The sequence below is a fragment of the Gopherus flavomarginatus genome, chromosome 4 (genome assembly GCF_025201925.1).
Source record: "Gopherus flavomarginatus isolate rGopFla2 chromosome 4, rGopFla2.mat.asm, whole genome shotgun sequence".
Lineage (NCBI taxonomy): Eukaryota > Metazoa > Chordata > Testudines > Testudinidae > Gopherus > Gopherus flavomarginatus.
In genome coordinates this window covers 1,133,601-1,194,872 of record NC_066620.1, presented here as the reverse complement: position 1 = coordinate 1,194,872, position 61,272 = coordinate 1,133,601, and the positions used below count along the sequence as shown (strand labels likewise).

The window sequence follows — 61,272 nt, the reverse complement described above, 5'->3', positions numbered from 1 at the left end:
ACACACATGTACTTTAGAAATGATTTTTAAGCTTGTTTCAGAGCCTGAGGTCACAGGTCCAAGCTTTACTTTACAGCCAGGAGGGTTACAAGATTTAAACAGCTGAGATTTTGGTGTAAGTCACTGAAGCTTTTAAAAAAGAAGTCTCAAATTGGTAGTGCTGAGGAGGCTACTTCAAGCACCTGCTGGATCCTTGGCACCAGGATGTGGGTTGAGAGATGGACATGGGTTTGGAATTTGAGTTAGAATATCACACAAGGTTTTTCTTGAGTGTTGGCGCAAACTTGTGTTATAGATCAGCCAAACTGGCTTAGCAGTAGCTTTCTCCTCTTGTTGCCACAAAAAGGAGAACAGAAGTTGAAGGCCCGTACGTACAGCTGCCACCATGCTCCACTTTACCCCTGCACAACAGTCTTTGATACAAGCAGCCACCTACACAAGGGCCTCCAGTTGAAGCTTCAGTGTTAAAACACTTTCTGGTGGAATGCTTATGGTAGCTTAAAACAACAAGCCAGTTGACATGCAGAATTCCTCTTGAAAAACCAGATGAAAGACAGGTATTGTTACAGAGATGGAAAGCAGTTCAGAAATGCTGAAATAAACTGAAGTTTAACTTACTCAGGGGGTTTAAGACAAAAGTTTTCTGAAACAAAGTAGATCATGCAAAAGTCAAACTATACTGGAGAAGGCATATCAAACCATTTGCTTTAGACCCAGAACTGGGAATGTAAGAAGTGTTGCCTGCAATCATTCAACTATTTTAGGATCTCATTAGGCTAACATTTGTGTATAGGTTTTTTGCAAGACATCCAAGGAGCAGTTTTGCTGTAAGTGACATACATCCTTCCACTGCAACCTGATGGCCAGCAGTGTTATAAAGGCTGCACCTTCAGGGGCTGTGAAGTGAGCTCAACAATCCTTCAGAAAGAAGGGAGTGCTATGGTGGAGTAAGTAAGTTGGCACTATTGTGAAGGCAATGTAGAATTCTAATTTATCTTTGTTGTAATTTACTGGATTGTCAAACACCAACCAAAAATCCCCTTCAGATGTTCCATTTGCTGTACTTTAAACTACATCCAATCTTGTTAAATTTTAAAGAAACCACATAACCCAATATACATGCCTGTTTTAGTTAGAGTTCCTTGTAGCTCGAAGGCTCATCTATTTCACCAACAAAAGTTGGTCCAATAAAAGATATTACCTCACACACCTTGCCTCTCAGTTAAAGACTTTCTCCAGACTCAAAACACCTGTTACTCCAGGAAAAAAAAATATAGACAAGCTACATCGATGTTCCAGTTGTTTCCCAGCTGAATTTGCCTATTGCACTGAACAATCATGGCAGAATTCCCTTATGCCAAGTGCATCATATTTTTAGACTTAACTCGATTCCTTGATTTGTCTGAAAAAGGAAGTTTAGGAGCTTTAACCAATCAGTTTCACACTTTTGCATTCATCATTACTTACCTAGTAGCAAAACGATCCATTGCACAACTGATCATTTTCAGATGAAACTGAAATAGTTAAGATGTTAATTTAGTTTACCCTTTAGGCTTATTGTATATATTTTAGAACATTTTAGTTCATATCAGTTTAATACATATGGAATTGAAGGTCACAATCCATAACAAAACAAAGTTTCTGAAAAATACAATCAATGAAGTTTGGAAACTGACATGCAACTCAACAAGTGAAGTAGCATGCTTTATGAGGTATTAATTAGGATGAGATCTTACACCACCACCACAAAAAATATATATTTTTTTTTATAAGATTTGCTAGACAAAGTGTTCTCTTTCAAAGAGATACATGCTAGCATGAAAGGGGAGCAATATACTTTCAAGTTCATCTTCATTAAAAGCTGGAGCATATTGCATGCTGTACTTAGCACAAATTCTTGTTTGATCTTTTAAATAGCTAACATGATTTATGTAGTGGAATACATACACACCACCATTTCTTGAAGAAAGATGAGTTTCATTTCATATATACACAACTTATTTTAATCATGTACTGAAAATAAATTACAGGAAATAACTTTAAAATGCAACAGAGGACAAGAAGTTTCACAACCAACATTCCCATTGATTTCCCAGGGGATGAGAGATCGCAGTGCTCAAGGCAGGTAAATATCACAAATATATCAAAAACGTCAAACTGTTTATGCATTCACACGTTTACATGAGCCACAAGCATTCCGTCACGGGGACTGTACTTAGCCTACCACAGAACCAGGTTTTGCCATAAACTACAAAACTTTGATACAAAATGGTATTTATATATTTATATTTCATATACACGCCCTATCTGACTTCTTAAAAATAAAAACTAAACACGCTGTACAGACAGTCCTAACTCATTGCTTCATAGCTGTAGGCAACTTTTTTTGGATGGAACTTCCCCCCAGTAAAATTAATGGCGTATTATAACATGAAGGCTAAACTGCAGAAAAAGACAGCTCAGTTTCCTGATATGCATCTCCTGTAGGACAAAGTTTGTGAATCAAAAAAGGCAAGACAAATGTACACTTTGAATCACTTCCTTGGTTACAATAGTTAGTTCTAATGTCATTTTTTGTGAGGAACCAACATGCATTGGGATAACAGCAATGTAAAAAGCAGTAAAGCAAGATCTTTATACAGTGGCTCAATATTGGCTTCACTGATGCCAGCTAGCACTGACATTTCAATCTGACTCTTGATACAGTGATTTTATAAATACTCCAGAACTTAAAAGTTCCAATGGGATATTGGGTGGCTAAATGGTTACAAGATTTCCTTGTACACATTTGACAATTACTTCCCTGAAATACCCTTGTACAGAGGATACATTTCCATTGCACGCCAGACACTGCACCATCTCAGGAAAGGAGGAAAGTCACTCACCCTGGGACACGTGCACAACACACAACAACTACATTTAGAGTCCCCGCATTTCCCAGTCTCCATGGCACTGGTCTGTCTTAGAAGCAGATTAAAGAGAATGCTTAACGTTGACAAACTCATTTTTCACACTTGATGGCACCAATCAGTGAAGCCGGTCAGACTAAACTACATCTATAGTTGATTGTAAACTTTGGTTTATTTTCATTGAGTTCTCATTGTACAGCATGTCTAGGATGAGGGCAGAGTTGAAGAGGAGATGAACTGTCAGTCTGTCTTTAACCTGGCATGATGAGACACCTGTTCAGTGAGGCCCGCTTTGATAGAGTTTGTTACAGACTGCCTCATGTTATCCTCCATCAAATTATCACTCAGGGGCTTCAATACCTGTGGCATGAGAAATGTGCAAAATAAAGATGAGGTAAATCAAATAACTCTTTAAAGTATATAAAATACAAGAATTCAAGTAATGAAAAAAATTAAGATCTTGGAATCTGAAAAACAAACAAAAATGTGATGCACTAAAAAGCTGTCATGCTACAGTAACGAGGTGAATCATGAACAAAACCGATTTCCTCCTACACAGCATCATTTCACGGAATTCAAACCACTTTACAGGTCCTAGAAGATGGATGTGCAGTTCCATACCCTATAAGCAGCATCAATCTGGTATGTTTACAGCATTTATGCAGACCGGCCCAGACGGTCCTGCTTATTGTCCTATGTGTGTAAGTGTGAACACTTCAGATACAGAAAGAAATGTAAAATACTGTCTAATTTTTCTTCTTGTTATTGTTGGACGAGAGTCGCTGTCGCTGCGCTGATGTAAGAACACGGCGAATCATTCGACGTCTAACAACTTCAAAGAGTTTGGAACACACCTAAAATATGAATTTAGCTGTTAGGAAAAGGACTTGCAGCAAGCAGTAGGAAAATAAAGACAACTAATTAAGACTAATTGCTGCTAATTTCTCACCTTCCTGGGATTCCTCTGAAGCAAAGAGAAAAGAGAAAAGCAGAGAGATTTAGAAGTCAGTAGCAAGAACATGCATGAGACACTGGACAAAGAAGAAATCCACCTTCAGTTTCAGAATGATTAAGGGCACATCTACACTACTGCTGCTGCAGCAACACAACTCCAGTTGAGTCCCAAGAGAGCCATAGTGTAGATGTTTCCTACGCTGGGAAGAACCCATCCATCACCGACGTAGCTAACCCATCTCTGAGAGGCGGTAGCTAGGTCAACAGAAGAATTCTTCCAGAGTAGCCATGGCGACACTGAGGGCTAGGTTGAACTAACTACAGCCCTGAGCAACACAAATAGGTCAATCTCATTTGTAAGTGTAAGCCAGGCCTTAGGCTAGCAATCAGAGAGGAACTGGTTCTTCACTCACAGGATAACGCACAGTCCAATGACAGTGACAGGTGTCTGTGAGGTTGCACTCCATATCTTTTATGGAAATACGCTGAGTGTGAATATGTAACTGGAATATGCTTTATGCAAAAGGTCTCTTGTAAGGTAGCATAACAAAGCTTATGATCTGCTGAGTGTGTCCATCCAATTTGTATGTATGAATCATTCTTGTATCTGAAGCTAGAAATATAAAGTATAACTGAGATCCTATTGTAATTATGCAAAGTGTGGGCCATTGATGATAGTTTACATTAATCTTGATGGCTCCAATTGACTAGAACAATTGGTTGTAAATGGCTCTGTTTACTTGCAAGCCTTCCTGTGTTCACGTGCCCAGAAAGAATGGCGGAATCCATGTTAAACCTGGTGCTTTTCCATTTTAGAAGGAGGGGTGGGGATCCAGAGAGACAAAAGATTCCCACCTTGTGCCAAAGCTATAAGAGGGGATGGGAGAGAAAGATGGGCCCCAATCATGAGAAAGCCCCTGTTTTTCACCTAAGATGCCTGCCGGAGCTAACAAGGACAGTACCTGGGGAAAGGACTGGGCCCAGACTAGTAGGGCGCTTACTGGGACATCTGAGGGTGAGATTTACCTGTAAACAGTTCCTTAATGTATTAGGCTTAGAGTTGCGTGTTGTGTTTTGTTTTGCTTGGTGACTTATTTTGTTCTGTCTGTTATTACTTGAAACCACTTAAATCCTACTTTTTATACTTAAAAATCACTTTTGTTTATTAATGAACCCAGAGTAAGTGATTAATACCTAGAGAGAGATGCACAGCTGTTTGCTCCCCTATCAGTGTTACAGAGGGTAGACAATTTATGAGTTTTACTCTGTATAAAGCATACACAGGGTAAACAGATTTATTTAGGGTTTGGATCCCATTGGGATCTGGGTGCTGGAGACAGGTGACCTGCTGAGCTGTTTTCAGTTAAGTCTGCAGCTTTGGGGGTGTGGACCAGACCCTGGCTCTGCGTTGCAGCAGGCTAGCATATCTGGCTCAACAAGGCAGGGTTCTGGAGTCCCAAGCTGGCAGAAAAAATTGGCTCAGAGGTTATTTCAGCACATCAGACGATAATCCCAAGGGGGTGTCTGACTGAACCAGTTGCATTATCTACACTAGAAAGGGTTAGTCGGTACAACTGTACTGGCAAAACCTCTTAGTTGGAATGGAGCTTTCACCAGCAAGAGTCCCCAAGCAAAGTAAGGGTACGTCTACACTACGAGATAATTCTGATTTTACATAAACCGGTTTTATAAAACAGATTGTATAAAGTCGAGTGCACGCGGCCACACTAAGCACATTAATTCGGCGGTGTGCGTCCATGGTCCGAGGCTAGCGTCGATTTCCGGAGCGTTGCACTGTGGGTAGCTATTCCATAGCTATCCCATAGTTCCTGCAGTCTCCCCTCCCCCTTATAATTCTGGGTTGAGAGCCCAGTGGCTGATGGGGCAAAAATCATCGTTGCGGGTAGTTCTGGGTAAATGTCAGTCATTCCTTCCTTCGGGAATGCAATGGCAGACAATCATTTCGCACCCTTTTTCCCTGGATTGCCCTGGCAGACGCCATAGCACGGCAACCATGGAGCCCGTTCAGCCTTTTTTTTTTTTTTTTTTTACAGTCAGCGTATGTGTACTGGATGCCGCGGACAGAGGCGATACTCCAGCGCTACACAGCAGCGTTCATTTGCTTTTGCATGATAGCAGAGATGGTTACCAGTCGTTCTGTACCATCTGCTGCCAGTGTAATTTGGCAATGAGATGACTGTTATCTGTCCTTCTGTGCTGTCTGCTGCTGTCATGGGTGCCCCTAGCTGAGATCAGCCGGGGGCGCAAAAGCAAAACTGGGAATGACTCCCTGAGTCACTCTCTCCTTTATGGTTTCTAAAAATAGAGTCAGTCCTGCCTAGAATATGGGGCAAATGTACTAAAGAACCAGTGTATCAGAGAGCATAGCTGCTCCATGTCAGACCCCGCAGAAATGATGAGCTACATGCCATTCACGGGGGGTGCCCCTGCAACAACCCCACCCGTTGCTTCCCTGCTCCCCCAACCTTCCTGGGCTACCGTGGCAGTGTCCCCCCCATTTGTGTCATGAAATTATAAAGAAAGCAGGAATAAGAAACAGTGACTTGTTAGTGAGATAAAATGAGGGGGAGGCAGCCTCCCGGTGCTATGACAGTCCAGGCAGGACATTAAGCAGCGCGGAGGAGAGGAGCCCAGCATCCCACTGCTATGATAGTCCAGGCAGTACAGAATCTTTTCTTTACACAGGAAAGGGAGGGGGTTGATGGAGCTCAGCCCCCAGTTGCTATGAGGAGGACGGTTACCAGCCATTCTGTCCCATCTACTGGGAACGACCAGGAATCCTTCCTATTTTTACCCAGGTGCCCCTGAGGCCAGCCAGGGGTATTCAGCAGTTATCAAGCACGGGCTGATGGTGACAACGGATAGCAGTCGTATTGTACCGTCTGCCACCGGGGAGGGGCGAGGATACTGCTCTTCACTGCTGCAGCATCGCGTCTACTACCAGCATTCAGTAGACATAGGGTGACATTGAAAGAAGTCAAGAAACTATTTCTTTCCCTTTTCTTTCATGTGGTGGGGGGGGAGTAAGTTGACGAGCTATTCCCTGAACCACACTGGACAATGTGTTTGACCCTACAGGCATTGGGAGCTCAGCCAAGAATGCAAATACTTTTTGGAGACTGCTGGGGACTGTGGGATAGCTGGAGTCCTCAGTACCCCCTCCCTCCCTCCATGAGCGTCCACTTGAGTCTCTGGCTTCCCGTTACGCTTGTCACGCAGCACTGTGTAGCCTGGAGATTTTTTTCCCAAACGCTTTGGCATTTCGTCTTCTGTAACGGAGCTCTGATAGAACAGATTTGTCTCCCCATACAGCGATCAGATCCAGTATCGCCTGTACGGTCCATGCTGGAGCTCTTTTTGGATTTGGGACTGCATTGCCACCCGTGCTGATCAGAGCTCCACGCTGGACAAACAGGAAATGAAAATCAAAATTTCGCAGGGCTTTTCCTGTTTACCTGGCCACTGCATCCGAGTTGAAATTGCTGTCCAGAGCGGTCACAGTGGTGCACTGTGGGATACCGCCCGGAGGCCAATACTGTCGATTTGCGGCCACACTAACCCTAGTCCAATATGGTAATACCAATTTTAGCGCTACTCCTCTCGTTGGGGAGTACAGAAACTGATTTAAAGAGCCCTTTATATCGATATAAAGGGCCTCGTAGTGTGGGCGGGTACAGCATTAAATCGGTTTAACGCTGCTAAAATCAGTTTAAACACGTAGTGTAGACCTGGCCTAAGTGAAACCAGCAAAAGGCTTTTATGCCAGTATAACTGCACCTATCCCAGAATCTTGGTCAGCATAGCTAGGTCAGTAAGGGGTGTGATTTTCCTCCCCACACCCCGAACCAACATAGCTCCCTCTGCTGGCAAAACTTAAGTGTTGATTTACTATGACCTGGTCTCTTCCTTGAGAGAGAACCCAACCGCATGCTTAGAAACCCCAGTTTTACATATGATGCTGAAGAAGTCTACACTCGAGGAAGCCACTTCAAGCTAGGACAAAACAATTACGAAGTCAGAATTTACATCGCACTGCAGGAGGGTATGGATTTTTTTCAAAGCTTCAGGAATTAGGACATAGAAAGTAAATTACGAGAATTTATCAGATTTCCTCAAGTTACAACCCTATCCTCTAGTTTTGCTTCCTGCAACTTAAGAGAAAATCTGTCAAAGGTAATTTACACAGCTGAGGACAAAGATTTATCACCATATTAGTCCTATCCTGCACATTGCCCCGTACCATTTTACATACAGTGATCCTGAACTGAGAGTCAGTATTTAAACCAGTTTCCATTGTGAGGCCTTAAGTATTGATTTTCTACCTCATACAAGTATTTGCTTGTCACTTTTTAGCATCACATCTCTTATCTGAGAGCTCAACACAAGTCATTACTTATTTTTACTCAGAGCATCACATCCAAAAAAGTTTCAATTCCACTGTACTATAGGTATTAGAGCTACAGAATCTCTAGTAACCTTTCCGAAACGCATTACCTATTCAATCTCTGAAAAGCCGTCACAAATCCTATATGCTAGCCGCAAAGTTACCCCTACAGTTGGCCAATCAGATAAAGTAGCAACAAAATTGGCCTGAGGCTATAAAGGCAAAATTACATGTTCCCAAATTAAGAGTTGAATGAAAATTCATTTACCATATTTGCTACCTTAATGTAAGGTCATATCCTATGTTGGCTTTTAAGAGGCCAATTGTTCCAGCCAGTGGTTCTCAACCTATTTACTATTGTGGGCCACATATGCAGCTTTCTATGTGTTATATGGACCACATCCACACAAAATCTTGTATAGCCGTGAGGATGTCACATGGGCCACAGCTGTGCGCTGACTGGGCCACAGGTTGAGAACCACTGGTTCCAACAAACATTTTTATATTGGCAACTATACCAGCCACTATGCTACTCAAATGTTATCAGTAATATTTAAACCAGTCTGTTTTCCCAATATGAGAGCGCACAGCCATTTCTCCTATGGAAGTGACTGCAAGCTGGATTCCTTGCAGGTATTCATTAGTTCTAATTTTCTTCCCTGCAGTCTTTAATTAGCCTTCTCTTCAGTGCCATGCATGCTATCCAACAGCAAGTGGATGAGAGATACAGAGATGATTCTAGGCAATGTTGTGGTGTCACACCACTTGCACCAATAAATCGATGGAGTCTCACATGCACCATATCAGAAATGAACAGGTACAACAACCTCAACTTACCTCCAAGAATCCTTCACCAGCTTTTTAAATTTACCTTTCAGAGAAAAGTAATCAACAAGGATTTTTTAAAAATCCTTCCACCTGTGTGCTACTCTCAAAACTTAGTGTCAGCAAGGACCTCAGATAATTAGACAGTGGTTGATATCCTGGGCTGGCTTTATAGTCTACTCTAATTTCTCCAAGGTATCCTCCTTGAAAGTTACACGTCTATATTTCTGAGTTATTTTACCTTCCAGAAGAACAAGGATTCTTTGCTCTAGAACCCTTTTTGATTAACAGCATTAAACAGGAATTGTAACTGGCACACTCATCCAAGAAAGGACACTTTCATAGTGAAATAGATACCAACCTGTTCCCATAGTGCTTCAGCGATTTGATCAATGGCTGTTCCAACTTCTCTGAATTCCCCAGAGTACTTAACATATGCCCAAGTACAAAGGGATATTAGCGCTAGCCCCATGATGAGATTGCACAGGCTAGCGATGGAGTTCATACCAAGGAAGCCAGTCAGTCCTGAGATGATATACATGGCAAACATAACAGCAAATAGAGTGGCAGGGGTACGAGCAGCATAAAAGATGTTTTTGCCATCATTGTGCTTCACAAAGTTTGCATAGATTTCATCGAGCTCCGCTTCAAGCTGCTCCTGGTAGCGCAGACAGAACTCCTCTCCTCCCATTTTTTTCACAGAACAGAACTGTTTGACAGCTGACTCTTTAAAATCCTGGTGCTGTCTCTCTAGGTCTGATGGAGCAATGTAAGGCTTATCTCCACCACAAACCTGTGAGAACAATAACCAGAGGTGAGGGGTCAAGGTACAACAGGAAGAGCTTGTGTTGTTCAACAAACCATTAGTTGCTTGATGTTTGATTCTTAGAGGGCAGTAGTTTAAGCACCACACGCACCTTGCAGCTGACCAAGGTCAGAACACGTCAAAGCTCCAGGTAAGCGGTTAAGACCCTCCTACTTCAGACTGAAGCCTAAGAATCAGAAATGGCCTCAACCATCCGGTAATGTTCAGTCTAACATGACTTTATATTCTCCAGCTTTTTGTTTGTTTGTTTTTTGGTGGCAGGGGGCTCAGTGGCAGTGAGGAAACTGTGGACCTGCTGTAACGTTCATCTTTACAGAATAAGTACACAGGAGCAATTCTCTCCTTTTAGATGAAGTAGAATCTCAGAACCTCGTGGCACTTGTTAAAACAGGCGGGAAAGGGGTAGAGAACTCTAGCCCTCGCCTCAGTCTCTGCTTTGGACCTAGCAGGGTGAAACAACCCACTGATGCCAGCTAGGCCTTATCGATCCCCAGTTTTCACTGTGCTGCAGCTGGACAAAGCTATCAATAGTGTCACATGCTGTAGCTGTGCCCGCAGACTTGGGAAGACAGCGCTGCATCAAGTGACACTGTTCATTTACGGGTGCAAAGCTAATGGCCCAGGAGAGTAAGAAACATTCCCTCCCCCAGTAAAACCAGAGATTCTTCAAAACATGATGGCCCCAGCCTGGGAAAGCTTCCCTTTCTCCCTATGGAAGAATGGATTTTTTTAAAACCCTGCTGGCAGCTGTGACTGCATCTTGTAGATTTAAATATTCCATATCAGAAACTTGATTTCACAGGACTCTAATGGCTCACAGAGTCTGAATATCAATCAGATGTCTGAAGGTGCCATCTCTTCAGTTCTGGACTACAGAATGCAATCAAGTTGTTTGGGGGAGCAATTTAAAGTGATTCACCAAGTTGTGAGATTTTCTGGTCAGTTAGAAGGACACATAAGACACCGCTTGCAAGACTTCAAACTACTCAATTTCCACCCTCAGCGACCCGGCTAACAAGAACAAACCCTAAGATAGAACCAGAGCACCTCTTTGCATCTTAAGTGATCATATGTGGAAAGGTAGCTAGCTTGATGGATCAGCCACTGTGCCATCTCCAGCCAGACTAGGAACCTACTGGGTTTAGCTAGTATAAGCCACTAGGACTGTGCACCCAGTGTCTCATGAGCTTGGTCAAAGCCCCAGCTGTGTCTATCTCTCTGCTTGTGTTGCAGCCCCTCTTGAAGGGGGCAAATGTCCATTGCTGCCATGGTTTCTTTCCAAGAGAGCTTTTAAAGGTACAGAGGAAATGCTATAAAATCACTGAAGTGAAATCAGAGAACGGGACCCACAGCATAGAGAACCTCTCACCAGTCAGTTGAGCAAAAGGAGTTGACTGAGCTAGTTATGATGCAACAAACAAGAACCACAGGTTGGGGAAGCATTTTTAGTCTGCTCAGAACTTCAGCTTTGGAGTATTCTGAACAGCGTCCAGCCCAGGAACACACACCCATAAGCGTGGCTCTCTCAAAGTTGGGATGATTTCAAACACAGCAGATTTAACAGCTCTACACAGAATCAAACACACTGGGCCATATTCTGAGTTCACAAAAACAAATGTCATCATAATTCCTTAGCTCTTGGTAAGTTCAGCAGAGTGTGAAGACAGACCCCCAGGAATACTCCACCTGCCCATCGCATAACATTACCTTTTCATCTGTGCAGACTCCCTGAGGACAAGTAGGTGATTTGAATGATAAAGGCCTCCCTCTACCTGTCTCAGTCTCCTATTCAGTGGGTTTGCTATGAGCAGCTTCACTGAACATCTGGGTGGCGAATCACAGCACTCTGCCTTTACGATTCTGAATTTGAAGGCTCAGTCTTCAGCAAAGCAATGTCTGGTGCCATATTGTGAAGGGCCATGCAGGAAAGATGGGTTTCACTCCTGCTCTCTTGCACCTGGTTAGTGCGAACCAGGCAGACAGGAGAGAGGACAAGTACCTTGTGCCTCAGGGACCTTTTTTGGCAGATGGAGCTAGTCAACGCTGCTCTAAGCTGTCCCATCCAGTCCTCTTGAGGTAAAAAGGTGATCTGGGAGAGACACTTAATGCTCTCAAGGGGAGATTAAGGACAAGAGTTTATACCAGCAACATGTACCTGCCCGTCCATCCTGCCCCCTTCAAGGGAGGCATAAGCCAAACGATCATTCTGAATTGTTTATCCTAGTCCTCTGTCTTTACATGGCTCCTGCTAAAGATCTGTCTGTAGACCACCACCTCTAATCTCATCCCCGACCCTCTCCAACTGGCATCTGCCCCTTACACGCCACTGAACCTGCTCTTGCTGAAGAGCAAGATGACCTTTTCCATGCCAAAGCTCAGAACCAGTACTCTATCCTCATTCCCTTGACCCATCAGCTGCCTTCAGCACCACCAACCACTCTCCTCTTCTTGAAGTCTTGTCCTCCTTTGGCTTCTGTAACTATCCTCCCCTGGTTCTTCTCCTACCTCTCTAATCGTTCCTTCAGTGTGACCTTTTGAGGATCCTCCTCATCCCCCCATCCAGCTGTCTGGGGAGATTCCAGAGGGCTCCAGCCGTCGTCCCCTTCTCTTCTCCCTCTGGCACCTTCTCTCTGGGTGACTCATCCATAAATACAAATTCAACTCTGCTGTTGACTCTCAGATCTCTCTCTCTACTCCAGACCAGTCTTCTGTCCATATTAAAATCTTGGTCTGTTTCTAATATCTCACGGTTGTCTAGCTGTCAGCACAAGCTAGTCACAGCTAAAACAGAACTCCTCGTCTCCTTCCTCACCTTCTCAAACACCATGACCGCCACCATCATCCTTTCGGTCATTCAGGCCCATAATCTGGGCATCACCAGACCACTCTAGGTCCTCACATCCAGGCTGTGTCTAAGTCATGAAGATTCTTTCTGCATAACATCCCTAAGCCAGGGCCTCTCTTATCCATCCACATAGCTAGGACTCTTGTCCAGTCTCAAATCATCTCAATTACTACAACATCCTTCTTTCTGTCTTGACAAATGTAATCTAGCTCCATTTACATCCAGTCAAAATGCTGCTGCAAAGATCATTTTCTAGCCCATTGTTCTGACCATCTCTCCCCTTTTTGCATCCTTCACTGACTCACCCTTCTCTGTCACCTCAAACATAAGCTGCTTGTCTTCACTGTCAAGGCCGTTCATGACCTCTCTCATTCACTATCAACATACTGACTCCCCTTCCATTGGCCCATGATGTCTGCATCCATCAACCACTATTAAATTCTCAAACAAGTCCCTTCATGCTTCCTCACATACACACCAGCAGCTTAACTGCAGTGAGACCACTGCTCATCAAGGTGACCCCTGTGGCCTCATTGTTTTCCTGTCTGTATCCACCTGTTCTTCCTCATCATACTTAGACTGTAAACGCCTTGGACACGGTCTTTCTTCATTACTTACACAGTGCCCGGCGTAATGGGGTTCTGGCCCATGACTTGGGCTCCTAGGAGCTATGGTAATACTGACAATAAAGACTTGATTAAAACTAGTGTTAATCAAGATAAAGACCAAAACAATTATTTCTACTCTGTTCTTAGCGTCAAAAATTTCAGACCCATCTGTCACATCAAGACTTGGTACAGAAAATGTTCAAAGTTATCCAGAAGATGTTTTATAAGGACTTGTTTTGTTTAGCCACACTTATTACATAAGATATATCACTTGGGAAGTTCCTATGAAAATAGGATCTGTAAGAAAACATCTGTTCCTGTTTATTCCTTACCTGAAGTCTAAATCCTCCAATACTGCAATCATTTCCCTGGCCAGTCATGACTTCAGGTGGGAAATAATTCAGCACTTTTATAACAATTCATCTGAAAACCTCAAAGGTCTTCACAAAGTGGGAATACTCCTACTCCGTTTTATTACATAGGGATTACCAGGCTGGATCAGACCCGAGGTCTACCTGGTCCAGAATCCTGTCTCTGACAGAGTCCAGCACGAGACACTTCAGAGGAAGGTGTAAGAACCCTGCAGTGGGTAGATGTGGGGTAATCTGCCCACATTAGGCATCATCCTGATCTCTAATAGAGAAAAGACAGGCTTAAATCCTGAAGCATGAGGTTTAGTATCCCTTCCAAAGGTTATCGTCTAGAATTGTTATAGTTAATGATTGATAATCACACGTACCCAATCTTTTTGGATCACGTTAAGTTCTTAGCCTTGATGACTCTCTCTGGCTGTGAGCTCTACAGTCCAATTACAAATTGTGTGAAAAAGGATTTCTGTTTTGAATTTGCCACCTTTTAGTTTGATTGGATGGCATCCCCTTGGTTCTGGGGTCATGAGACAAAGAACTAAAATTCCTGATCTCCTTCTGGGTACCATTTATTATTTTATAGACTCATTCCCCTCTAGTCTCCTTTCTAAGGCAAACAATCCCAATCTCTTCTCTCCTCATATGACAGTTTTTCCAGGCCCTTGATCACTCCTGTCACCCATCTCCAAGCTCTCCTGATCTGCAATGTTGGAACTCATTAAGAAAGGGATAGAGAATAAGACAGAAAATATCATATCGCCTCTATATAAATCCATGGTATGCCCATATCCTGAATACTGTGTGCAGATGTGGTCACCCCACCTCAAACAAGAAGATGTATTAGAAGTGGAAAAGGTTCAGAAAAGGGCAACAAAAATGCTTAGGGGTATGAAACAGCTTCTGTATGAGGGGAGAGAAATTGGGACTTCTCATCTTGGAAAAGAGACGACTAAGGGGGGACATGATAGAGGTCTATAAAATCATAACTGGTGTGAAGACAGTAAATAAGGAAGTGTTATTTACTCCTTCTCATAACACAAGAACAAGGGGACACCAAATGAAATTAATAGGAGCAGATTTAAAACAAACATAAGGAAGTATTTCTTCACACAATGCACAGTCAACCTGTGGAACTCCTTGCCAGAGGATGTTTTGAAGGCCAAAAGTATAACAGGGTTAAAAAAGAACTAGATAAGTTCATGGAGGATAGGTCCAGCAATGGCTATTAGCCAAGATGGGCAGGGATAGTGTCCCTAACCTGTTTGCCAGAAGCTGGGAATGGGTGACAGGGGATGGATCACTCAATAACTGCCCTGCTCTGTTCATTCCCACTGGGGCACTTGGCATTGGCCACTGTCGGTAGACAGGAGATTGGGCTAGATGGACCACTGGTCTGACCCAGTCTGGCCATTCTTATGTCCTCATGCCAAATCCTTTTGTGGTGTGGTGGCCAGTACTGCACACAGTAGTCAAGAGGTGGTCATGGCACTAATTTACAGTAGCTACAGGGGCAGATGAAATCTTAAGTTGATGCTATTTTCATGGGAACATACTCCACAGTAAGTGAAAGCCCCCCTGATATCTATAACATAGATGTACAATCGTATTTCAGAATTTCCCGTGTGGTGTCAATGGTTCTGTGATAAGTGGCTTTAAACTGTTGCCCAACTTCATGGTCTGATGATCACAGTGGGCCATGCTAGTGTGTTCACTATCAAAGAGCACCTTCACAATGGAGTTTGAAGTAGCATATGGTGAATGAAACTGTTAGCTACACGTAGCTATTTGGAAGAAACATTTTGGATTTTGCAAACACTGAATATTTAAGAACCTTTTAATATTCACATTTTATGGCTAACAGTAGCTATTGCTCTATAGTCTTATAGAAAATGATCAGAAATCAGAGTGTAATAACAAAAACACTGTTTGGGTTGTGGTGATATGTTTTTTAGTGTGAATCCTGCAGTGATGCTACCTCCAAACCCATCTGTTCGTTCTACTAGCTGCTTCATATCTTTTTAATCAGCTGCTACTAATAGAATTCTTAAGTCATGTAGTATGTGGTGTTCCACATGTAGAAAATCCACCTCCTTCCCAGCCCCCTACCTCACCATCAATTTCCTTCTCCTTCCCTCCCTCATGAGTGATCTTGTGACTTTTGTTGCACGTGTGATCTTCATACATGGAGTCCTGATGCTCAGCCAGTTTGTCCATTAGCATGTTAACTGTGTAACCATTTAACACCGCATTGTGCACAACTCTACAACAGAGGCCTTACTACACATACCGTTGCTTTAATTTTGTAATCAACATACCTGCTCCATGCCTTTGTTGTAGGTGTCTTTTGCTCCTGCTACTGCAGCAAGATTGTTGGCTTCAGCTGTTGCCTTGGGAAAATGAAAGCATACAGATATTGATCAAGCACTGTACATGGTTGTATCTGACTTGCCAGTAATATTAGTTATACATTCTGAAGCACCAACACCTTTAACCAGTTTTGTACCATTTCATTTTGAATGTTTACTCGTTAACTTCAGACCCGAAGAAAACCTTTCATGTGAACAAATAAAGGATCTCCTGTAAAATAGACTAAAAAAGCTCACTAGAAGCCAAGATTTCAGCCCTGGCACTCTAGAATAGCTACATAATTATAAATCCATATGCCTGTGCATGATCTTTCTATCATAAGACAGGTATGGAAGAGACTATTTTGATGATTACCAACTGGGCAAGGATATCCAAATTAACATATTAAAAAGTGGTCAGAAAAAAATTCCATTGCTATATAAAAAGCAGTTTCCCCCTCTCCCCTGAGTGTATTATCTCTGTCAGGTCACAGGCCTGTGGTTCTGGGCTCAGAATTTCTAGTAAGCAGTGTCTTTTGGGGTCATGCATGTTTCCATGGCAAAGCCAACCAGTCTAATTAATGTTACAGGCAAGAATGTAGTTCCCCCCCCTTCCCCTCAAAGTCACAGGGGGAAGGAGGAAGGGAAGTGGTGATCCACTGGAGTCCATCCCTTGTCTTTGGATCTGAGGGAGCATTGGAAGTGGCTTTCTGAACCCTTAGACAAGTCTAAGAAGGAGATGGTTCCTTGAAGGGGAGGTACCCAGAACAATTTCAGATTCTAAACCAAAAGAACTCCTCCGGCTTCTTTCATTAAAGGGGCTTTCAGCCATCTATCCCTCAAGACCAAGAGGTAAAGCCAGCCCAAACTAAGCACCTCCTTGTTGCAAACCCCAAACAATGTAAGCATTGTAGACTTGAGCAAGGCGTGACTGGACTGCACAAAGCTCAGCCTAAATCTGATCTCCTCCCTGGATCAGCCATGGAGGGGAATATGTACAGCTGCCTTATCTGAGACAGACTCACAGAGTGAAAATCGCCATGTAATGGTGCAGACATCTAACTGACCAAGTGCTCCTATCTATTAGCACTAGACACTAAGCTCATAAAAACAATACTGGAAACGGAGTCAAAACGTAGACAACATGGCAAGGTTTTGAAGGAGTGGATATGCTAATATACATCAGAACCCCAGTGGCTACCACTTCAGGTGATTCTGAACCCACACAAGCCCCCAAAGTGGGTAACTGCCTCGGCCCTTCTTGAAGAAACGTAGCTCCATGGGTGCTAACACTTCATTCATAATCTTCAGTCTCTTGAAGAAATACATCCCTTAAATGATTGCAAAGAATTTAATTTTTGTTTCTTCACTCTGCTTATATTTAAAGGATAAGGAAATACCTGGAGCATTGATTTAGGATGAGGTAGCGCCTCTCCCTGATAGATTTTAATGTAAGCCTGAAAAACAAAACAATTAAATTTTGTTTTATTGATTCTTTTTTGACCTGAGCATTTATGATGGGAAGATAGCCAGGGTCCAAATCAGTCCTTCAGGTTAATCCTAAATATTCAATTAGGCAAATCTCTACGTGTAGGAGTAAAATCATCTACAACTGACATTTACACGTATCCCAATGCTTTAATCGCTTTACATTGCAAACCCCTTACAATGAATGCTGTCCCTACTAATCTCCATACGGAGCGACTCAAAGCAATACTGTAGCAACACACAGCAATTAATCTGTGCTTTGACCAAGATTAGAGCTCTATGTCTATCATGGTACTAAAAATGCTTTCTACTTGCTTCATTTGAAAGTTCCTCTCACTGACACGTTTACAATTTACACACACACACACACACACACACACACACACACACACACACACACACACTCCCACCCCCCAAGTGAGCCAGGGATGAATCTTGGGATTTTATTTTATTAAAAGTAAGTCTGTTTAGAGACCCATACCAGCCCTTTTCAGAGCCCAACATCTCCATTACCTGTTCAGGTGGGTTTGTACATCACCAGGGCTGAGGCCTACTACATAGAAGAGGGTTTTGAAGAGAAGAGGCTACTACTGTTTCAAGGAGTGGCAGCCTGGAGCCCATCAGGGAAGAGTGAGCACCTATGCCCCCCATATACCCCAAATGTACGTGAGGGGAGTCTTTGGGGGGCTGGGGAGAACCCCTCTCCTCAAAGCTGGGGGGAGGAAGATAACCCCCCGCCCCACATACACACACACACACACCCTCCCCAGAATCTGGAGCAGCAGAAAGTTACATCCCATCCCCAGACAGTGAACAAGTTGGGGGTAGAGGAACACTTATGTCCCCATCCCTGAAGGAATAAGAGATAATCTGGAGGAAGGTGAAGAAACTACCCCCCCGGGACATGGGAGGGACTGTTGGGGTGGCAGGATGTGCTGGGGAAGCTAAGTAGGCTGATTACAATCAAGCTAGTCCTCAGCTTCCCACCCCTACCCAAGAGCTTCAGTTGTCCTTTGTCTGTGGCTAGGAAGAAAGGAAGAGGACAACGTACTGTGTCCAATCTGCACACTCCTCAGAGGTAGGCGGGGAGCAATGCCCTGTATGCAGTGAGCTGGGGAAGGAATTTAGGCCTTCTGGGTCAGATTAATGGGAAATTGGGGCTCTGGTCAGCAGCAGGGAGTTCACTGCTTTGGGCCAGTTGCACTAGCTAGCACACTGAACTCTTCTGTTCCTCCTGTACCCCTCTCCCTCAGTTATCCATCTCTTGGAGTTGGGGACGGAGAGAGAGGGGATTTCTTCTTCCCCTGCTGTTAGTCCTAGTCCCTGATGCTGCTGTACAAACCTCTATGTTGGGGGTGGGACTTCCACTTTCAGAACGTAAGTCAAGGAACAGGGCCCCCAAGCACCCAGAGTTCTATATTATGAGACATGTAAGTGGCCATTCTGCATGGAACTCTTCTGAATAACAGCCAACATGAACTAAACCAGGAGAACAGCAAAGAAAAGCTCTCGACTTTACTATTTCCTGACTTGAGGCTGCCCTCCTAATCTTAGTTCTGCTCCCTAGTGCCTATATGTTGTGAGTCTTTATTTGCATGATCACATATTAGTCTTCTCACAGCACCCCAATGTCATTCATTGCACAGGTTGGACAGTGCAATGTGAATCAGGCAGCTGTTCTTAAACATTTATATATTTTATCCTCACTTTTCAGGTATGGTCCCTTCCAAATTCACTAAACATCCAATCCCTGAATTAAGTGAGGCAGATGTCCTATGGAGAAAAAAATGTGCATGCAATCATGTAATTAAAGGCTGTCCCACTACACTGGCTCAACTGGGCCAGAGTTCTGGTTGTCAGCGCTGCCTTAACTTTGGTATTTCCTGACTCAAGTGCTTCACTTTGAAACCATCACATTCTTTAAATGTAGATTTTGATCTGGAATTTCCAAGAGGATTTTGTTTTAAAAAGAAGTTTGACCATGAAGAACTATTTGCTAGGTAGCAATCAAACATTGCTGGGTGTGCAGAACAGAAAGGAAGGGTTGCTGCAGAGCCCCTGCCTCAAGCCCTATATGCTCTCACAGATCCTACTTTGCACACCCCCTCATATTACAAATGAAGTTATTCAGAATTTACTCACACATGCACAAGTGGAACCAACACAACATTGTGAGGTTAGGAAAACAACCCTTTTCTTCTCTGACAACAGCAGTGTGCCTGCATGATACAAGTTTTTAAACCCTTGCAATTCTCCCTGGGTCACAATAGATTTTTCACCAGAGCACCAAAAGGCACACTGGAAACTTAGGAACTACACACTGCTTATTCTCAAGTTTCTGCTGTAACCCCTGAGACACCACAGGCCTTCAAAGGTGGCAGAAGTGTTTTGTTTTGGTTAAACAGCAGCAAGTGTGCGCTCCCTACACAAGCCATTAAAAACTGCTATGCCATCTTTATTCTAATGTTTCAAAGCAGAGTTCTCTCAGGCTGAGAGAGAACATGGACAATTTCAACCCAAAAATTTGACTAAGTTATGAGCTTAGGAAAACAGCTCTTCAAATGGACGTGCTTAGACACGTGTAATTAGGCACGTGTCTAATTACACACAATACCTATATTTAAAGTTATATCAGGACCAAGATTGGCATTTTGCTCTAAGTTGTCTCACTCAAACTCAGTTTAAGGATACTAGAAGTGATCATCTCTATCAAGAAAAATATTTAAGATTTGCGTTTTGGTCCTACCCCTATCTAAAGGCACAGCCAAAAAAGCTCACTTAGGGTATACCCTATGGGCCTCAGTAGACCCAAGTTACGCAACTCCAGCTATGTGAACAACATAGCCAGTGTGGACAAGGCTTAGGTCAAACTTTTGTGAACAGGAGAAACTCTCCCGTCGACTTACCTTATGCTTCTTGTTCTGGTGGACTATCTGAGTCAATAGGTGAGTGATCGGCGATCGATTTAGCGGGTCTTCATTAGATTAGCTAAATCGACCCCCAGTGGATTGATCGCCCTTAGAGCTGGTCTGGTGTAAAGCCATGCATACCAGTTTCAGTCGAAGTGCTGAAATTAAATTCACAACTACCTAAAGCTCATCAGTGAGTGGCAACCTAGATACTATCATCTCTTCTTTGGGAACGCATTCTAAAATTAGGATAATTTTTGTAAGGCATGAAAAAAATAATTAGTACAAGTGTTTGCCTACCTTAAAATATTCTACTAGATCTCTACAAGTCACCTTGGCTCCACTGATCTCTTTCTCTACCAAGTTTTCAGGAGCAAGTAGTAATGGAACCAGATCCCGCAGCTCTCTCTTGAAATCATCATCAATGTCTGGTGGAAATTGAATCAGTCAGAGAAAAAGGTGGTACATCTCAATTTCAAGTAATAATGAATTTCTTCTCTAGAAAAATACACTGACAACAAATCCCTTTAAAAAAACAATGCTTATACTAATTTACTTATCCAGAAGAAATATTTAGGGCTTAAAGAAATTTTACAATAGTTTCCAATTGCCAGAGTAGGATTTTTTCCTTCATCTATATAGTACTGGAGTAACTAGAAAAAATTATTTGAAGACCATTCACAGTATAACTTCTCAGGTCTCTGCTCCTAGCAAACAATCGGTGGGAACTCCCCAAGACACAATATTTTTCTACACCACCCTTTGGCACATTAGCAGCTCCTCACCCACCAAAATGTGAGTGGAATTCCTGGGATTCTGCTTATAAATCCTTTGATTTTAGACACTGCAGAATCCCACACCTGGCCATCTTGGATAATGTTAAATCTGCAAGATTACAGCCAACAGCTACCCCAAAACTTAAAAAGCAACACACAACCAGGAAAAAAAAAAAATCACTTAATTCCTCCATATGTTTAACAACCCAAAAAGAGAATATGCCAATGCACACTTCTAAGTTTTACCTTTTAACCCCAAACTCTTCAATAAAACCTAGATTTAAGGCAAATTCTGTGCTACAACAAAACAATGTTAGTGGTATATATCCAAAGCAATTAACACAATGGAATGTTTCCTACCATTCAACCGCCCATCAAAATTTGGATTAGTCGCAACTTTAAGACCAGGGTGGGGCAACAGGAAACAGCCAAGGTTGCTGAAACACGAGCGAATATGCTTCCTTACGTTCTGTAGCTCTTCATGCTGGTTGTGCTTTACCTGAACAAAGCAAAGTAAGAATTCTAAATGGCTCTGTGGAGCTGACCACGAGATTTATAATTGAGTTTAATGGCAGAAAGTTTATGAATAGATTTAACACAGCCAAGTCTTTTTCTGAACTTCTATAAAAATGTAGATCGTACAAAGGCAATCACTTGATGTCATATATTTAAACATCACTTCTATTACGAGAAAATAGCAAGCAGAAAATATTTAGCCAATCATGTGTAGCTATCTCAAAAACAGAACAGCATCTGAACTAAGGAGCCAGTGTGAATTCTGTAAGTCGTAACTTACCTGCAATCGCTTTTCTAGAAATTTTTTTCCTCCTTCCAAGCCATACGAGTGTTCATAAGGATAGCTCCAATCTCTAATTAAGAACATTAGTGTCTACACAGAAGAGCACAATAATAATGAATAGTTAATTTAATATTCCTTATGGCAGCAGAAAATGACAGAATCAAGAACCCTACATTTGCTGCTGGTAATTCAACAAACTATAGCCCCGAACCTGATTAAGCTGAACACAAGACACTTGTTATTCCTCTGTGTTGCGAGTAAGTACAGCTGAAGGAGCACCTTCAAGCTAGCATGTACTTGTGACCTTTGATAGCGAAAAGGACACTCTCAACCTGTTACTCTAGTTTTTCTGTCTCTTGCCAGCCCAGATATAGGAGTGTGATCCCCTTCCATCGACTGGAGACATGAAACAGATCTTATGACATCACTCCCCTATCAAGAGGGGAGCTAGCTCGATGGCACTAGCTATGTACACCTACAGTAACTTGCTTATTGAGTTCCTAAGTAAAAGCCAGGACCTGGTAGAAGAACCACACAGGGAACAAAAAGGATTTGGGAGACACCAAATTAACAGGCAGAGAGAAACTGCAAGGGAATCCTGAGATCAGGATGTTCAGTCCCTTGGTGTAAGGCTGCCTGGACTGAGCAAATATGAAGTGCATGTTCCCACAGCACCAGAGCCAGAACAGCCATTCATTCTACAATTTGCTATTAAAAGAGCCACTGTGCTTAAACCCTGGCTTTGTGTCTCATCAAAAGTCACTGCTCCAGAATAAGGCACAAAACAGGATTGCCAGACAATATAATATTGTTGACAACACAGTCCGTTTAGACTTTTAAAATATAGCATGAACTATCTGAGGGCACCTACAGAGGAAGAAGGAACTTGAGAACACATGTGAGAGTCCTAAACTGCTTTCCAGAGGACTTCAACATTGGTGACTAGTGCACAACCCTAAGAGCAGGGATCTATATTGCCAATACTCCAAGGAGAGTAAGACCATTTGAAGGATTTAGTGAAAACTGTTTTGGAAATAGAGTTAAACATAAAAACCCATCACAACCTTAGGAAGGCTGAAAAGCTATAAAAAAATTAAAAATACTTCATATCTTAAACTCCTTGTCAGATTTCCTTCAGCCTTTCCAGAAAGATTCTATGCTAGAAATTTCATGTAAGTGAACTTAGGCATCGGGGAGATTACCATGGTTTGATTTTTCACAAACATCTCACCCAGACCTATACAAAGAGATGACTAGTTTCAGCCCAGCTAATTTCTCTCCATAATGTAAGTTAACTAATTTCCTACTCATATGAACAGGTGTTGAAAAACTAGGTCAGCGATTCTCAAACTGTGGGTCGGGACCCCAAAGTGGATCATAACCCTGTTTTAATGGGGTCGCCAGGGCCAGCTTAGACTTGCTGGGGCTTGGGGCCAAAGCTGAAGCCTGAGCTCCACTGCCTGGGGCTGATGCCCTTGGCCTTCAGCTTTGACCCCTCCTGCCCAAAGCAGTGGGGCTCGGGCTTTGGCCTGCACACCCAGAGTGGCAGGGCTCGAGCAGGCTCAGGATTCAGTCCCCGCTCCTGGGGTTGTGTAGTAAGTTTTGTTGTCAGAAGCAGGTTGCAGTGCATTGAAGTTTGAGAACCTCTGCACTAGGTAATTATGTAGAAAGGTTGGAGTTTAGGGTATGCATTACCTGAAATGGCTTTTGGTAAATTTCTTCCATAGCAAGTCTTCCATACTCTGTAAACAACTATTAAATGAAACTATTAAGAATAATGCCATATACAGATTACAAAAATAACTTGTGTTGCCAAATGCTTCCTCTTATCATTGGGAAAATTAATGACTTACAATTTTTAACTGAATATTAAGAACAGCCCTGAAGTTAACCCTCGGCACCTGGAGGGCGAGAATACCAATGCTCAACAAAGTGCATTAAGAGAGGAGTATCCTTTCCCTGGCCTCTCAAGGAAGTCTGCAAGTCATACTGGCACAATACACTCCTCTTCATGAACATTTCCCCTCCACCTTCCTATAGTTCTCTTAGTCCCTACTATGGTCTCCGAAAAGCCCCCCACCCCACCCCACCCGGTTTCCAGCTTTATTATCCAGATCACCTGGTCTCGCACAGCTGCTACCTTCCCACCCTATGGTTTCCTAAGCCAAAGGAGTACCCCTGCCCAACCTTTCCATCCAGGCCTCCTTGGGCAGTCATTTGACATAGCATGCTCCCAACTCCCCCAAGGAGTGCCCCTCCAAAACGCCACACACTGATTTGGGTTTCTACAAAACACTGCTCGTCAGAGGCTTTAGGTGCCTGACATCTCTTACAAATAAAAGCCAATTTAGAATTGCAATAGCTTCCCCAAATCAGAAAGAACGGACTAACCCTCACTCCAGCCAATGATCCCTACCCACCAGACCCTTCCAAGCCCTCAACTCCTCCCTCCCTTCTCAAAAGCATGGGAAACAGATGCAGCAAGCCCTGAAGATCACCACATTTCTATTTTAGCTTGGGGAAAGGGGAAAAGAAAAGGATCCAGTTTGCACACTTCATCATCACAGCTGGGCAGAGATATGGTCTCTCAGAATCACAGGACATGAATGGACCTCGAGAGGTCTTCTAGTCCAGTCCTCTGCACTCAAGGCAGGACTAAGTATCATCTAACTCATCCCTGATAGGTGTTTGCCGAACCTGCTCTTAAAAATTTCCAATGACAGAGATACCTCAACCTCCAGAGTCAACACACAGGCAGCTAAAGCAGATTCTTGAACACTGGTATTACATCCCAGCAAGAAACTCCTCAATAAACAAGCCACTGCCTTTTGCACAAGCTTCAGTGACAGAATTGATATAAAGCATAGCCCTGGGTAGTGCAGTAGTCTAAATGAGACAACAAAGTCTTAGATTGCAGTAGCAACGTGTGCACTCAAGACAATGACTGCAGTCTCCTGGACAGGTGCAGATGGAAGAGAACCATCCTACTCACTGCTGCTACGTGATCCACCCGCAGCAACAAGGTATTAGACCTCAAACTCTAGTAACAAATAGCACACACCCTTATCAGAGGGGTAGCCGTGTTAGTCTGGATCTGTAAAAGCAGCAAAGAGTCCTGTGGCACCTTATAGACTAACAGATGAAGTGGGTATTCACCCACGAAAGCTCATGCTCCAAAATGTCTGTTAGTCTATAAGGTGTCACAGGACTCTTTGCTGCTTTCACACACCCTTAATTTCATCTTCTCTTCTGGCTGCTTCCACCATCCTACCAACATCACCCATCTTATATGGCTTGAGCTTTCAGCCAGCTTGGTTCAGTGCAAGTAAGGGACAGCTGGATATTATAAATACAGGGAAGATACACAGTAGCCTTACGGCTCCTTACTAGACCTTCTAGTGGACCCATGTACACGTGGGAGGAGTAGGGAAAAGAAATGGCACCCTGTGGAACCCAATGCAAGAGCACTTTTGGCACAGAAGAGCAGTTATACAAAACTAGCCTCTGGAGCCTCTCAAAGACAGAAATGAAACCACATTTGGGAGGTCCCAGTCTACTTCCATTGATCATAAGGTGGCGTTGATTTGGCTGTAAACGCTAGCAGTATCTAACAAACATGGATACCCGGGGCCTATTCCGGCCACCACGTCACTCTGGAAAGGGATAGGGCCCATGAAGTGGACATCAGAGGGACAAAGCTGATGCTGCCAAGTACCCAAACGAGGACTTAGGACAAGCCACAGATTCCATTTCCCCAATACAAGCATCTTCCCACCCTCACCTCAAGTCCACAGGATAGAAGAGCTGTGGGAGGAGACACTGCTCATACCCTATCAACCCCAAACTACTTCCTGCAACCTGTGATTGCATGGGTCTCCTATCTCCCTTTTCCAACTTCACTCACCAGGCAGTTTCCCCTCCCCAATCATGAATCTCACCCTCAACTATTAGAGAAAGTTCCCACCCCACTCAAGTCAACCCCAAGGTTGACAACTGGAATCCAAAGTACCAAGACCACCTGGGAAATCAGAGTTTCCCTTTAATCTCTAAGAAACTGCCCAGTTCTTTTGCTCAGCTTGCACTCTGAAAGTTCAAACAGTAAGAGGCACTTATGTATTAGCTGTGAAATGCATTTGAAAAATGTCTAATTATAAGTTGGCTCCTACTGTTGGCAGCTGTCACCTTTTGCGAAGCTGAATGTGTCGGGGAGCCTGGTATCAGGTGACGTGTTAACCGGTTTCAAGCTGTGGCAGAGGCCATGGTCTGAGCAGCTGGAGATGGGAGACAGAGGTTTGGCTAACACAAAAGCCAGTCTCTCCGGGACTTCAAATTTATTTGAAAGAGACCAGGCTCATGTTCCATGCACAAAACCAAAACCCAGCAACCTCTGGCCACTCTTGCCTCACGTGACTTAGAAAGAAGAAAACGCAGGTTACAAACAGGATAATGTTTCCATCTCTTGGACACCTTCTTGTCTTTCTGCAGTCTTGCCCATACTAAAAAGGTGTGCTGCTTTAACTAGATTAGTGTAGTTAGAGCAATACAACCTCCCATAATATGAATACACTTATATTGGTGTAAATGCAGTTATACTATTATAACTGCATCCACACTAAGGCTTGTACTAGCAGAACTATTTCAGTAAAACAAACCAATCACACAATTACACCAGTACAAATTTCAAGTGCAAGCTAGCCCGAAAGTGCCGAAATTTAATCAGACACAGCTGTGTCTAATGGTGTCCAAAATTGGCAGTGCCTCTCTGAGCCAATTCTGACTCCTGCTGGAATTTAACTAAAATAAATAAAATCAATCAGTCCCCTATTGTTTGGTTTGGCAGACCCTCTGCTTAGCAGCATCGCTGGGCAGATGAGCCTCTTAGCCAGGGTGCTCCCTCCCAGTGAGATAGAAATACTTTCACACCCCATCATGCTAACTGCCTTTGCTTTACCAGTACCTTAATTGTTTTTAAAAACATTGTGCTTACAACCAGTTGAAAAAAAATAAATCTAACCTGATCCAAAAGTGGTTTACAATCCCTTAAATAGGGTTCCTAAAGTTTCAAACTGCAAAATCAAGCAAAATAGGGAACAGAAAAATTCTAAGAGGACAGCACTTCAATAAAAACCATATTAAGTAAACCCAGTTTATATTTACCTGCAAATGTTGGAGATCATCTTCTTGAATGTTCTGGGACAAGTTGTAAACCTGTAAGAGATATTGCAGTTCAAAGACTTTTAGCGGGAGAAATGTTTATTCTTTATGTTTCCGTAACATAGATTTAGTCTATAGGGGCGAACTTGAGTATTCACACCAGCTCTGCTGAGGTCTAAAAAACCAATGGTCACTATTTAGGCAAAGTGGTATCACATACTGCATTTTCAAATGCACCACCTGGGCATACCAACTACTTTGGACCTAACTGCTGTTCGGAGTGATTAGTTTCCAAATCCTAGCTAGTAAGAGTTCTTTCAAGAGCGAATGAGATGTAAAAATATTTTTTTAATTTGCTGAACACTCCTCCCTAGTTTAGTAAGAGGGGCACACATTTAGCATTAACAGCTTGAAATTCACCTCACCTTCCTCTCTATCCCCAACTCAGATTACTTGGGGCAGGGATAGGTGATGCCCCAGCACATGCTATTGTGGAATGATGCATCAGACAGAACCCCACTGGTGGTGACCCACAGAGTTGGATAGTTCTCTTCTATATATTGCCTGATTTTGCAAGGTTCTGTTCCTTTGCTTTTAAATATCCCAAATGACATAGAACTTCACCAACATGGCCAATAAATCATTACCTCTCCTGAGGCCCCAGGATTGATGAGACAGTGCCAATACCGAATGCTGAGGCATAACTCAAAGCAGAGTTAGTGATCTATGGCTAGATTTGAAGTCATACAAGCCCAGGGTCAGGAGAAAAGGATAAGAATGTACTAAATGCCTGATATTGTGGAAGGTCAGCATAGTATTTCAAGGTTGTTAGAATACTCGGAAATTTCTCTTTAATCAAAAATGTGAAATCCACAAAACAATCTTCTGAAAGTTTGTGGTATACTATTGTTATTTGTAACAAGCAAGATTACTTTCAACAGAAAGGGAAAAGTATCATTCCCGCCCCCAAAAAAGTTTACTTAGTGAAACCGACTATGCATTTGATACTTTGTGCACAGATTCCTGTTTGTCTGGGTCTTTTGGACAGCAACAATGAAGGGAAATGCCAGTTAAAAACAGACAAGACTGTAAAGGCATACAAGGTGACAGGGGGACTCCAGGGCAAACATAGTATCATTTTTTAAAAGTGGACTAGATTTCAGGTTGACAGTGTCCCTTTAAACATAGCTACAAGAACTCATTTTTTCTATTCTTAAATGTTAAAAGTAGGTAATAAAAATGATAGTGTGTTTTTTCCCCTCATGACTGTTAAAATTTAATCGATAGATTTAGAAGATACCTTTGAAGGGTATTGTCATCTCCCGAGAGGGGGGATTCTCTATATGTATGTATTTCTTACAGAGGCCTACATTTTCAGGAGTTACAAATGAACGAAAGTCCAATTTTATACTACTTAAAAAACTCGGTCATTTTTGAAAATTTAGAACAGACTCAAAATAGTATTCGAGATATACTGCAAGAAGTTTGTCAAAAATTGTACTGTAGCAGCAATAGTGCATTTAAGAGGTTATTGGGCTGGGTCAGCCCCCCCTTTGTAAAAGATGGGCTATTTAGCAATTTTTGCTATGCACCTTTGTGGAGGTGTCACTATTATATATATTTTTAATCAATTTGGGATTCCCCAGTAGAATCTGCAGCGCAACAGAACTAGGGACCTGTAACGGTGGTAGTGCTTGGGTAATCTCAGATCCAAAGAGAGATTCAGCTGCAAACGAGCTCTAAATGAGCTGTGGTAATTTAAAAGGTCTGCCTATCCTTTTTCAAAATGTGACTAGAGATATATTTTTAAGATGTCTTCTAAGCCAAAGAGGTTTAAAAGCTGCCATTTATCAGCACAGCTATTCTCACCTGGACAGAACTCGTCATGGTGCTCAGAGCAAATACCGTCGCACAGTCTTTGATAGTGGATTGGCTATCAAAGGCACCTTGGGTATCCATAAGTAGTACAGCCACCTAAAGATTTTTAAAAAGCAGCAATAATTAACCAAGATGTTATGGTTTCACCTCTAGGCTGCTGGGTCAGATCCAGCCCAGGCAGTGGAATTTGTTGCCCCTCTGATGACTCATTAAAACTGAGCTGACAATCTTACTTCAGCTCCCAGTGGACAGGTGTCCACAACTCAAACCACTACCAAAAAGAGTGACACTCTCACTGGCATTCTGCAGATGGAAGAATGGATGGAATACACAGACGCAGAGTTAGCCTCTCCCCCTGAAGTCTCCTCAGCCATGACCAGTGAGGCACTCTTACAGGGCACCGTAGCAAAGCTGACTCTTACAGCTGACTGTGACACATCAGAGGACTTCAGTTTCCGGGGCCAGCAATCCAGCACCTTTCATGAACACTAGGTGTGTGATAAAGCTTACATCCAGAAGATATGAAGCAGTTGAACATTTTCTGAAGGAAAACTAGCTGTTTCCTACTGAGTAAGTTGACAATTAAGTGATGGAACAGTGAAGTAGTCCTGACTCCATGACACTTCTACTGTCTGATCCCCTAGATCTGTGAAATAGATTCAGATTTCCTTTTCTTTCCATTATAAAAAGAAAAAAAAAGAACAAATGGGTAACATTACGCAAACTGCTAGAGACAAGATCCCACACTTCGACCATTCTGCAATCACATAATCAGTCAGCTAGCCCTGACTTAAAAATCATGGAAGTTACAGAGGCAACTCTATACAACTCAGGATGCAAGGTTCTTTCCAACATTCACTAAGGCCACCATCTACTTAAAACTTGTAACATTATCCAGCCAATGATGCTGCCAACTTTCCCTTTGGGCTCTAGCAACGCCATGCCTATGAAAAATATCAGTCAAGAGCTCTGGGAGACAGGCTTATGAGGATTTAATCCTTGTTTTCAGCAGTCACTGCATATTTCACTACACAATGCAACTTGTGAACCCTTTGCTTTGCTGTGAAGAGGTTATACATAAAACTTAGATCTCAAGAACCACCTCACATCCAGAACCGTACAGAGAAGGATCAATAACTTCCACGTACACTTAAAGCCTGGCCTCCAGGTATTTTGTGGCCATGTGTACGTTCCACTGGAGCTTAAATGCAGACTACGACAGCATCTCATATTTGCAGAATTCACTAGCTTTTTCTGCAGACTACTTCCCTCGCCAAAGCATTTGGCTATACAGTACTGTCAATAGCAGTCACTTCTAGAAAGCCTTCCACTATAGCCACAAAGTATCTGAACAGCAACACGGCAGCAAATATATATTTTAAGAGGATTTGATTCTGACAAAAGGCTTTGGAGCAAGGGTAAAATTTCTCCCTCTCTTCCCCTCCTGTATCCCACTCCATCTCGTAAATATATAGAAATTTTATTCTTAGAAACTATTAGCATTAATACAAAGAGAGGGTGACTGGAGTAACTGACCACTTAAAAAACAAATATTATAACCAAATTCATGAAGGCAACAAAAGCTTAAGAGGTTATAAAGAAGAATGAGTCCATTTAGCATAGAAATATTTACCTTTGTCCCATCAGACTTGTCTATTATGAACACTTCGCTCCAAATCTGAATGCCAGTTGTTTCTCTTTCACATCCACCTCTCCATGTAAATCCAGTCAATGGCTCATTGTTCCCACCTATCCAACATGAGGAATTCTGTTAAGAGAAAGGCACAAACTTACTCAACAGCAAGAGGATCACTTGTAGGATGGTATTTTAGCACACTTCCATATACTTCTCTGGTTTCTTAGAACAGGCTTTCAAGTATAATAGGGCTTTAGGTCAGTACTATCTGAGGCAAGAGTGTCACCAATGCCTCTTTTGGCAGCAGATGTGTATTCCTTCAGAGCCTTCACCCAAATAGTGACCAGTCTTACTTGTGAGATCTGACTCTCACACTAACATGGTAAAGTAGGTGCAGACCATTTCACAAATGTAGTGTGTGCCAAATGTCTAGAACTGGATATATCTTCAGGGTTTGCCATGACAGATCAAACCATCTTGCTACTCCAGTATACTGCATCCAACCATCTGTTTTTCAGAGGAACGTAAACACCATCTCCCACCCATTTAATTAGTTGTACAAGGGTGTATAGGAGGGATCATAGTTTTCCAACCCTTTTTAAATTCCAGATACAGTTTTGGTCTGACCACTACAGAACAAACAAGACAAACGGGTAGAAAGCCTCCATATTAGATCTAAACACAGGAAAAGACCCAAACCAAACCCACATAGTTTTACTTACATGGCGCTATTGGCCATAGCGATTAATACAGGATAATGAAGTCATGGGTATGGACAAGCTTACACTCTAAATTTACAAGAGGGTTATTTCACCTAACTCTTAGTAAGGCTGTAAACTGTGACAATATCTTGCTCTCCTCCCCAAAATGCTGATCAATCAGCACATCAGCCATTATTTTAAAGCAACAAATAGTTTTGACAGCAGCAATTTGAAGTGGCCTAGGATTGAGTGTCAAGATTTAGATGAAATCTGGTTCCCGTGAAGTCAATGTCAAAATACCTCATCAACTTTCATAGGGTCAGCATTTCACCCTTAGATTACTTTTTTAAAAGGCAACAATTTACCCTGGTTCTCACTACCAAGGATTGATGAGCGAACAGCAGAAGGCCTTTGAGGCCCCCAGCATGGCAGTTAATTTTGTATTACATATTGTGTCTACTATCCATGGGAGATGGCTTTCAAGGTCACTGTTCAGTGAGCAGATAGATACCTGAATACATGTGCACTGGTGTTAGTTTATACAAGTGCTGATATGTAGATTATAAGTTTGTTTTCTGTAACTGAAAAATCTAGAACACATTTAATTGCTCTTAACTGCAGTTGAAATTTTGCCACTCTTCCCCTTACTTAATTCAATCTGAATTAAGTGAAGCCATTTATCTTCTTTTTAAAGGCCAGAGTAGAAACAGCAAACCGGCAAGAATTACAAGTATTATGCAATCATGGTTTTTTAAAGTCTGAAATATTGTTCTGATCCCTGGTCATTCTATACAAAATGTTTTGCCATGAATTAAAAGGCCAAGAGATTAGACAGTCCATCTGATCCAAAGCTATAGCTAAGCCATACTTCCTGCTATTTTAGCAGAAGGAATTAGTATAGCAACATGCTTCTACCAAACAGATATTTGCTAGTTCAAATTGCCAATGCTGGTATTCATTTTGGAAGGATGCCCTAAAACAGTGCCTATATGTAGATAGTATGTGAGCAACAATCACTCAACATTTAATGCAAATTTTACTTTTTCCTGGAATAGCACTGCTTTGCAAAGTCAAAGGAAAAGTCATATAGCATGCTGGCCCACATCTGCACTACCACATCCTCAATGTCTCTCTTGCAACTCCTAGCAGAGTAAAAGCTGCTGGAGTCCCCTCCGCTGTGGGGAGAGGATCTTCATTCCCCTTCCCAAGTGAAAAGGGGTTAACAGCCTCTGCGCTGGGGTATTTCCCCAACTTCACGCACAAGGGCTGGGGATTTTGACTTCCTTTCTCCTCGGGCCAGGCAAGAGGTGAGTGAAATTAACAGGACCGTCAGTTTTACTGCTGTATTTCGATAACTTTGGGCATCAGCAGCATTGTCAAGACTCATGAGTTTCATACTGTTGTTCACAAGAGCTGTAAGCAGCAGCGGCAGTATTGGGACTATTTATTCACTGAGAAGGTTCAGAACCCCATCTGACACTAAAAGATTTATGTTTGCAGAGTCCCCATCCCACCACCCTCACAGTAGCCAAGATGTCACATCACTTCATCAGAGACCTACTGGCCAGTAGGTTCTGTGTATTTATTTTAAAGGAGCATTGGGCAGGGTCCAAAATCCAATCCAAGGACCACACCGTCACTACGCCGCCCGCCATGCAGCAACTCCAGCCTCTGTGGAAAGTCAGGACTGGAAGACAGCAGATGGAGAGGACTCAGAGGAACACTGGACTGGACCCCTCCTGCACCTCCATCCCCCAGGTAGAATTCACGGCCTGAGCCAGACACCCACCACAGACACCCTGTGTGCCTTGCTGGCACTTGGAGTCACCCCACTCTGTGGCCAAGTCCTCCAGCCTAAAAACACCCATAGTCACTGCGTTTTTTGCCTGACAGCACCAGCATTTGTCCAGCTGAGCCTGGGGCCGTGGCCAGGCCATCGACATGGGAGGGTGGCATGGCCCTTGGCAAGTTGGCATGGCAGGCAGCCTTCCAGGGGGCAGAGTGGCACCCTCCGATCATCTGGTTTGGCAAAGTGTGTGTGTGTGTGGGCGGGAGAATGGGGTATATTGGGGGAGGCAGGGAGACTATATCCTCAATGCTTACAGTTGGCTCTCAAAGGAAGGGGATGGTTTGGGCTTGTTTTATGATCCACCTGGGCTTGTGGTTTAGAAAAATTTAGCAATGCTTGAGTCTAAGGACAGCTGTCTGATAGGAAAAACACTCCAAGCAGCAACTGGCAGAGAACTTGATTTCTCACTTGGGTGTAGTCCCTCATCTTCACCTAGTCCTCTGACTAACAGGTATCTGGTAAGATTTTTCAAGCCCCTTGTATGAAGGGGGTGAGTGAGTGGCGGAGCAAGTGCTAGATACAATCTTAAAAGGAGGAGACCTGCCAGTCAATAGAAGTAAAATGCTATCAGACAGATCTTTGGACATGGTTTGATAGGCATTCGAGGTTATAGTCACTCAGTCCACCTCCTCCACACATCTGTCTTCTTCCATGCCGCACCTTATACATAGAGTATTCGTCACAAAAACTCACCTAGAAGCCACTACCGTCTCAAATCCTTCCTCCATGCCAATTTCTGCTGTGACACCAACAAGAAGTTAACCTAGCCACTGTAGGAAGCCAAGATACTTACAAAGAACATCTGAACACACTTCAGAACTGAAGACCAGTATTACTAGTGCATCACACACATCATAGCATCTGTCAGCTGTGCTCGCCACACCCAGCTGGGGCTCCAGGCATTCTCCATTCCTCCCCATAAGCTCCCAGTGGGCCACCCCACTTCTATCTCAGGACCTGAAATGGTGTGTACCCCTTTTCCTTATTCCTCCCTCACATGGCAGAGGTTTGTGTGCACCCCTATTCCTCCCATATCAGGATACCCTATTCCCTTCCCCTACATCCACTGCCATTATTCTTTCTGTCTGGGAGAGAAGTGATTCAGGGTGCTCACAGCAGAGATGAGATAGAGGCATTGTTATGCTGCAAGGAATTAACAGGCATCAACCAAGCCTTTGAGACAATTGCAGAGGTGCTTGCAGCTGTGCTAATCTGATGGCCGTGCTCCATTTTTCCTCTGGTTATTGATGCCTAGACTATTCCCTGAAATACTCGCATTGACTGGAGGCTGTATTCAAATGTTATCACATTACAGAGAAATGCCATCATGATGAGTGTAAGGCCTCCACCAACTTGATACCATGTCAATATTTCTGGAGTCAGAAGGGCAGGGTTGTTTTTATTTTAAAAAAGTGAGTATGGTATATAAACAAGGTCACCAAAGCAAAGAGCTAGCAAATTAGGTGGTATCTTATTTATTCCTGAAGGAACAGCCTTCAACTACTCACCTTGTTGTACATATATCTAAGCATGAAATCCAGTAGAAATGATTTCCCTTTGCGGAAAGCCCCTGCTACAGATACTACTACTATATTGAGATCTTTTATGTGTTCCTGAAGCAAAATGTTCTCCAGTGCCTCTTCATCAAGTTCAAAGTTATGGTCATCTTCATGTGCAAGAACAATTTGTATAGGGCAAGGTGTCTTCAAATCTGCTTCATCTTCTGAGTTAACCAGGGCATCAGAGTCTACCAGGGCATCCTCCTCCAAACTCTTATCTAGAAATGAATATTTGAAATGACAATTAGTGAATCAAGCTAAACAAACACTTTCCTGAATTCAGATAATGCAATTACAGGTCACATACTTTTGCCAGATCTGAAGAGCTCTGTAGCTCAAAAGCTTCTCTCTCACTAAAAGAATTTAGTCCAATAAAGGATATTATCCCACCTCACCTTGTCTCTTTAATACCCTGGAACCAACATGGCACATACACTTTTTCCATGGCTAATTTGATGACGCATGGGTCAAGGCATTCTCATATTGCTATGAAAGATGACTTTGCAGGTATTGCAAGTTGTCTTGGGCCAGTTGTCAGAATTAATTATATTCTCCATTTCATATGGATCTTGTCTCCAATGGCACAAGTTCTGACACAGAAAACTGTCTATTTTTATGAGCTCTATAAGCAATACAGATGCTACTCTGCAGTGTATCTTAGCACTTCAACTTTCTTTCAGTTGTAGAGGAGTCTTGAATTCCAAAATTATCTTTTCAGCAATAATATTCTGAAACCCTCTCTAAGACCTTTGGAAATGCAGCTTCTGTCACAAACAAGGATCTTTGCTACCTCTTCTCACTTAAATAAAAATTCAATTTTTATGTTAATTTCTATGTTAAAGGAGGAAATAAAAATAAGTTTTAGAATATGACTACATTTCCAATGACAGAAGATTGACAGCCTGACAGTTTTGGTTACCAAACTGTACCAACTTAATATTACCTAGTGTTTCACAGAAGTATACTGAAAAAGATTGTTGAAATTTATGAACTGCTTCTTACCAATTCCAACACAACACTGATTTTAGTTACTACGCACATTGGGAAGTTTGCACTTTTAACACTGCTTGTTAATAATAAGCTAACATTGAACATACAGAGCTAGAAGCCATTTTAAGAGAACGTCAAGTAGTAGGCAAGATTAATTTATGCACTTATCCTAAAACATACTGAGATGGGCATGCACAATGCAGACGTGATTTTGCAGCACTTAATTTCAAGTGTCTTGAATGAAGCATTAATAAGATGGTCTTCTCAAAGTCAAGGATTTAGAAATAGCTTCTCTTTTTTGCACTGACAATTCTTCCTGGCCTAGCAGAGAATAAAGGCCACCATATCTTTGTCACAGTTTCACATTATACATACACACAGACAATACTAGCAAATCCCAACTTAGCCCTGAAAGCACCAAAATTGGCCTTCTCCATCACAGGGAGCTAAGAGTGATGCAACTCAGGTCAACCTCAAACTTTCATTCAGATTCCCTGCAAGTGAAGAATGTCAAGACTAAGTATTCTCAATACTTCTTATAAAGTCCAAACAGAAAACACACCTTTAAGATTCTCGAGAAAAGGTGAGAAGGCACAAACTTTTGTTGCTCCTTGAAAACCCACCTTCACATTTATCCTTGGGCACTACAATTGAAGATCTAGCAAAAAGTTGGAGATTATTTCCTTTAAATATTCGTCTCAATATGCAAGGGCTTATTCAAAACTCCAATGTGCAAATCCATTATGTGCGCACCCCAAGGCATCCCTTATTTCTATTGTGCATGTGGATCCAGCAGCAGTCAGCACAGGTGCACTGTCTGGTTTTGTGCCCTTATGCAGAAACATGGCAGTGTCTTGAGTCCACTCCTGGCAAAAAGATCCCTTCCCCATGCAGACAATGTGCAAAATACAGCAAGCCACAATAATACAGACTTTACTGACTACACTGACATCCAAACGGTTTTGAAGGCAGCACCAATGGATTTCAAATGCATATTCCACCACCATTCTACAGTCGCTGGGTCTGCAGCTTACCCTTCTTTTGTCAGGTCCTCTGAAATCATGGCATGGATTCATAAGCTATGGCAACAGTGGGTAAGCAGTGTCCCCTAGAGTAATAGTGGGGTCAGTCTTCTATGTCATTTGGTGGGAACAATGTCCAAGTTTGTCCATGAAGGTTAAGTCCCAATCCCCAGCACCCTGGTATCATGCCCCGTGCCAGTGGCATCCCACGTTAGTGTCCATGAACCTGCCTGTGGTCGCCTGCCTAATGACGAAGTTGTACACTTATGGCTTATGTACTCGTGCTTCTTGTGGAGGGCAATCTATATGCACGGATCCGATCGATGGCCCCGGTGCAGTTTGGAAAGCCCATTCAATCAAAGCCTGCAAATATTTCAGGAACATTTATCAAGTCCACCACCTCTGGGAACAAAGTCCTGATCGCTTCACAAACCTCTGTCACAATTCCCCCAGTTTATTTACCAACTTCAAACTAATTAGCCGCAGACCTGTAGCAGTCTAGGGTAGCCAGCTTCCAGACTGCTAAAGTTACCCACTTCTGGACCATGAGGGCCTTCCTCAAGCGGCTGACTGGGGACTGGAGGATAGGGGCTAACTGATCACAAATCCCCAGGAACATCTGCTTCTTCCTTCAGAAGTACTGGATCCACGGATAGTCATCCCAGCAGCCTGTGCTCGTGGCCCTGCTCCAGAAGCGCCTGTCAATGCAGGTGGAATCTGCAGCTAAAGCAACAGGCATGAGCAGCATCAGCTGGGTCACAGCTGGTACATTAGTATGCCCCTTTGAGAGGTGTCTTTGGCAGCTCAGAAAAGGCCAAAATGTCGCACCTGCAAGGTGCTGGTGTCCACCTGTTTTCCAAGTTAAGACTGAGAGCATTAGGCAGAGAAGTTCTTCCACTGGGGCAGGATCCATGTTGGCTCTGGCTGCTGAGAGTGTGGGGACACAAATTGGCTCGTCCAAATGTGCTGGCAGGCCAAAGCCACCCAAAACACTGTCATTCAATTCCTGTGGAACAGACAGACAAGTTCTCCCACAGCTCACTATGAAACAAGCCCCAGAGCAGCTTCACTAGGCAAGGGCACTAGGAATCCTCGTATATGATAATATATGGCCACAGACACTGAATTTCTACTCAGGTCTGCGCACTGCCCTATGGAATAGCCAGCATGGCTGAGAGGGTCAGGTTTCCACTGCAGTGTGGCTGCTCAAGCATGGACTTGGAAACACTGAGTGCGCAGGTGTGGGTCACACAGACTGGCCTTAGTGTGCTGTGTTGACATTACCATAGACATTAGTACTCACTATATGTTCCACTGGTTCCCAGTGCGCTTTGATACAGCCCTAAGTGATTTAGGACCTGACTCATTTAGCACCACATGCCCCTGGTGTGGTTGTTGTGAACAGCTAGAAAAAAGTCTTGCTGCACGTCCCTACAGTTAACGTGTTCAGGATGGGCAGCAGGTACTACTTGGATTTGTTTAAAAGAATTGTTCCAGGGATCATTTGCGGGTTGACACTAATTTGCTTCTCCTTTCCCACTAGAAGCGTTGAAAGAGACTGCTCTCTATGCCACACCAACAGGGCTTCTGAACACAGGCATGATCCTATTTCCCTCCCACTTTAAGTGACACCTGGTAGAATACCAGGTCCCTATAGGCTCTGGCTTGCCCTAATCTCCAGATGATGTGTGTAGCTGTAATTCACAGAGAAAGCAAGCATCACGGGTGTGAGGCTTTCTTGACTGGGTTTAGTCAAACCATAATAATGCACATTGCAGTCATTCCAATTTGAGCTGAAGGAATGTGGAAGTCCAGATCCAACAGACAGTCCAATGATAATCTCAGTCAAGCCCAGAAGGTAGAGATCTCCCATCACCAGGTACTTGCATGAGTTGCTTTCACAGGTACCTCAGGATCCAGTGATGGCTGTTTCTTGTGGGGACAAATCACTAGGTATAAACAAAGGATGCTGCTGATAGCAGAATCCTAGCCAACAGCTGCTGGTTCTAACAAGTCATTTCTGGCAGGTCTACAGTATCATGGACCCTGCTCTCAGACAGGGACACCTCTGAGTAGAGCTCCCATGCATTCCAATGGTTTTGTGGCATAGTAAGACAGTCAGTAGTTTACCACAAAGCCTGAAGACTCCAGTGGCATGATAGTGACCAATCATCTGATTCTTGGCAAGAGCTGTCTACTGTCATCCAGTTCTAAGAACACATGCACTCCAGTCTATGAAAATAAGAAATTTCTGCTTCCAAGCATTGTGAACACACGTCTCATGACCCGCTTAAATAAAAAAAGGGTAGTACTCAGTTCATAGTGCTGAAAAAAGTCTTTCAAAGCAATGGGGAACTGTCAAAGTTCCTGTCTGGAACCTCATTTTCCCTTGAAGACTCTACACTGCATTTTGAGCACCCTGCAACAGTACCTCCCTTGGCTCTTACAGAAATAAGCTTAATGGATAATTACCACAAGGCTCTTTCTCCTCTTAGCTTTCATAGCAACAGAATTATCTTTAAAACCTTTCTACTCACAGTCCCAAGATTAACTGAATTTATGTTGAATTTATGTCAACTATGAGTCTATGAGTCTATATTGTCTTCATTCCATCAACAGCAGATGTGTAAACTTTAGAAGTCAGACAGATTCTATGATATGAGTCTCAGATTTCCTCAACTCCCATAACTGTGCATATTTTCTGGGCCTTGACAGAGTCAAAGCTAAATAGTTCTGGTCCCATATCAAAGATGAGTATTGCAGTGAACATCTGTTTAAGTTAATGTTAGAGCCTATTCCACCAGGGATCTATAAACAGAGTTTGTGGCATAGCACTCTAGAGCCAACTCTTTACACCTATCCCTCACAGCACTGCTAAGACAGACGTACTTGCCTACTTGAACTTGGAAAACTGAATACAATGTCCAGTAGTCAGGTCTGGCCTAGCTTCCTCAGCTAGCATTTTCCACACAACTGAGCACTAGTACTATTAGGCATAGCTACATGAATTTAAATTGGAGGCATACACAAAAAAAGATTTAGTTTCCTACCTCAAAACTGAACTCTGGCAATGGGTCCATCAAGTATCATTACTTAACACAAACTCTCATGAAAATTAATTCTAGCTAAGTCATGACTAAAGCTGAACAAGATACTAAAGTTGACAGCTTGAGTTTACAACAGGGATGAGATCTGGAACAAAAATGCACTCGGGGGAAGTGTGAGAGGGGTGTTCCTTCCCCCACCCAAAAATTTTTTTTGGCTTGGTATAAGTGAGGAGGGGAATATCCAGCTGCATTTGGCTGCTGAAAGGCCTTGGCTACCAGCAGGTCTTGAAAGACTCACCAAGCATCCACTAGCCAGATGCAGCTATAAAAGACAAAGGTCAGAGTCCGTTCATCAGCAATGTGAAGGAGCATCAAACTGATGAAAAACCAAACTCCCGATGCTGGGATTTGTACCAGTGTTTTCTCTGGACTATGCTTAGACCTCTATTTTCTCAGCCTCTGGCTTGTTGTAAGGTCTTACAACAATCAGAAGTAGAGCCCTACACGGGACTAACGCAGAGCCCTGCACTGGGACTGGGACCCTGTAGGACCTGCTGCCATAACAGCAGGAATAGGTGGGACCGGGATTTTAAAAAGTCCTGCACAGGGCTCTAATCTGAAGCGCCACACTCTCACACACCACAGATGCATAACAGAAGGAAGAATTTGGTCTCTTCTACCCCCACAAGCCACATGGCTGTCATAAGGAGGGCCAGGACAGATAGAAGAGAAGTCATCTCAACTAGTGTAACTCTTCAACCAGATATATATATTTTTAAAGTGGTGTGGGGAGGGGAAGTCTCTTTTGCCTCAGTGAATAACTCCAATGCCTGCTCATAACTTCTCCAAACAGCAAATGGATGTTTTTGCCAGTGTCCAGCTGCTCATGCAATTCTGAATAGCCACAGTGAAACAGAACAGCATGCTTTGCAAAGCTATAGAACAGTGGTGGCACCATCGCTATTGAGGACTCAAGGAGATGCAGAATCAGTTTGCATATGGACAGTTATCTCCTCTCCTCAGGACTCTCCAAATCTTTCCTAGTGTGTGGTGCCCAGAATTGGACAGTACTTCAGCTGAGTCCTCACTTGTGCCAAGTAGAGCAGGACAATTACCTCCAGTCTCTTACATATTAGCCTTTCGCAGCTGCATTACATTGACTCATTCAACATTATCCACTATAACCCCAGATCCTTTTCTGTAGTTCCACTGCCTAGCTAGTTATTCCCCATTTTGCAGTTGTGCATTTGATTGATTCTAGACAAGTGCACATTACTTCACAAAGAAGGAACAGAGGGGTAGCCGTGTTAGTCTGGATCTGTAAAAAGCAACAAGTCCTGTGGCACCTTAAAGACTAACAGATGTATTGGAGCATAAGATTTTGTGGATGAATACCCACTTCGTCAGACGCATGTAACGGAAATTTCCAGAGGCAATACATCTCCAATACATCTGTTAGTCTTTAAGGTGCCAGAGACTCATTGTTGCTTTGTGCACTTGTCTGAATTTCATCTCGTTGAATTCAGACTATTTTCCAGTTTTGAATTCTAATCCTGTCCTCCAATGTGTTTGCAACCCCTCCAGCTTGATGATATCTGAAACATTTGCAGGCACACTCTCCACTACATTATCCAAGTCATCAATGAAAATATTGAAGAGACCATCCGCAGGATTGACCCTTGCGAGACTTCATTAGACACACCCTGTCAGTCTGAAAGCGAATCACTGATTAACTACTCTGATTTTGGTCTGTCAACCAGTCGTGCATCCGCCTAGTAATTTCATCTAGGCCGCATTTCCCAAGCTTGCTCAGAACACAGTCATGTAGGCCTGTGTCAAAAGCCTTGCTACAATCAAGATATATCATTTCTACTTCTTCCCTCTCTTTCTCCCTCAACCCCTCACCTGCTTGGCATCCCAATAAACCTGTCAAACCCGGAAATTAGATTGTTTGGTATGATTAGTTCTTGCCAAATCCATGCTGGCTATTCCTTATAACCCTATATCCTCTAGGTGCTTACAAATTGATTGAGAGTAATTAGTACTAGTTTGGTGTTGTGACAAAGTTCCTCCTCTGCCTTGGTGGGTTCTGTGCTTCCTGGTGGATTTGTTGTCTCAGAGGTTTTCGGCAGTCCTCAGCTTGGCTCCTTTTGTTAGTGGCACAAACCTGTTGTGGCACAAACCTGTTGTTCACTAAGCTAACCTCATTGCTGGCCAGCATGGGGAAAATGAGGACAATCCCCGCAGTCTCTGCAGGCTCCCCTAGTGGGTCAGGGGACAGGCCAGAGACCATCCCCTCTGGTGGGACCCACAGTCCAGATCAACTCCTCTTATATAAGAGAGGGAGTTGGGGGGATGGGGGGAATCTGGGCCCGCCCTCTACTCCATGTTCCAGCCCAGGGCCCTGTGGATTGCAGCTGTCTATAGTGTCTCTGGTAACAGCTGTGTGACAGCTACAACTTCCTGGGCTACTTCCCCATGGCCTCCTCCCAACACCTTTTTTGTCCTCATCACCGGACCTTCCTCCTGATATCTGGTAACACTTGTACTCCGCAGTCCTCCAGCAGTATGCCTACTCACTCTCGGCTTTTCACCTGTTTCTTGCTCCCAGCTCCTCGCACACCCCTCACTGACTGCAGTGAGGTCCTTTTTAAACCAGGTGCTCTGATTAGCCTGCCTGTCTTAACAGATTCTAGCTGCTTCTTAATTAGCTTCATGTGTCCTAATTAGCCTGCTTTAACTGCCTTAAACAATCAAGCTCCTGATTGTTCTGGAACTGCCCCTGATACCTTATCCAGGGAAAAGGGACCTGCTTAACCTGAGGCTAATTTAGCTGCCTTCTATCACTCTCCTGTAGCCATCTGGCCTCACCCTGTCACGGTACCCACAGTGTTTGCCTTATATGCATTTTACGGTAATTTCATTCTGGAAAATTAAAACAATAGTTTTACCAACTATTCGGTACACTGTATCCCAAGAGAAGACAGAATACTCCACTTCTCTGCTCATGGTTCCCCTCCCACTTAGACTATTCAGATTGTAGTCTCTTTGGGGCAGGAATGGTCTTTCGTTAAGTGACTACAGAGTTTGTCTGCACTCACCACAACAAGAACTGGTTACAAAAGAAAAGATCAAAACCTAAGATTATTTCCTAACACCAGGCTTCTGTAAGTGTGTTGAATGACCTCTATTCATTCCATCTTTCTGAAGCCTATAGGAAAATACTGCCTTACATGAGAAGTAAAATCAGCTCAAAATTTAGCAGTAAAAAATTACTTAGGGATACTAGTATGAAAACTGCTTAAAGGAAGAGTTTGCTTGGGGCCTTTTAAGTTAAAAAATTTGATACAGTAACCTTTTTAAGTAAGTGCCAGCTTTTTTAAAAATAGATGTTGTTTTGCTCCTGTGTTGATATTTATAAGGGAAAGGCTGATACAGGAGAATCTGAAAGGGAGTACACAAAGTGTATCACATGCAGAGTCAACTGAAAACACTCAGGAAGTTTGTCTCGATAACTTTCCAAACATAGTAATCTCAGGCTTTGCTTGTAAGCTCACTAGGTACTGTATCAACATTTCAGATAAATATATTTTAAAGTTTATAGTGGCCCCTTTTAAAGGGAAGTTTATTATGATCAGAAAGTTTACTATTTGAGCTTTTGGATGTAAAGTTTGAGCTAAGATTCCAAGCTAGTTCTTGAAGAGTTTTATATAGTGTGAAGAAGCATAATTTAATTTAAGGCACTGGTCAGATCTTTTCACCCAGCTAAAGGACTGGCATTTTTAAGTCTCTCTCCTTTCTCTAGTGAGAGAGGCCTGAGTGTGGTTACTGTTTTGGGGTAGTGAACTGAACAGAGAAAGTGTAGGCATGTGTGAAATTTTAATAGAGTTACTAGTTCTCTTAAGGGACAGATGTAAATAAAATTTACTTTCCTTTAGTTAATTTATAAGCACGTTTACAATATCTAAAATATTTCATAGTTCAATTATGAGAGAGTTCTGCTACACTCCTAAGTGATAAAATGATTTTTTTTAAATCAACAATTGCTATCTACACTTTTTTCCAGTTGTCTTATTTTGTAAATTCACAGCAAGATTCCCATGAAAGTTATGGCACCACTGTAGACTTCTACACATCACTGCCTTTCTATTGCTGACTAGCAAATGCTGCCAAGTAGCTCATTTTAAGGCCAGAAATATTTAAGTGTTTTGAATATTTCTGCTATAAATAGGATGGATGAGTTAAGTCCCAAAGACTTGTCTGGAAATCCACAAGAATAAGGGGGAAAATGAATATTTACCACCCCCCCCCATCCCTTTCTAATTACAGAAGTTCTGTTTCTTATGTTTGTTAATTCTGGATTGATTATATAAAACCATAAAAAGGCAAAGTACCTGAAGCTGCATGCCCATAAGGGAATGAGGAGAGAAGATATTCTGGTCACCTAGAAACCCAAGAAATTTCATAGCTAGTTAGACAAAAGAAATCAAAGGTCTATTTATTAACAGGTGTGTATACAATGGCAGAGGAAGAGTTCCTACTAAATGGTAATATTGGAACTGGTATTTTGTTGTGTTTAATTCAGGAGGAAAGGCAGGACTTTTCTGCAGACAGTACATTACTGAAGGATAGGCGACAAAAAGTTAACACTCCTCCCCACCTTGATATATTCAGCAGTTCGCTTTCACACAAGTTGGGCCTCAGAAAATGCTGTAGTGAGTATCTGCAAAGACTGTAGCAGTATGAAATGTGTCAAACCCAGCCAAATTTCAATATGCACTTCCTGTTTTGGGGACACCCTATGGATCAAGCAGCTGAGACAATTATGTTCCCCTACTGCTGAAGAGGAAAGTTTGGTTTGGTTTTTTAAGAGTTGAGGACGGGGAAGGAGGAGACAGTAACAAACTTAAAAGTTTGTTTCTCTTCCTTCTCACCTAGAATGAGCTCTACCAGGACAGTGCCAAGCTGTACGATGCTGTTCTAGGAAATACTCTGGTAAGTTGAGACATGTGAATGGGGAAATAAAAATGCAGTATCGCAAGTTCCCCTGTCCCCAAAAGTGTCTTGTTTACTGCCTCCAGAAGTGGTCAGATCCCACATTGGGAAGGGAAGCAGAATTTGTCCAAACCTCAGACAACCAATTTCTTGTATGTGAAAGCAGATTTAATAGCATGCATCATCAAACTGGGATTGTATTGAAATTTGTTACAGAATCCAAGTTGGCCTTGGAGAAGTATCTGATTGTCCAACAAGAAAAGTTGATCATCCTGATTTTTCCTTGACAAAGATGAATTTTAAATAACAGGTTGTGGTAAACCAGTGTTAGTGAAACTACCAGGTTAACTTTTGCTAAACGAGGGGGAGAAAGCTCTATGTAGGAAGGAACAGCATAAGTTCTTCCAGTATCAGCAGAGGAGAGGGTGAATAGAAGTTAATGATTTTTATTTAAATTGGATTTTTTTATTTATTAAGTAATTTTTTCTTGAATCCCTAAGTCTCATCCAAAAAATGAGGAAAAGGCTGCTTTTCTATCTAACGAAAAGAATTGGGGAAACATCTAATTTTTGAGGTCAAGCTTTATAAATATGGCACAGTAGGTCAGCCTAAGCAACCTAGGAGACTGTCTCATCTTCAAAAGACTGAGTAGAAACTTAAGCTCCCATCACTTTCACTTAGATGTAACTGAAAAATTTCCCAGGTTAAGATTAAATAAATCAGTTTAATTCACAGAATACAGTTAATCCTCCTGTTTAATAAATCATTTAGTTGTACATGTGAAATATTTTGATAAGAAGTTTCTATATCCAAAACATTTAAGGTTGTTTTGTTTAATAAAAATAAGTTTTATATGCTGTTTAGAATTTAATTACAGTTACCATCTTAACACAGCTTGACAATTCATGAGCAAAAAGTTAAATGTCTAGTAAGTGAGCAATATCATTCACCATTTTCTAACATACCGAAAATGTACATTTAAGAATCTGAAAATGTTAAACTATATAACTGCTAAAATGAATGTATATAGTGTATCTTCCTAGGTAATCAAAAGAAATATCAAATATAGTGTAAAGGCTATTTAGTTGTAAATCAATGTGTTTTAATAGTTATGTCAACCAATGAGAATGCACCTTTCTTTAAAAGAGAAAGGAAGTACAAATGGAAAAGCTGATTAAAGTTGATCATTTAAATCGAGGTTTTCCACTTGGTGATTTAAATCAATCTGGCCTCCCAGAGGACTACTCAAGATAGACAGAATTGCAGCCAAACAAGCAAATTTCCTTTTCCTGGGTCCCCTACACCCCTCCCACATGAGTGCAAAGAAAAATTCTTATGCTGCTCCTGCATAAAGCATTTCCTCATAATAGAGGTATTAAGTTCTCCAGATCATCTCAGTTTCACTCCATTAAGTCCTGTTTACACTACAATTTAAACCAACTTTGTAACCAGTTGGTGGCATGGATGACGCTAATACAATTTATGTCTACAAACAAAGTGCATTTCTGTTAGGCTTGGTCTACACTAGCAGTATAACTAGTCGGTATAACTATGTCACTCAAGTGTGTGGAAAATCTACCCAGTCATACATACTTAACTCCCAGTGTAGATAGCACAACGTTGACAGGAAACTTCGGTCACCATAGCTACTGCCTCTTGCGGAGGTGGATTAACACTACACCAACGGGAGAAGTTTTCCCATCAGCGTAGTAGCATCATCACTGAAACGCTGCACAACTGGACGAGTGTTGCTGCATTGCTGCATCATTTTAAGCACAGACTTGCCTTCTAACATCCTTTTTTAAGAATGAATAATGTGGAAGAGAATGACAAGATGGCAAGGATTATGAAAGGAAGACAAGAGGGAGCTGACTGTTTCCCTCTTTGCCATCAGTCAACCAGATGAGAGATTCTAATCCAATATTGCTGTAATTATTTCTGACCTTCACTTTTCTATACAGTGATCATATATACACAGCAACCCTTTGTCACTGTCCTTTAGTCTTTAAAACCTTGTTTTCATCTGAAGGGACAGTCACCTTAATTGTGCTTCTGTCTGAAGATTTACTAACCTCCTACGATAGGACCATAATAGTACTATAACCAATGCATGGAAGCTTCGCTCCAGTTTATTTTGGGCATCTAAGAAAGTATATTGTCAGTTTCCTCGGTTTGTGTGCGTCTTTTTTAGAAACAAACATTACAGTGACAGAGCTGACAAAGGGACCCCAAGCAAGTACAATAATGGATTACTTTTCACTTTGAGCTCTTTTTAGCCAGTTCTAATGCTCTATAAAAATAGGAAGCTAGTCATGTATTTTGTACTACAGAATAGTCTAGTAGGATATTTGGTTAACAAAAAGGACCAAAAGAATGGTATGCCTGCAATGCAAAGTACTTAAATGGCATGTTATTCTTGCTTATTCACATTCTATTAGATGAGCCAACTTAAATCCTCTTCACACTCCATACATCTCTTCATACAATCAAGATTCCTGTGCAGTGTCTGAATGCTCCATAGATGTCTCCATTTCCATTTTAAGTTTTGTCCATGAAGTACTGTATGCCCATTTTTATATGGGATCTTGAATACGGCTCTTAAGATTAGTTCAACTTCCATGTATAATACCATTAACTTCAGTTTAAACTAGAAGATTCTTTTCTTCACTGTTAAACCTTTAGGAATGTGCCATGTGAGAAGGATTCAGCAGCTGACCCACACAAATACTACTTATTTCTACAGTACTTTTAGAACTAGCCGATTTCTTGCATGAAGCTTTAGGAATGTTGCACATTTTTACAAAAATGTGCATCTTAGAAATAAAGCTATACATAAGATTATCATTACAAATGTAACATCTAAGGAAGCGCTACCTTTCTAGAATTAAGGTTTAAAAGCCTGTTAGCATTTAGAGACAATACTTGCTTTTAAATACTTTGTATTTTACTTGAATCCAATAGATTTCACTAACTGCACAGTTTTCCCAGACAGAACCTCTTCCAGGGTGGTCTTCTAATGTAGGTGAGACACCCAAATCTTACAAACCCCACAACACTACTATACACAGAGCACATAACACAAACAACATGAAATAATGTCCTAACCCCATAAAGTTTAATCTAAATTCCATTTCCAACAAACAGAATAGCAACAGTGACGAGAAAGTATCTCACTAAAGCAAATACTATGGAAATATAATATTTAGAATAAGCTGTTACTTTATACATGAACAAGTAACAAGAACTCTTCACATTACTTTTTTGAGCTATTAAGTGTATTCTGTAGGTTTACATTGTAAGGAAACTGTTGTCAAGGAAAAAGTTCTCTCTTTTAAATAGAAGATACTTGGTCACAACAGTAAAGAATCCTGTGGCACCTTATAGACTAACAGATGTTTTGGAGCATGAGCTTTCGTGGGTGAATACCCACTTCGTCAGATGCATGTAGTGGAAATTTCCAGGGGCAGGTATATATATGCAAGCAAGCTAGAGATAATGAGGTTGGTCACAACAGCCACCAAGACTACATGACAGGCTTTGCTGCTGAAATGCTCAGCGCCATTCTGTGTATTTGCAAGGAGTCAGGATCTATGCATGAAAACAGGATCTTGGTGCTTTAAAAATTGACCTTTTTCCACTGCTTGCTCCTCACCTGAAAGTGATACTGTGAGAGTTTCCACAAGTTGTCAATCTTCAGTGCTGTGACAGTATGCTTTCTGTTCCTAATTAGCCCCCAAACCAAAGGAATCTCAAATCCGACCACATTAAGGCCTTGTCTACCTTGGCAAGTTTCTGCACAGTAAAGCAGCTTTCTGCGTTATAAATCCTGAGACGTACACACTACCAAGCCACTTAGTGCGCAGAAACTGCGCAGTTGCAGCACTGTAAAAAACCACTGAGAGGTGTACAGCTTTCTGCACCAGGAGTACAGCGCTGCGGTGCCAATGTAGACACTCTGGTCGATTACAGAGCTGCAACTGGCCTCTGGGAGGTACCCTATTATGCCTGTTCTTGCCTCTCTCTGGTCATCTATTTGAACTCTACTGCCCTGCCCTCAGGTGACCAATCATCCCCACCCCATAAATTCCTTGGGAATTTTGAAAGTCCCCTTCCTGTTTGCTTGGTGATATAAGCAGTGTCTCAGCACAACTTTCCAGCAGACGAGGCCTGCTCCACGCACCAGGAAATCTCCACCGTGGGGAAATGCTGAGCTGCTAGACATCATTAGCATTTGGGGAGAGGAGGCTGTCCAGTCCCAGCTGTGCTCCGGCCATAGGAATGATGATACCTACAGACAGATTTCACAAAGCATGACAGAAAGGCCATGACCGGGACACACTGCAGCGCAGGGTCAAAAGTGAAGGAGCTGCGGAACGCCTACCAAAAGGTGCAGGAGGCAAACCATCACTCCGGTGCTGCACCCATGAGCTGCAGGTTCTACAAAGAGCTGGCTGCAATACCCGGTGACGACCTCACTTCCACTGCAAAGGCCATCATGGATACTTCAGTGGCTTGCATGCCAGTCAAGTGTGGACTGAGACTGGAGGAGGAAATCTTGGACAAGGATGTGGAGGGGGAGGGAGGCCCAGAGGCAGAGGACAACTCAGAGGTCAGAAATGCATACAGCCTCCGGAGCTCTTTTCTACCCCGGAGGAGCCTAACAATTACAGCTGTCGGAACTTGGCGAAGCACAAACGGAGGGTCCTGGTAAGTGGCTTTGATTTTGGGAATCATTGAAGCAAGTTGTTAGGGGCAGGAGAGTTGCAGAAAGCAAGCTTGTGTCTGTATGATGCACATACCACCACATGCCTAGTCTGAGCTGTGGAACAGGGTGTTGATTGACTCCCTCACTTCACGGGAATCTGCCTCAGATCGCCAGAAACCTCTCATGGAAATACTGGTCAATCCGCTGCCGCAGGTTCTTTGGCAGCGCTGCTTCATTTCTTGCCCCATTAAGAGTAACTTTCCCATGCCACCCTGCTGTCACTGGGAGGAGGGGCGGGCACCACTGCTGCACACAGGTGAGCCGCGTAAGGGCCAGAGCAGACGCCGCGTCTTGATTCCCTGCTCACCCTCAGCAGTGAGCTATCTTCCATAATGAACACAGCCTGGGGAAAATGTGGGGACAGGAATGATTATAAGGCCCCCTCATAGTGCTGGCTCTCCCCAAAAGCAACATGCCCAGTGTACAGTACGGTCCTGGAACAGTGACTTCCCCTGTCCCTGTGGTTACTCACCATTTGGAGTGTCTTGTGGCTCATGTGTGCTTGCCTGGGGTCAGCCAGTTAGTGACAGGTATATGAATAGTGGCTGTGTTTTAAATCAGTAGTCTGTGTGTGGCAAACAATACTGCTTCTGTAAAACGTTGCATTTTGGCTTCACAGATATGACCTTTCTGTGTGAGGTCATGATGCACTCCACAGCTGAAAAACAAGAACTGAAGGAGTGGCAGGACAGCGAGAGGAGGGACCAAAAGGAGAACGCTGCGCACCAGAACGAAGACACAAAGCGGCTCTTAAATGCTACGGAGCATCAAGTGGACACGCTCCAGGCGCTACTAGCACTGCAAACCAAGCAGCTCCACTCACGCCCTCCCCTGCAGATGCTGTTGCAAAACTTTTCCATGCACCTCCCATACACGCCAACACACTTATCAACCTCCTAGCTTTAACCATCCCGGGACCGCACCTTCTCCAGCGACTCTCCCTTCCCCCATCCCCCTCGGCGCTGATTTTTTTCTGGCCTCTCTCCCCAATCCAGTAGTTGTTTAATGAAATAATTGTTTTGGTTTTAAAGCAAACAGGCATTTTTCTTACACCTTCATAGTGCATCATCTGCACCAATCACAATCACCTCCGAGCATTACAAGAACTGTACTCCCAAGCATTGCAACAATTAGTGGCTTTCAATTTCAAATTGCTGCCTCGAGGCATCCCTGATCCTTGTAGCCCCACGCTGCACCCCTCTAATAACTCTGGTCTCTAGCTTTCACCCTTCCCTTCACAGATATTATGGAGCGTACAGCATATGGCTATAAGACCAGGAATATTGTAATTGGCCAGGTCCCATACAGGCAGCACCAGCAGGCCTTTAAATGGCCAAAAGCACACTCAAGAGCCATTCTGCTCTCTCAGCCTGTTGAACTACTTCTTGCCGCCGGCAAGGTGCCCAGTGTACGGCATTAAGGGGTAGGCAGGATCTCCCAGGATCACAGTGGGCATTTCAACTTCCCTTACAGGGATCTTCTGGTCCGGGAAAAAAGTCCCTTCTTGCAGCTTCCTGAACAGGCTAGTGTTCCGAAAGATGCATGCGTCATGCACCTTTCCGGACCAGCCTGCATTAATGTCCGTGAAATGCCCACGGTGATCCACAAGCGCCTGGAGAACCATTGAGAAATACCTCCTGCGATTAATGTACTTCATAGCTAGGTGGTCTGGTACCAGAATTGGAATATGCAGGCCATCTGTCACCCCTCTGCAGTTAAGAAGCTCATTTGTGCAAAGCCATCCAATGTCACGCATGTTGCCCCAAGTCATGGTCTTTCAGAGCAGGATGCGATTAAAGGGGAAGAGATGCTCCATGGAATAGCTGCCCAGAGTGCCCCATTCTGAATACCACTGCAAGTATGAACATGCTATTGTGCAGGCAGCTGACAGCATGAACACACAAAAGTGATTTCCCTTCAGCACTTTGAGTGGCGCTGTAACAGCCAGCACTGTAACTCTGCCAGTGTAGACATACCCTAAAAAGATTCGGGAAACCAACAGCCACTGCCAAGAAGTAGAGAAAGAAAATTGGCTCTTCCTTCTATCTTTTTACCTACTCTCAGGAAAGTTACGAGACATAAGTGGTGCAAGCCAGCCCCTCAGGAGTTTGGAGGGGGCACTAATGAGATTTGGCTTATGTACAAGGTTAAAATAACTGCACTTCACGTCACACCTTCTTTATCTCAAATTGAGCTGTATCACTCGGTGAGAACAACTTTCCTGGACTGTGTAGTGTAAAAATGCAGACCCTGTATCACAGAACACGCACTTAACATCATTTCAATAGGATTCTCCTCACACTTTTTAGTTTGATTGAAAATGAAGTTTCATTTTACTGGTAGTCATGCAGTACAAACTGTGCCAACATACATGTTAAATATTTTCCTGATATCAATAAGTTGTTTATACAATGCAGAGTTATAAAACAGACAATGTCATGTTAATCTACTTTTTCCTTCCATCTTAGTGTGTGACTGCAGCTTTACTGAAGATGTTTTGGGGCCTGATTCTGATTTCACTTACACAGTTTTGCACCAGTAAGACTTAACATAACAGCCATATTGGTTAGGGCAGTGGTCCATCTAGTCCAATATCCTACTTTCTGAAAGTGGCCAATGCCAGGTGCTTCAGAAGGAATGAACAGAATAGGGCAATTTTGAATGATCCATCCCATCATCCAGTCACAGCTTCTGACAGTTGGAGGCTTAGGGACACCTGGAGTATGGAGTCTATTCACCAAGATGGTCAGCGACATGTCACTTCATTAAGCATAGTTCATCACTTCTGTAATTATTTTTTAACCCAGTTATATTTGAATAATTATATGCTAGTTCTAATTTATATCAGTGTCTATGCCCATATTTTGAAACCTATTTTGTAGATCTATGGATTTTTTATTTGTGCAAACACGCAAGGAAGAAAAGTTGAAGACAGGATGAATGTCAGATTCTGGTTTTCATTCCAGTTCTTGAAGAGCAATCCACTTAGATCAATGGTGATGTGCAAGTGCCATCCTGCCATGCAGCAGTGCTACATTCCAGGTCAGTTGTGCAACAGCAATTAAAGAAACCATGTGCTCATCCTCTGGGCAGAAGTTTAAACAGGAAACTGAAGTTCTTAATGGGGGGCCAGCTAGAGAAAAGGAAAGATATCAGAAACTGGGAGGGGGAAGTCTCCATCCAACAAGGAGAAAACAGCAAAATATTCCTCTTTCAGAGAGGAAGCCATGAGCAGGAGACCAAAAAATGAAAGGGTTACAATTTAAGTCCCTTCCTATGATTCCCTGTGTAGCCTGGCACAAGTCACCAAAACCATCTCCATTCCCCACTCTATATACCCTGAACGATAATATGGAGCTAGTACTTACATTCCTCACCAGATTAGTCTTTGAGAGGAATTTTGCAGATGCAAATAGTGCACTGATCTAGCACTTTACATGTTCACGTTTCTAGTGTGTCTGTTCATGACTACTAAATTATTTACTGCTATTGCGTGAGCTGCAGGAAGAAAATGTTCTTTCCCCAGCTACTCTTTGCAGGATTTCCCCTTAACTCCTAAATAGCTTAAGTCTTGATCATTTAATTTTTTCCCCATCCCTAAACAGCAGCTAACAACTAGCCAATATCAAGGGAGGCTACAGGAATACACAAGCACTTCAGAATATTTGATATGAGATTGATTAGAGGAGGGTCAACTGCATTTTTAATGTATTTTCAGAGAGAATCTTCTTTTAGTCCAGTCTCAAAGGTCAGATTAAACATTCCCATGAGCACTGACAAATTTCACATAGCCAACCAATACAAAACCTTTAGGTATTAACACGAAATGCTGATTTGGAAGTTGAGGCGGCTGGCTCTCTGTTTGGAGAACTTTCCGGAAGTTTGTCGTCTCTAACACTGCACTCCTGGGTGGGTCATTGGCAGCAGGTACGAAACCTGGGACCTCCAGTTCTAAACGCATTTGCCTCCATTGCATGAACCAGAAGACCCAGCTGTACTAAGACTGTAGCACAGTGGTCCCCAACCTTTTTGTGGCCAGTAGCACATTCATGTTTTCAGAAGAGTGTGGCGGGCGCCAACAATTTTTCAAGGCTTATTTTGTATTTGTACATTAAATAATATGAAAATCATCATATTTACTATTACATAATATGAATCCATAAGATATAAAGGGTAATTTTACATGTGAAAGGTATTAAATTATTTGGCAATTACTTTCACCTTACCATGTGAATTTGCTCTTTTTTATCTACCTGTAAGAAAAATTAAGGAGTTTTTACAAAAAATAAATATCATAAGCAGTTTTCATCTTATTTAAAAAAGTAAAACATAGTTGAACTGCTGGTCCAAATGTATTTATTATTGTTACTTTAACATAGAATGAAGCCTGCAGCCCTGGAGTTCTCTGTCCCCAGCAGGCACGGTGACGTGGTTTCTCTCCCATGCTGGGCACTAGGCAGGTTCCACGCCTGTCGAGGACTGAGAACACTAGCACCCGCAGCCTGCAGCCTCGGAGTTCTCTGTCCCCAGCAGGGGCGGGGCCATGGCTTCACCCCGGAGAGAAGCCGCAGCCTGGTGCCTGCCGGGGACAGAGAACACCAGCACCCACAGCCTGCAGCCTCAGAGTTCTCCGTTCCCAGCAGGCGCGGGGCTGCAGCTTCTCTCCCCTGCTGGGCACTAGGCGGGTGCACATAAATGCCCCGGCGGGCACCACATTGGGGACCACTGCTGTAGCACATTCATCAATCTCTTTATGTGTGGCCCACAGAGTGTGTGGGTGTTACATCCAACTTAAACTAACTTGATTACCTGTGTCTGCACACTACTAGCCACTACTTGAAAAACAGTTTGTTTTCCAGATGTCAATGTTCCCCACTTAAAGTCAGTGTAATACATAGATATATATTATAGCTAGTCTGATGAAATATTTGCTTCTGAAGTGACTTCTTTGCCAATCCAGAATTTCACAGGAAGTTAGTACTAAAATGTGATCGGTCCACTGAAAAAAACTGATAGCAAGTGTATATGCTACACAAACCTGGTTGTACACAGTGGTAAAATAACTATTGTCTAAATTTCTCTGCTAGGCAAGTGACAGCTATCATGGTTTGCACTTGAACTTGAAAGGTTTCTCAAGACAACGGTTCTTAAGTTGTGTTCTCTGGCACTTTCTGGTGGTCCACAGAATGAAACAGCAAGGATCACACAGTGGGAGTGCTGCATTGACCACTTCATGCAAGCTTTATAGGACCGATGCTAAAGGAATACCAATTGAAAATGAGGTTTGTTTTTACTAACTAGTTAGATTTAATAGCCAAGATTACAGTAATTGAAAGCAAAAAAGTCTCTTTATACAGTGCTTTTATGCACAAAGTAAAGTCAGTTTTCCTGTGCCCCTTGCAGACAGTTTCTCCCTTGTTGCCAGAATTTTTTTAAAACTTAGATAAACAGTGCCCATTAAACGGTATGCCTCAAATCTGTCAGACATGGGAGACTTTTTAAAGTTAGTATATTTCAAGAAGTTTGAGTTGAGGGTCCCTTTAAGATACTTCAGATAGCTACCAGGTATTAAAAAATGTGACTGGCCCAATCCGCATGCCACTGCATGAGGGAAACTTCCAGTTTATATAGCGCAAACAAAATGTTCTGATTTTATTTTGAACATCTCTTAAAAAATCAGTATAGTGAAACATATTGGGGGCTTTCTGCAAACAGCTGAAGTCATACAGTTGAAGCATGATATGATCAGCTACTGATTCCCTCGATAAGTACTCAAACATTTCCTGTGAAATTAGTTGCCAAGAGTTATTTCTATTTGTACAGATACCCTTACTCCTTTCAGACTACTGCATGACAAAAATTAACTGAAATACTGTTCTTAAATATCATTAACCTGCTTTTATCCATAAAAGGAGACCATTCCTTAGAACAGATTAGTTTGCTCTAGTATTCATGTTACAAGCATAAGTTCCAATATTGAAATTGGATTCATGTGGGCAAACCCATCCAGAGTTCCACTGACACTCAACTGCAGGACTATGGCAAAGCTCTGAACATATGAGGAAAATGATCCATCAATGCTCAGAGTAAAATATTTTCATTGTAACAGGAAAGAGGCACCACTGCCAGACAGCTCAAACTCCGATCTTAGCTTATTGAAGTGGTTCTGTTTTCACAAAAAGCTAAATAGAATTCATTGCAATGTTCAGAAGTCATGTTAAGTTTAAGATTTCAGAATAAGTGTAGGTATTTCAAAATTCCTCTACAGTATTTGGATTGCAAGAATTCCAGCATGTGTAAACAAGAACTATATTTTTGGGATTTCACTCAGCTTGGACAATAAGACTAAGAAGTCATTTTTAATCATTTAAACTGTTAGTAAATCAAGTGTAAAATGTTGGTCCAGGATGGATTAATGAAATGCATGCAAGTTGGTGAACTGCAAATGCACAGTTCAACACTGTGTACACACACACACACACACACACTGTGTTGCATGCAAGCAAGAATGCAAACCACTTCAAACTCTGGATTTTAAACTTGATACTGCCCCTTTGAACTTTTTGCAGATCATTCGAAGAAGTTCAGGTTGTTAAATGGACACAGCAAATCTGCATGTTTATTGATACAGTGCAATATTTTAAGTGACTGGAAATCTTACTTGGGACCTAAAGTACAAGACGTCGGTCATCTTGATTGATCTATAGATTATGTATTAGGCCTCAAGTCTTCTGCTAACTGCAGTTCCTTGCTTTACTGCTGAATATAATAAATAATATAAAGGCAAGCTAGCCCCAGGGGCTGCAGTCAAAGCTGGAAAAGCTTTGGTGGTATCCTTTGAGTATGGAGTTTGTCCTATGTCCATGACTGCTCAGAATTGAGTAATCAGATTTTGATGTGGTTTAGTGTGTTTTGACAAGGATATGAACACTGTCATAACTTTCTATTTCCTCTTATCCTAGCCCTGGTGAAAGGTTAGCAATTTGTGACTGTCATACAAGACAGAATATTACAGTTATGTTTCAGTCAGTGAGAAGAACGTGAATTTAGTTCTGTTCCAATTCTAGTCTGTACTTCAGAAGTTCACTGCCACCATTTTTACTGTACTGGCAGTATGACCAAGCGAGCTTCAGGACTGAAATAGCTCTGATGTTGCCATTAAGAACACTAGTGATGCAAGGGAGAAGACAGTGGAGTCAATGGTGTTAGAGTCTGTCCAGTCTTTCCTTAGACCATCCCCTCCCTATTTTCTCAAAGGCAGCACACTTTACCCTGAAGGACAGAACTGCTGTTGAACAAATATAGATTTTTAATGAGGAAGAACAACATCATTAAAAGTTGTAAGTTAAGGGAAGTGTTTAGGTTCCGTAAAGAAGTATATGACACAGAAGACAAGTTACAAGCCAGATTTTTAACAGTATATAAGCATCTAAGTCCCATTGAAATCAATGGGTGTTAGGTGTCTAACTCCCTTTAAATAACAGCCTCTATATACCTATCTTATTACACTTCCCTCCTGTTCTCCAGATGTTATGAATCTGCCAATGTGCTTTACATGATGGTACATACGACACAGAAAGCTCCTCCAATGCTAAGCACTGATTTAATGTGAAAGCAAAAGTCTTGCTAAGGTAGTTCCATGACGACTTATGTTCTCACTTGAAGTAGAGGACATGCGTGTTCCTGTTTTATGATGAGAATGCTGTCACAGTGAGGCCACTTGTTACAGGTGAACAGATTTTATTTTGACCTATAAAAAGCTAGGAAATCCACAAACTGGTAATTTACTGTTGAAATAAGTCATGAGAACTGTGTCAAAGAACGTTAAGTAATTTCAGATCTTTGACATTTGATCTTCAGACTATTTTAAGTTACTAAGAGCAGCAACACTGTCAAAAATATTCAGATATTCCCACTTTCAACATTTTGTTATCATTCCCCCCTTTCAACAGGTTTGCAGAGTATCTGATCTGCAACTTCCAACTTCTACTTCTGCCAAGATGTCTCCATATCCAGCGGCTAGCAACTGTATCACCACTAATCAATGGCAGCACATGGTATCCACCAATCAGCTTTTGGTTAATGCTGAATTCAACCATGTGGTTTTCAAACTAAGTGTTAGAATCATGCAACAGTGTAGTTACAAAGTGTTGCAAGTCTGCCAAAATTACTGACTTCAACATTCGACTGAAGATATTACATTATATTCTAACTCCCCAAGATCCTATGACTTTGCAAAACATTGCCTGTCTTTCTAGCTCTCAAATCAGACATTCACATGTTCTCAAATGTTCGTTTTTTTCCTGAGCCATTCTGTATGACCTTAGACTCAAATATATACGAGTCTAAGTAGCAAACCCTTGAAGACAGAAGGTCCCATTATGAAGAGAGGACTTGCTACAACAAGAACATTGACGCTCTACTGTACAAATCTGCTTCCATGACAAGCAGCATGTTTATACAAGCACACTCTTGTAAGGGAGCAAGGAAAGTCTAGTTCTTCTTCACAATCTCTCTTCTCAGCTAGTCAGTAAAATCTCACAACCAGAGCCCACTTTAAATGCTGTGAACAGAACCAGTAAGCACAGTACCTATAACTAGGGCTGTTTCAGTTTTATTATTTGAATGAGAAAATAAATTGCTCCCATCATTTAGGATTTGAGTCATTAAGGTTTTACATGGCTTAACATTTTAATCTATATTAAATTTCCTGCATTTCCCATCATCATAGTATCCAAATGCTATCATTTGCCTGGGTTTATTTACAGAATGGTAGAGTATTACAAATTGATTCTCCCTGAGAGATTTAGCAACAATTACGCACATAATTTATCATGACATACACAAAGGCAAGGTCCCTGGGTCACTTGCCAGTTAGGACCATGTTGCAGCACAGGGTGAGGTCACTAAAATGTTATCAGTTCAATTCAGCATTGCCACAAAACTCCCTCTATGCACACACTGAGTGTGTTGCTCCAGACTCATCACAGTAACTATCTGCGCAGGGGCAAAGCTCAAAGAACCTTTCCCTATGGAGGGAAAGAAGCTGAAAAGCAACAAATGAGGGAGTTGGAAGGGATAAAACTGGCACTTCAGGATTTTTGTTCTACTTAAAAGTAGGTCACAGCATAAATGAACCGCCAGTACTGTACTCCAATCAGAGCAGATTCCTCCATGCAGCACTGCTACCGCGACTACAGATCACAGCTCCCACACCTACCAGCAGCAGCTCTCCTCCCCACCCACCAAACACAGGACACAATTGGATCCTTAAGTGTATGGACCAGACCCTGCCAGTCCTCCCCCAAAAAACATGCTGGGCAGGCCTACTACATACAGCCTACCCCAAAATCCACTAGCAAGAACCTGCCACTATGCCATCCTCCCATGTACTAAAACCCTGCCCCCTATATCCTGGGGAGAGCCTGCCAATCTGTGCCACTCACCCCCATGCACCAGCCAGAGCCTGGCCCCCCCATGCACTGGGCAAGCCTGGCCCCCCCATGCACTGGGCAAGCCTGGCCCCCCCATGCACTGGGCAGACCTTGACACACTGTGCCACCCCCCCTCCCCACGGGCAAGTCCTGCCTCCCCATGCACTAGCCAGAGCCTGACACCCTGTGCCCCCCCCATGCACTAGCCAGAGCCTGACACCCTGTGCCTGCCCCCCCCATGCACTGTGCAAGCCTGACACCCCCATACACTAGCCAGAGCCTGACACCCTGTGCCACCCCCCCCCACGGGCAAGTCCTGCCTCCCCATGCACTAGCCAGAGCCTGCTACACTGTGCCACCCCCCCCACGGGCAAGTCCTGCCTCCCCATGCACTAGCTAGAGCCTGACACCCTGTGCCTGCCCCCCCCATGCACTGTGCAAGCCTGACACCCCCATACACTAGCCAGAGCCTGACACCCTGTGCCACCCCCCCCCACGGGCAAGTCCTGCCTCCCCATGCACTAGCCAGAGCCTGACACCCTGTGCCACCCCCCCCCACGGGCAAGTCCTGCCTCCCCATGCACTAGCCAGAGCCTGCTACACTGTGCCACCCCCCCCACGGGCAAGTCCTGCCTCCCCATGCACTAGCTAGAGCCTGACACCCTGTGCCTGCCACCCCCCCATGCACTGGGCAAACCTGGCCCCCCCATGCACTAGCCAGAGCCTGACACCCCGTGCCCCCCCCATGCACTACCCAGACCTGCTACACTGCCCCTGCCCCGGCCGGAGCCGGACACCCCGGGCAGGCCCCGCCCCGTGCCCCGCGCTACCTGGCGGCCCCGCTCGCTGGCCGCGCCGCGCCGCGTCCCCCTCCGCCATCTTGTCCGGGTTTAAAATTAACTCCGCGTGACGTCAAACGCCGCCGCGAGACCTTTATCGGCCGGCAGCGCGCGGCGCCGCCAATCCCGCCCCGGCGCATGCCCGGCAACAGCTCCTCAGGCTCCGCCCCTTCACGGCTGGCGGCCCGGAGCCCGCGGGGTCCCAGCGCCGCCTCTTCCCCGCCCTCTCTGGCGCCCGGGTGCCGGCGCGGCAGGGTCCTAGCATCCCTTGTGTTACCCGCCCCCAGCCGGGTTGCCAACCCTCCAGGATTGGCCTGGAGTCTCCAGGAATTAAAGATTCGGTTTTAATTAAAAATGATGTCGTGATGAAATCGCAAGAAACACATCCAGCTAAAATTGGCATCCCAACCCCAGCTGCAGGATCCCAAGCGGTCAGGGCCCAGAGCCCCTGTGGAGTCACCCCTGCCAGGACCCCCTGGAGTCATCCCAGACCCTCCTTCCCTGGAGTCACCTACAGACACACACCGGAGTCACTACCCAGCCCCCCAGAATCACCCCCACCCAACCCCTGCTGGAGTCATCCACCCATCCCCCCAATTCACCCCTGCTCGCCCCTGACGCCTCCTCTCCAGAGTCACCCCTGCCCAATCCCGCAATCATCCCCCAAAAGTCCCTTTCCCCAGAGTCACCCTTGTATAAGCAGAATGAAATGGGAATGGGTGAGGCCCAAGCAAACTAGGGCCCCAAATCTTCCTTGCTGGGCTGCCAAATCAGCACCTGGTATGGCTGCAGTCACTCATCCCAGCTGATGTATCATACCAAGGTCGGGCTGCAGGACGTGCTGCCTCCTGGCTACACTATTTCCCTGGCCTTGGGAAAAGTCACTGATCACTCTCTGTTGAATGGGGAGAATAATTCTGACCTACTGCACAGTGAAGCTCCTGGGAGGGAAGGTGCTCTGGAGATACCAAAGAGTGTCCTCAGGATGGTGTTGGAGAGGGGAAGACGGGTGGAATCAGAATAACACCTCTCACTGTCTCATCCGTGACACGTCACCCAGGAAGCAGCCCAGAACATGGCATTGATGCCACTGGATTCATGCACCACTGCTGCAGCTGGCAGGCATTGCTGGAGATGTATCTGTGCTAGCTTAGGGAGCACAGAAAGGAGATACAATGTCCCAGTGAAGGTTGTCACCAGTGGGGGGAAAAGTTAGGGGCTCTTTAGTGTCATTGAGAGTCGCTGTTGAGACAGAAGCAGGCATTAGCTACACAAGCACCCAAGAAATGGCTTGCGTAACTGCTTTGCAATCTTAAAAATATTGACCCAGAATTGTTGCTGATCTG

General features: G+C 43.2%; 1 protein-coding gene across 2 annotated transcripts; it reads right to left on the bottom strand.

Annotated features, from left to right (window-relative positions):
- Positions 1-1,987: 1,987 nt before the first annotated feature.
- On the bottom strand, positions 1,988-60,028 carry ATL2 (atlastin GTPase 2). Of its 2 annotated transcripts, XM_050951463.1 has the most exons (15): positions 59,918-60,028; positions 34,784-35,052; positions 30,723-30,857; positions 29,081-29,185; positions 27,215-27,265; positions 23,753-23,809; positions 22,055-22,147; positions 21,619-21,757; positions 20,783-20,910; positions 17,486-17,542; positions 16,056-16,127; positions 9,455-9,886; positions 3,859-3,873; positions 3,653-3,763; positions 3,188-3,269 (listed from the first exon to the last, which is right to left on the bottom strand). In XM_050951463.1, exons 1-14 carry the CDS (start codon positions 59,964-59,966, stop codon positions 3,656-3,658), a joined length of 1,710 nt encoding a protein of 569 aa, XP_050807420.1. In that variant the 5' UTR covers positions 59,967-60,028; the 3' UTR covers positions 3,188-3,269; positions 3,653-3,655. The 2 variants fall into 2 exon arrangements, with proteins under 2 accessions (XP_050807421.1, XP_050807420.1); XM_050951464.1 differs by lacking the exons at positions 3,653-3,763; positions 3,859-3,873 and having other exon boundaries at positions 1,988-3,269.
- Positions 60,029-61,272: the final 1,244 nt, after the last annotated feature.

What these genes read in the sequence shown, in the direction of transcription:
- ATL2 (XM_050951463.1), bottom strand. Translation starts at nt 59,966, where the DNA reads ATGGCGGAGGGGGACGCGGCGCGGCGCGGCCAGCGAGCGGGGCCGCCA. An exon ending in CCAGCGAGCGGGGCCGCCAG is followed by an intron (nt 35,053 to 59,917) that starts GTAGCGCGGGGC and finishes ATTCATTTCTAG; the next exon opens with ATAAGAGTTTGGAGGAGGAT. An exon ending in ACAACAAAGGCATGGAGCAG is followed by an intron (nt 9,887 to 16,055) that starts GTATGTTGATTA and finishes TTGTTCTCACAG; the next exon opens with GTTTGTGGTGGAGATAAGCC.